Here is a 72089-nt window from a genome sequence, read left to right as displayed (position 1 = left end):
TTCCTGCCCAACAAACCTGAGAAGATAATCATCGATTGTCATTCTGTAGTCCCAAGTGAGTTCCTAGCTTGTTGATCTTGGCCAGTGTGTTCAAATATCGTGTGTTTGAGACACTTTTTTCTGAAACATTACACCTTCTGAAGGAATGTTAATAAGTGCTTCTCAATCTCAGCCTGAGTCCTGGGGAAAATTTGTATCAATTAACAATATTCTTAATCAAGTTGTCTGATATTGTGTACAAATCTATATCACATCCTTGAGTAAAACACTGACTGCTCACTTTGCTTCCATTCCTACCAAAGCGAGACTGAATGAAGACTATGGGAAGTGTTTCTTCCTTTGCTGACATTTTCACAGCTAAGACACGGACAGCTTCTCATGCACTCAGGATTGAGGGATTGGTTTATTATGAAGAAAGATAATTATGTAAGGAATGTGTATAGACGGAAAGGTGTGGTGGCTGTGGGCTTCCTGTGCTTGCGGGAAAGGAAGAATTGTGCAGAAGGCCTTTTTTTTTCTTCTTACATAAAAGCATCTTGTTCATTCTTGCTTTTTTTTTTTTTTTTTGGCAAGCCTATAAGATATTATTCAGTCCTCTTTAAATGTTAGTAGTTCTTCTTCTTCTTAAAAAAACCCAGTCCTACATAACTACATAGAACTGCATAGTATTTTTCAGCCTCAGCCTGTTTCCGCCTCTAGCTTTTGGTTTTGCTAATGCATATATTTACTAAGAAAGAAAGATGACATCAGATTAGCAGTTTTGGTCAGACAGGTTTGGTGGGATCCTCAGATCCTGTTCCAGTGAAGCCTAACGTCAGTGTGAAGGACGTACATGGCCAGCAGCTTGACACACACTAAGATTTATCTGTTCACCAAGACAGCTCCATTATCTATCAACATGTAGTGATTAAAACATATATCTCCTCTACACTGAGAAGGTCACATGCATGGAGGTCACATGGTCTCTTTTAGTTTAGTTTTTTTTTTTCTCTTGTGTTTGCTAGACACAGCTGGAAGGTAATGCTTTTCTCCTAAAATTTTTTGTAGGTAAATACAAAGTTTATGCTTGACAGATGGACCTGAAGGATCGGCTGTTTCTGTAATATTCCCCTTATTCCTCACGCTGTGTAGGAGAGGGAGGATTCAGCAACTCGCAGTGTGGGAGTCAGGGCTGCTTTTTTGTACCATTACCTCACTGACAGAGTGTTTTGCCTTAGTCATGCTTGGCTGTGCAGTACAGTCTAACTTAACCCTTTCCTTTTCATCTGCGACCTCACACTACTAAGTATGCTAGTCAAAACTCACTTTCAAGAAAAAACGTCGGAGAGCAAGCGTAATATTATATATCAAATATAAAAACAGGTGCATATGCAGTGCCGAGAATGTGAGAAGTGCACCTACAGCTGGGTGTGACTGCAGCACTGTTCACTATATTAAACAATGTATTGTAGAGTTTTGGAAATATTTTGGAGCTAGACTGAGTTAATACAATGCCAGACAGTTTACACAAACTGGGTTTTCCAATCCGAACCCAACAATGAAAAACTAGCAGAGAGCCAGCAGGACCCACATCATAAAGCCCACCACATCAAGATAATGCTTCTCTCTGTGATGCTAGTGGGAGATTCTGTCGCACACATGGTTTAGGACATAATAATGGTGCATCCACTTCTCATATACAAAGATTCAATACGTTAAAAGCCACTGAAATGGTATGCGGAACCTGTTTACATAGCTTTTTCCCTTTTTTTTTATTCATTTGACGAGGCTTTAAGGAGCATTTTGTTTATCATTATAACCTCAACTGAAAGTGTGTGGTAGGGTTAATTACACTGCTGAGTTTGTGTGGTAATAGAATCCCTTCATTAAGCGAGAGCTTGTGGGTTAGAAATGTGTTTCTTAGCTCTTGTTTGCCTTTGCTTGCATGGAAACCAAGTCAATGTGGGTGAGATAAAAGATTTAAAGCTGGATTACATGTGTGACAAGAGCTCTTTGGTTTGATGTACTGATTTATATTTTGGACACTTTCCAGCCAGGAACATCAGCACAGATATTACTAAGACAATGACTAATCTGATGCCTACGAGTCACCTTTAGGGAGTGTTACGTAAATTGTCGAGACACAGGTGTGGAGTCACTCACTTCTGGCTCATGTCCCTGAGGCCCAAAATACACTTGGTTGCATAACACCTGAGGGGTGCACCGCATAGCACCTGTCATTAGGTTATTCCTGCTATGAATCACTCAGTTAGCAAGTGAGGTCAAGCTGAAGCTGTTCCAAGCTTCACATCCTGAAACAGTGAGTGCACCAGGCCTGAACATTATTTCACTACATCTCCCAACTAAAGCATTTGTACACCTTTTGGATTCATGGCTGAGTGCAGCATATGTTCTTAGACCACAACACACACACACACACACGCACACATACACTATCAATATTAGTCATACAACTACAGGGTGCAAAAAAAAAATCCCTGAAACCGTCTGTTATTGCCTCTGGGAATTTGAGGGACTTTTGACACTTAGAGGAGAAAGAAGTTTGAAACAAAACTGTATTTGAATAGTAACTGTACAGTGTGAAGGTCCTTGTGTGCCATTATTGCCTGAGAGAAGAGCCTTACCTTAAAAGGCTATTGCCTTCTGTGTTAAGCTCTGCTGCAGCCTTTCAAGCTTTGCTTTAAACAGGCCAGCTCGTGAAAGCAGACCTGCTTCACTCTGCCGTCTTATGACCATGTAAGACCAGAGTGCACTTGAAGCTGCTGACAATAACAGCCCAGAGAGCAACAGTCCAAATGTGCCTGAAATCTTTTACTAAAATATTCCAGCCTACAGAAGCAGTGTAGTGGCCTCTATTATTGAGTATGTTTCAACTCAACGCGGCACACAATGCTCTATGTGTATACACACGTATTTGGACTGCAATTGACTCTAATGGAATGAATAGTATTTCAAGCACACATGGCATGTTGGAATTTTAGGTGCTTCCCTGCCATGCATGGGTGTGAATATTATTCTTACTTCTGTCTTAATACTCATCATAAGCATCATTTTGGGTGTACCAGGCACTAAGTTTTTTGTAGCAAGTCATTCTCTGTTGAATTTGCACAACACATGTAGGACAATGAGATGTTGCAACATTCTTTTTCTGTCGTGTTTGAATGTTTTTGTAATGATTGTTCATGTGGTGGGGCTGATTTAATACACTTCTTACACTCTTGAACCAAGTAACTAGAAAACTTTGTATCATATGGACTTTATGATAGATTTAGAGTTAATTATGATACACTTTTCTGATGTATATATCATTGTTGTGGATATATATCGTGATCATTTATTGTTTCTTTTTAAAAAAAATTTAAAGCATGTAAAATATATATATATATTTTTTTTTTTTACACAAACCAGGCGTTACATTATGACATTGAGTGGTGAAGTGAATAACACTGATTATCTCTTTATCATGGCACCTGTTAGTGGGTTTGGTATATTTATTAGGCAGCAAGTGAACATTTTGTCCTCAAAATGGATGTGTTAAAAACAAGTGTAAGGATCTGAGTGATTCTAGACAACTGAGTCAGAACATCTCCAAAACTGCAGCTCTAGTGGCTGGTTCCCGGTCTGCAGTGGTCAGTATCTATCAAAAGCGGTCTAAGAAAAAAACAGTGGTGAACCGACGACAGGGTCATGAGCGGCCAGGGCTTATTGATGCAGCACAGGCTCGTGTGGTCCGATCCAACAGACGAGCTCCTGTAGCTTAATTTGCTGAAACGATTCCTCGAGTAACCTCGAATACAAAAATGCTTTGTTTAGTCTATTTAACTACACACGGAGCAGCGTGTTTCCCCTCCGACTATTATTACTGATGTGCCACCTGCAAACTCTGGACTGCCCTGAACAGGAAACACAAAAGACTGCAGAATGGAAAAAAATGGAGGAATGGTAGAGAAAACAGTGAGGGGTGAGGAAAAGATTCAGGCCAAAGAAAAATTATTTTGGGATAAAACTAAAACTAACAAAACAAAAACCCTATACTCTTTACCTTACCTGTTTTTGCATTTTGATGTAATATGGCAAGTTTCTGCACTAAATGGGTTTAGTTTTCACAGATATTCTTGTGCACAATTTTAGCAATAAAATAAAAATTTTTCTAAAAAGGAAACAAATTGCTTGTTCATTTTAAGAGACCTGTCTAATTTCTTGCGTATATTTAGTATTTCTCTTCAATAAAGAAAAAGTTATTTTAATCCGATTACTCGGTTAATCGATGAAATAATCGGTAGAATACTCGATCACTAAAATGATCGATAGCTGCACTCCTCCTCTTTACCAATATGAATTCTTACTGTTGTGAGGTCACCTTTTCTCAAGCACATTTTTTCAGGTTTTCTTGTTGTTGACTTCATTTTTTTAATCTCTTGTTTAGGATGCTGAGAAGGAGAAAGACCTCCGGACTCATCTCAGTTATGAGGAGGTCAATCACAAGATCGAGTTGTATAACACAGCGACGCGAGACCACTTTAAAATGACACTGGTGAGTTTCTCCTCCCTCGTAGTGTTGCCTTCCATCTGTCCATTCTGTCTACCAACTGCCCATTTTCCATTATTAACCACTTAACAAACAATCCTATACCTTCCCTGAGTGTTTTTTTTTTTACATGCACACCTGATCAAATCCAGGTTTTTTGTTATGTGTACAGGGAGGATAATATTGTTATCCTTTTTGTTCCTGTTTACCATCATTAACTCATAAACCTGCTTGAATCAGCCTTGTGTTTCTGCTTGGAAACTGTCTAGGACAAATTGATGTAGATAAACGTAATGCAATAATGCATCATAAACGTTTCTAATAGAGCACATTGCATTAATATTGTCAGTATTTTATATTGTTTTTACTTGTGTGTTGCTGATTCTGAATATAACGTCCGTCATTTTAGATGGGCACTAGTTCATTCTTGTAAAAATCGACCACATCATTCTGGTCAGCATGTTTTAGTGTAGCAGGCTGCGGGATCTGGATGTTATAGTATACAGGAGATTTTTTTAAACAGATTTTCCCACCAAGCAGCTCAACTTTAGTGCCTCTGTCTCTCCTCTCATGAAGACATTACTCATGCCGTCCTTGTGTGTCTTCATTCAGCCTTGATTCTTTGTGTATGATAAGACCAGTGTGATGTCAGCGGATCTGCCTTTGTTTGGGCTACCTGCTCGATGATTTGCATGTAGATGACAGTTGTGTTATAATGATGGCAAGAACAATTTGGCTTTAAGTGCGTTTTCTGCTGCAAAAACAGATAGATGTAGTGCAATGTGCTGTTTCACAGAAAGCTAAAAATAGTGACTCTCAGTTTGCTTTAAATGTCTCACGGTCTTCTCTTCCTTTAGCTCGGAGCAGTCATGAGTATTCACTTCTCCTATATAACAAACGACTTTTGTGTGTGAGCAAAGATGGTGGGGGAGGTAGTGGAGGTGTTGGGCCCCTATGCTTTGGCTAGTTCAGCACAACTCCTGCTTTCCAGTTGTGTATTTATTTTACAGTACACAGTGAGTAAGTGAAGCACAAGGCCTGCCTCCTGACCTATAATTGCTCCCTTTGTGTCTTCTCTTTGGCAGACTTAGTTGCCTGTAATCTGAGGTCTAGAAATTAAGTCATTGCTCTTTGGCTTGTCTTATTACACATGCAGAGATTGCAGGATTGTGCATCTGTTTGTGTTCGACACTTAAAAGCTCCTACGTAAATTATATATATAATGTCTGTATCAAAGTATTTCTGTGGTAGTAGGAATTCTGTGCATGCACCGGTGTGGCGGTGGCATTCATTTAAATCTGTTTGAAAGCTGTAGCTGTAAAAATCTGTGAAACCAAGCATTTAACACTGTGAGGACATTACAAAACTGGGTGTGAGGCAGGAACACACCCAGAATGGGAAGCCAGTTCATGACACCAATTTACACACCCATTCTTGACTAGATGTAATGTACAGTAACCTGAGACCTCACACAAGATGTAATGAGTTAAGGATTAAACACTTGAACACATTTTTATAAAACGTTCGTAAACTTAACGTTCGTAAAATTAATTTATTTTCTGTCTTTGTGCTGCCAGAATCCCGATGGCATATACACAGGCTTCATAAAGGTGCAGCTGGAGCTGCGGCGGCCCATCACTGTGACGGGAGAGAAAGCTGGGACGAAGGCAGCCGAGGCGTTTTATTTGCCCCAGGGCTCTGTAAACACTCTGCACATCAGCAGTTCCAACACGGTACAGCAGGTGATCGAGGCTCTGCTACGCAAGTTCACCGTGGCCGACAACCCTGCCAAGTTTGCCCTGTACAAACGCTTTCACCGCGAGGACCATGGTGAGCCATGAGTGGGTCTGGGTACAGTAGTCAGTTCCGTAATGATTCTAATGCTGTGTGTGTGTGTGTGTGTGTGTGTGTGTGTGTGTGTGTGTGTGTGTGTGTGTGTGTGTGTGTGTGTGTGTGTGTGTGTGTGTCAAGTAGGCTTTATTGTGTGTGTGTGTTGCCAGGATGACAGGCATTCCACTACACGATCACATGCTTTTTTGCTGGACTGATAGTGTGTGTATTTATGGACTGTTTTGGCTCCCAGTGTCTTTGGGTAGTGCTTTTACTACAAGTGTATGATTTCTGCTTTTTGTGCCAAGAATATCCGAATAACACACACGTACACACACATAAACACATGTACACACACACACACACACACACACACACACACACACACACACACACACTCACTCACTCACTCACTCACTCAGTCTACACTAGATTGTTGACAGCTGGTACACTTGTTGCTGGCACTTTCCCCACACACATGGATCTCTAGTTAGGATTCTCTCTGCAGACATACACTGTCTATTTCTGCAAGCTCCCCCTCAAGCTCCTCTTCCATCACAAACCATTCCAGCTGTCTCCCCTATAATCACGGCTTAGATGTCCTGCTGTTTGGGGTCTCCTCTGACGTCAAACACGCCACACACATCTCACTTGATAAAGTATGTGTGTTATGGAGGTCCACCTCTACACCAGAGCAGACAAACAGTAATTGATATTGCCTCAGTGTAGTGGGAGACATAAAAATCTAATATTAAACAGAATGTGTAAAAAAAGTTAGATTGAGCATATGAGGTTTTGCCAGCAGAGGGAAAATGTGCTGACGTTGCTGCCTGGATGTCTTCCCTGCAGAGACAGGAATGTCTCAGAGCTCCTCTCCATGTCTCTCTCCTCTCTCTGAAATCCCCTCTAGCTGCATTCCAAGGGATGGGAATGTGGTTTGTAGTATGTGGGGAACACACACACACATACACACACACACACACACCCACACACACACATGCACACACACAGAGTCACACAATTGTGTTTTCCACTCGTCATTGAAGGCATGTATCGAGACTGAGATTTGTTCATTAAATGCGCTGTCTAGACAAACTAAGCGGCTTTGTGAAAAACAAAGAATTTTAACATCTGCTTCAGAGTTTATTTACTGAGAACAGATTTCAGTCCACATATTTCAGCCCACATCATGGTGACAAAACGCTGCATACACAATGAAAATGATGCCATGTCATGCCAGACACAACAGCAGCACTGTGTGAAGTCTGTATAACTGATCGAGTTGAATCTTAATGAAGCAGTTCTCCGCCCAACTCCAATGTCTTGTTAAAATGCTGTTACAGTGGTGGAAATCACGATCCACCATTAAATCATAATAATAATTAACTTGTATCATTTGTAGTTGAATGAATGAATGAATGAATGATGAATGAAAAAAATGAATCATTTGTAGTTATATATGATTAATTAAGTTGGGATAGTTCTTGTTGAACTTCTCACTTGTTCAAAAAAGCAGGAGTATGTAGCGCCATTAAATAAGCTGAGAAGTGTTGGACACATACAGCAGATTTTATGATCATTATTCAGTCGTCACACCTGTAGTTTTCCTGAATCTTCTTAGATCACACCATTAGGACTTTTTTAATTGCAAGGAACACAACTTATGGTTTTAATGCTTTTCATTGTTTTTCAGAGGATATGGGATTTAGTGGCTTTAGAAATAGTACCTTAATAGGCTTTAGGTGTCCTCAGTGTGGTTGGTGTGAAGATGATATGGGTCAGTTTTGATTAGTTGTTGTTGATTTTTTTTTTTTATCTGGTGTCTGAGCAACTCAGTAGAACTTGTAGGAGTTTTTTTGCTGTTAGGATTTTTGTTTATTATTTTATGATCTATTCCACAAGCTGTCCTAAGCATTGACTCAACTTACTTCCTTATCTTATCCAGGTTTACTGTTAAATTGCATTGTTTAGAAGCAGCGTAATGTAATATGAGTAAAGAGTATTGCAACAACACCAGAGTGTTTCATGGAAAATTCGAAAGAATGATGTCATTGCTCCAGATGATTTCTTCCTTATTATTTGTAACTTGTATCTCAGCATTCAGATTTAATTATATATGTTTGTGTACGCATGAGTAGAAAATGTTATTTTTTTGCAATAAAATGTTCTTTATATTTTTTTAGTTTATTTGTCTCTATGTAACTCGTTTTTCCCCCCCCCAACAGTGTGTGTATGTAAGCTGTCAGAAGGAGAGCACCCTCTGCACCTGCGTCTGCTGGCTGGGCCAAACCTGGACACTCTCAGCTTTGTTCTCAGAGAGCAGCAGACAGGAGAAGTTTTGGTAAGGAGTCAACAATCTTTTCAGGTCAGTAGTGAAAGAAGCTACTCATTTTGTGCATGTCTTGATCTGTACATCCTTTTCTTCCTCTGCAGTGGGATGCTTTCTCCATCCCCGAGCTGCACAACTTCCTGCGCATCCTGGACAAGGAGGAACAGGAACAGGTCCGTGTAATAACTGCACGCTACAACATCTACAGAGAGAAGCTGGACGAGGCACTCCGAGCAACAAGCAACCATAATTAACAATGCTTTACACACACACACACACACACACACACACACACACACACACACACACACACACACACACACACACACACACACACACAGACACAGAGGGTGAACTGGTGCCTAATGAAGCACACAGATTGGGCTGTGAGGTGGCACATCTCTATCAGAAACTCTTAACTCCAGAGGACATGTGGGATTGCTCTTTTTTTGTGTGCCATGCTTTTACCCAGTGTGCCATATTCCCATCTCACACACTTTTTTTTTCATGTTCAGTTACCTCTAGAACTTGTGAATGATGCAAGCTTGAGAATCTGTTCTGTTTGATTCTTTTATTTAATTGATTGATTACTAAGGTTTGTACATATTTTTGTTTTTAATTTATATGGGGAAGCTTTGTTCTTTTTTAGTTTGTATCTATATTGTAAGAGTCTTATTTTATTTTTATTAAAAGTCATAGCAACAATCCAAAGTGAATGACTAGAGAGAACAGCAGTAACAGTAGGTGATAGTTACTGCTGACCTGCAAGATTCATTTACCAAAGAATTTATTTAAAGTCGATCCTGTTCAGATGAAAGTCTGCGCAAAATTCTTTTATTTTCAGCCCGGGCCGGTTTTACGTCAGCACTGTGAGGACTGGAGACAAGCTGCAGTGCCAGTGTTAGTATTACCAGACCTGTTGAATGACCGCTTATAAGAAGAGATTAAACTGACAATACATTTGCTAATAAAGAAAGATTTTAGTGTTGGCAATGGAGAAAAGGGAGCAGGATATGTAGAAATGTAATCGTAACACGAAGAAGGATTATAGAATGTAGGAAATTAGAAGTGTCGATCAATATGTTGGTTTTGAGTTAAGTTTGTTCAGTACTTGATAAAAAAGGCTTCTGAACTCTGGATAGTAGCGCATGTTGTCACAGAGCAGAAGCAATTGCAGGAAGTTGACATTTAGGGATAGAGGAAGTTGAAATGCATCTAGAGGAACTGTCATGCTCCGGTCTGGGAACAAACTTAAATGCTGAGCTTCGGCAGAAAGCTGCGAGTGATTATATATAATAATCTCCTTCTTATCAGGTCCTTTGACAGAGATAAGATACAGAAGAAAGGACAAAGCATGGGCTATTTGGCAGTGGGCTTTGGGGGAGGGATGTACTGTTGGACCAGTTCTAAATAGGCATTACACAGAGTGAAGATTAAAGATGCATGCTGGAGGATGCGTTCACATGGCGTCTGTATCGTATTTCAGCTGCAGCTGTTCTAGATCGTTCTGCATGATACTGTAAATGTGTTTAGGGGATACTTTAGAATCATATTCCGTCGCTGAACGGGAGGCTCGATAATACGCATTTAACAGATGGGACAATCTGAACAGTAAGTTTTACATATTAAACTTATCTCTCTTTTTGAAACTGTTAAATGTACTGTAGTTCGCGCTACGCAGAAATCTGCAGAAATGTGTCTTATAGTGCAGACAATCTGTCGGCAGTCTGTCCTACTTTGTCTCGGTGAACATATACACCATACAAAAGTTTCTTAAATGATACTTGTGTATCAGTGGTTGTTTTTTTTTTTTTTTTTTAAACATACATATAAATATATACCTATGCATATTTTATGAGAACATGTCTCTGTTAGTCCTTCATGATGGGTTTCTGATGGATGTTGCATTATATGGTGTTGCAGCATCCATTCATGCATTGGGTTTAGTGGTGATGTGGGGACATCTATTGTTTATCTGCTGTAATAGCACCTTTACTTCACAGTCCTTTTGCTCATTTTTTTTCTTTCAAATGTCTTTTTTTTTTTTTTTTTTTTTTTTTTTTTTTAGAACCAAAGATACAGTGTAAAATTGCATATTTATATTACATTTCTAGAGTATAGAGAATTTCGTGCCTGCTGCGGTCACCTTGTGTGTTACTCTAGATATATAGCCTGTGTGGTCATCTCACCATGACAACACTTACTCCTAAACACTGGGATATAATATATTTTAGAAACAAATGTTTGATCATTGCGGGAGTTTTTCATCAATGAGATGCAGTGTAGTGGCTTCTGTTCTACAGGGGTCATTAGGTTCTGACTGATTCTCACCCAGAGCTCCTGTAATATTAGTAGTAGGAGATAGTAAACCATTTTGGGCACTTTACATTGTAATTCAGGGAAGAGCTTTTATTTTTGTCAGCTTTGGATGCTTTAAAAAAAAAAGAAAAATGTCCATTACTATATAACTAATATTTTATTCTATGAAAGCATAGCTATGTCCCATGGAAGCTTGTCTCTAAGACTAAAAAGCTTCAGTAGTTTTGTAGAGCAATACTGTGAATGTTCCAGCTGTCCAACTGCATCACATTTTCTTAACCCGTTCGATAAAATCTCCACTAAACACTATGAGTATGTGTAGTACTACTAAAGAAATTTCCTCATATAAATGCATGCATTATATTAATCCATGCATATCAGTTCTGGCTGTGAAGGACATCACTGGCTGGTATTTTGCAGCACATGACTTGATAATACAGAAAGACGCTCCTGATTTTTAACCGTATGATTTATGATACAGAAATCTCAGTTCATTCATGTTTAGGTTTTTTTTGCAACATTTGCAGGTCTGCCTTCTGATCCCCAGACATTGAAATGTCTACCATTTTACTGCTTTTAACAATGTTTAGGGAATTCGAATAGATCCCCAAACATTACATATTCCACTGGTCATTTCAGAAATTCATCTAGTTCAAAAGCTAAACCTGGTCAAATCTGTTAAATGAACACGGAGATGGTTCAAGATTTGCTGGGCTGCTGTTAATGAAAATGGTTAAGACTGATCAGTGCTGTAAGATAGACTGTGCCAAATGCATTATGTTATAATAAAGATGATGTATTTGTGATGTGGTGGTCGTTTCATGGCTCCTTTTACCATATACAAGATACTTCTCACTACATTAGAACAACCTTCTTATTAAGAAATGATTTAGCTTAAGATTAAGTAACAACAACTGCTTTGATAATGAAATTCTGTATAATCATGATGAGCAAAAACTAATAATGAAATTGTTTAGTAATCTTAACATGACATTAATACGCTATATAGACAAGTATTGGGATTCCTGACTTTTCCAGCCATATTTAGTTCTTCATCAAACTGTAACCACAAAGTTGGAGGCACAAAATTGTATTGTAAATATTGGGCCACAACTTAAATTTATGTTAGTTAAATTGTGAGTTACATTTTTCTCTCACTTGGTGTGAACTAGGAGACCCAAACCCATTCTAACATGACAGTGCCCCTGCGCACAATGCTCCATGAAGATATGGTTTGCATGGGTTGGTGTAGAAAATCTTGAGTGGCCTGCTATAGATCTCTAACCTTAACCAAGATGAACATCTTTGGGATGAGCTGGAACACTGACTTCACCTCAGGCTCTTCACCCTACATCAATACCTGACTTTACTAATGCACTGTGACTGAATGAACACAAATCTCCACAACCACAATCTGAAATCTTGTGGAACATCTCCAAGAAGCGTGGCTGTTATTATAACAGCAAATAGACACTAGATTTGGAATGGGATGTTTAAACAGCACAACAATCTTATGGTCAGGTGTTTATATAGTGTAGCTGTAAAGATAATTAAGCCATTATACATGTCTACTGTCTCTTTTATTTACTAATAGTAATTAACTTAAAAAATAATACATCATGTTATTCAATGGAAAAAAGCTGTAGTTTAATCACGTTTAACAAATTGCAAATTATGTTCCAAAGACCGATCAGAATATATCATCTCAGAACAGGCCACCTGTAATCACATTTGGATTCATGAAGCCTGTCATCTAAAGAAAGCACATTCATCAATTTCATAGTTTACAGACAGCAGGAATACGGTCCAATGTCAATATGCAGAACTAAATCTTTAAGCTGATAGAGGAAGGTGCTAGTAGATGTTGTGCCCTAAGTGCATGGGTTCCACCCCTGACGTCCTGCTCTGCTGATAATCACCTGGACATAGCTCTTTCAGTTTTTCTGTAGTTAATGCATTTTCTGCTTGAATCATTGTGATGGTGTCGAGAACAAAGCTCAATTACACCCAATAATGCGTTATATCACTTATGCTAACAGACACAACTTAAAATTAGACTTCATTCATGCTGAAGGAGCATTTGTACATTTGATTTTTCCAATAAAAATAATTGATATAATAATTTTTATAATAATGTTTTCTATAAACTTCACCATTTATGGTGTTTTGAATGAAAATAAGCTCCGTTATCAACGTTCTGTACATGTTTAGAGGATTGGAATTCAAATAAGGGCCAGTATTTTACTGATTTTTCTTCTGTAGTTATTAACATCAGGCAGAGAATCCAAACAGAATGAGTATGAAATATTCCAGATCATACTTTGACACATATTTGTAGCAAGCGCCACCTACTGTTCAGAGGGTACAATAAAATGTCAAAAACACCTACTGCATTTCTGCTCCTCCTCCATAATGTTCTATATTTGGCTCAGATGAGCTTGAAGCTTATCTAAGCAAAGAAAATGTATCAAGGGAATTATGTGAACCAACTTCTGAACTCAAACTCAAACAGTGAATGTTTACATATATGCCTTTATTGCTACCCTTCTATTTTTATCCAATCTTTACCAGATTTGGCTTCACATCATGTTGACACACAGCACATTAGTTCATCTGGACCTTTACTTCTAAAGACAGAGAATTGCACTACTGTATGAGGTCATAACAAACACGTCATTGTATGTACACTATATGGTACAAAAGTTTTTGACACCTCACCATAAGATTAGCATGTATTTTTTTTAAATGTCATTCCACACTTAGTTCCTATTATAGTAACCTTCACTCTTCTGGGAAGATGTTCCACTAGATTTTGGAGTGTGTTTGTGGAGATTTATTCTCATTCAGCTAGTAAAGTCAGACACTGATGTAAGGTGAGGAAGCCTGAGGTGCAGTCAGCATTCCAAATCATCCCAAAGGTGATCAATATGGTTGAGGTCAGAGCTCTAAGGCAGACCATTTAAGATCTTCCACTCCAACCCATATAAAGCATATCTTCATGAAGCTGGCTTTGTGCACAGGGGCATTGTCATGCATGTCGTACAGATCAGGGTCTGGGAAAATTGATTACACTACAGGCTGCATCCGCAAAGCACACAGCATTGTGGACGATCACACACACCCGTCACACACACTTTTTACCCTCCTGCCATCAGGAAAACGGTTCTGAAGCATTCGGGTCACAACAAGACTATGCAACAGTTTCTTTCCACAAGCCATTAGGCTTCTCAACACACAGAAATTAAACGGAACTCTCACACACACACACACAAATGTGTGTTACCGAACTGTAAAAATTTTTTTCCTGGACTTAACACACACTCATCACTCATCTCAATCCATTCCACCACCATTCATTTATTTATTATTTATTATTCTCGACTGTACCACACTTAACACTGTACACACTCTTAACTGCTGTTTTTTTTTACACATTTATCATTTATCACTGTATTATACTGTTTACATGCTGTTCTTTGCACCTTTGACTGCTGCTGCATTCTTGCACTACATTGTTCTGTTTATACTCACTTCTGGGGTATAGTTTCTACAGTCTTCTTGTACAGTACTGTATAATCAAGTATACAGTAGGTTTACTGGTCGGCGCTATATTGGGTTTTCTGCCTTGTCTTGTGTCGTCTGTCTGCACTGTTTGCACTAGGTTGCACTCGATGCACTTTATGTAGCTTGTGTTGTAGCTCTATGTTGTTTTGTTTGTTGTTGTTTATTGTAGCACCAGGGTTCCGGAGGAACGAAAGACAATAAAAGCCTCTTGACTTGACTTTAATGGTGCAGCACCCAGACATCCTATACAACTGTGTGCCTCCAGCTTTTTGGTTACAGTTTGGGGAAGGACCACATATGGCTGGAAAAGTCAAGTGCTCCAAAACTTTATTCCATATTGTGTATGGTTGTCCTACATAATTAAAAAATTAAGATCATTTATGTACAGTTGGTACTCAATTAAGATGTCAGCAAAATGTTAATGCTTCTCTTTCTCTACCCATCCCGAGGCATCCCGAAGTTGCACCAGCTCAAGTCGTGTCCCACCTCATAAAGATTACGGACCCGAACTTTTTAAAGATGTACCATCGCCATTTGGATTCCACTTCATGTAGTGTTTAATGAATTGCACAGTAGCTTTTGGTTCCATAACATCAACTGACTGTATAAGACTGTAGGAAAGGTGCTCATGTTAGTTCTCACTCTCCAGTGTGCTGTATTGTTTAAAGACTATAATCACACTCTTGATGTCACCCAAATGAGGATGGGTTAATTTTTGAGTCTGGTTCCTCTCAAGGTTTCTTCCTCATAACATCTAAGGGAGTTTTTTCCTGCCACAGTCGCCATGGCTGCTCATCAGGGATAAATACACATCGTTCAGCTTCATTCTTAAAGACAATGTCCATTGTGAAAAGCGCTATCGAAATAAACTTGACTTGATGCACCTGATCTGATATGAATAGTGATTGAATGAGTGGCTAAAACGTCCTCCATAACAGCAACGTAAAAATTAATCTATAACAATATCGATGTAGAGCGATTACTTTAAGCGTTCTCTTCAGCTGGTGCACTAGACTTTTTCTTCATAATTTTATTTATTTTTTTTTTTATCACTTGTACTGACAGCGAGATTAGTCAAAAATGACACTTTAGGACTTTCTGATCTTCCCACATTATAATGCTGTGTATTTACCTGCCCACTTTGCAGGACAAATATTGTGGGAAGGTCAAAAGGTCCTGAAAGTGTCTCGAACACTTTACATTGTTATGATAAAGAAAACAAAAAGAGGAAAACTGAGTAAGCTCATAGTCGTTTATTGTTTAAAAGGGGGAAAAAAAAAAAGGGTCTCAAGAAATTATGTGCAAAATTAAAAACATCACAGATCAGAACGTGCCTCAGTAAAATAAATCATCATATCGACTCCAGTGACAATCAGTTCTTTTATTTACACAAGCATTAAAGTAAACCATCACTATTGACTTTTCTCTCAAAACTAAAAGGCAACAAAAAAAACACAAAATCATTAGTAATATATGAAATCGGGCCAGAAGGATGATGTGATAAACACATACGGTTATTCAACATGCAGCAGTACAATGTGGAAAGTATTCCCTTAGTAGTGACGCTGTTGTTTTTACCAGAGCAACACAGTATCTCATATCCCTTACACGCCCTCACATAGTAAAATATCATTTCTTGCACTAAAAAGAACAAGATCACATTCAATAGTTATTAAATTGCCTAACTGGAGTATTGAAATCCCTTTGGCTCATTCACAACAACTAAAATCAGTTGTGTGTAAATCTTTTAGATTCGTATATAAAGTTCCCCTTGTGATGAAAAAGTGATGAATGTTGTATACTGTGATAAAAACCAGTGGTCAGAATCAGGCACATTGCTTTCGGAAACGAAATACATTCAATTTTTTTTTACTTTGGCTTTGACCAACTACAGCACAAAAAAGTCCAACAGAAAAGTCAAAACATGTTAAGCTCATTGTCGCAAAACGTGAAGCCTACATTTGATAGAATAGAAGATCTCTGATGTCCAAAGAACACAAAACATTATTTCATTATAGACAAGACCACACTGGAACACTGCAAACAGGTCATCTGTGCTACTCTAATCTTTCCAACTTAGTTGTTAATCAGGTGCTGCGCAAAAAAACCCACAAACAAACAAAATGCAGGGAAAAATAAAGAAATCTGTCCAATACTGAATTCAGTCATCCTATGTTAAAACTAAAGCTGTCAGAATCAGAAACACAGTAAAGAGTGACTGCAGCAGGGTCGTGTCCTGTTCTGATAAACCCTCACGCCCAGATTCTTGACCAAGGTTGAAAAAGACGGTCACGATCAAAAAGGGAAGATCAGCACAAAAGGAAACAGCAGAACATTGTTTTCAAACCTTTCTTCCCGTCTTTACTTTAGTGTCTGCCACAGTCGGCTCACGTGAGGCCTGAGACTGTCGAAGATCATCTGAGGGTCGAATTTAAACCTTGAAAAAAGATCAACAAAAGCTTTGAGCTGTATTTCATTACATAAACACATCACACTGTCATTCATCTACAAAGCATGGGGGCTGAGTGAATGGATTATAAAGACTTTAAAATTGGCATAAATGACATATGGTCTTTGTAGTGGAACCTTTGAACCACCATGTTGGAGAAGTGTTTAAAGAGGTCATCATTTAAACACCAGTACAGGCACTATATTTTGTAAGAATGGTGTTCCTTTCTTCAGTACAACTCCTATGTGAAATCTATGCCAAGATGCAATAAAACTGTTCTGGCAACTAATCACCAAGACATTCTATAATGGGGTTTTCCTTTAATTCATGACCCATCATCTGTAAACATCATTTATTGACCTCAAGCATAAAAATCTAACAGGGTCAACCTCAGTTCTCAGGACCTTATGCAGCCCCACATTGCCTCCCATGTTCTCTCCAACTGAAAACAAAACTAGGCCACACGTTCTAGAATTACATAACCTGTACCTTTAAATATGTCCAGTATATGGAACATTTAACTTTATCAGCATTAGTATTTATGTCCATAATGCTAATCATGTTTTGTAATACTGAATATACACCCAATAATTAAATTTTATGTACATAGTGATTTTAAAAATAAACATTATCACAGTGCAGCTTTACAGAGATCTGGATACAGATTTGATTGTTCGCTAGAGTAAAGACGGTGAGAATGAAACATCCAACGACATGATGTAACCTAGAAAAGAACCAGTCTCAAAAGAGATCCCATTCCTCAGCTAAATGATGCCAGATCATGAGAATATAAATCATTACTCAAGTATAACTTAAACAAGTATAGACTTTTAGATTTTAGTAACGTTTTATATTCTAGATGTATGACTATGATTACCAGGTGAATTTATCCATTATGAAATGAATAATTATGTGGCATTAACTGATCCCTTCACATATAAAAGATTTCAATCTGGCTGTTTTTTGCAATAGATGAAGTCAACCATTTATGCATTCTTAATATAACAATATTATACAAAGCATGTAGATCTGAGTAGATCTAAAAAGATCTGAGTAGATCTAAAAAGATCTGAGTAGATCTAAAAAAGATCTGAGTAGATCTAAAAAGATCTGAGTAGATTGGCACCAACCCAGTGGCAGCCTTTTGCAGCAGCTACTTGTATAATGTCTTTCAATTTTTTTTTATATATTTGCATATTCCTTTTTCTTTGCTGCTGTAACACAGAAATTTTCCCACTGTGGGACAAATAAAGGCATATCATCTTAATTAAACTGACCAATTACTTGATTACAGATGCAATAAGTAAGTGTTTAGAAATTAAGGATTATGCTCTTTCAGAATTCATCATCTGCTATTCTGGCATAAAGAGAACGATGCAGAGATTTACATGTAATAAAACAACTGTTTTAATAGAACATGTGCTAACCGAGGACGAAAAAATAAAAAATAGAATTTTTTGTAGAGGACAAATTTGAAGGTAGAGAAACTGAAAATAGAGTTGAAAGGATTTATCTGAAAATCTCAGCGCAATATGATCTTAACTGGTTCCATGACATGAGTGTGAGTCACACAGATATAAATGTCAGTGAATTTGTCACCCCTGAGTAAAACTAAAAGGCCTCCAACATTCATTAAAGACAAATAAGCTTAGAAAATCTAACCGTGAATCGTAGACCCCAGGTGTCCTGCAGGACTGTCCTGAACACGACTGCAGCATCATCAATCGATGATTCATTTTCTCCAGAACCTCTTGATCGATACTCTTAGCAATGTTTGTGAGCTGGAAGGGGTCTGCAGTCAGATTATACACTTCCACAAACACCTACACATCACAAACACAACAAGAGAATTGGTTAAGGAAAGAAAATGACAATGCACTGTCCACTATTTAGCAAATGGCATTTAATACATTGCTTGTATTAATCTACTGCACACACAAAATACATCAGTGACGTTATTACTGAGCTTAATAACATTTAATAAATGTTATAGAATTTTATATAAAAGGCTTGAGCTAGATTTAGAAATAACTATAAGTGAGTTATGATATATAAAACGCATAATACAAACATCTTACCATCAAATCATGTTTATATTCAAATTATGGTAATGTACATATTTATGTTTATAAGGATAAAAGCAAAAAATAAAAAATTTTCACCTCATTATCATCAAACTCACAGTACTGCAGGTTGGTAGACTGGGAGACTGTGCGAACGCAGGCATACGTATTGTTATATGCATCTTCGCATACGCAGTCTGGAAAGCACTCCTTAAGAAAGAAGATGCGGTACTGTAATTTAGAATGCTGGCTTTTGTTGTCTACATATAGACACACTCCACATGCACACCCACACCAAACACGTGCACAAATAGAGACACACCCACCCACACGTATACATGCACCCACCCAAGTGTGTAAACACAGATCAGCAAACACCTACCCACTCACATACACATCGATCGACACAGACACACCTACACACGAATGTGTCCCACACGTCCGTGTACACACACACTTAAACAATTCCTTACTGAGACTCCTGGCCCCACACTGGGACAAGCTGGATCAGAGACATTGTGTCCTTCTCCCTCGTACTCCACCAGAAAGTCAGTTCTCCATGTTGGGGTGTTCTTTCCAATCTGGGACACAGTCAGGAAAAGTTCCCACAAACCTTTAACCATTTGATTTTTTTTCCTCACACACTGAAAAAAACACACTTCTAGGTGCATGTTTCTTGCGACTTACCATAACCGGTAGAAAGGACATCCCGTCCATCTGGGTCTTATTGACATCATAACCTGCCATGTCTAGGATAGTTGGGCCCAAATCTATATTCGCTACAAGCAACTAGTGGGAAAAAAAAAGCGATTCAACAATACAATTACATGAATGTAAAGTCTTTACTGAAACATTATTATATGTGCTTTCTAAAAGCTTGTGTGGCTTACTGGGCTGGTCTGGTTAGGCTTAATGTTTGGTCCTCGTACAAGCAGAGGGACTCTGATGTCAAACTCATAAAGCTGACGCTTGTCAATGGGGAGAGAAAACTGGCCTAAAAGAAGAAGAAAAAAGAAACAGACATTGCATAAGGATAAAGGAAACATTGTGCACTTTAATCACACCTGGATTTTGTTTACTTTTTGTTCAGACGTACCGGTGTGGTAGCCATTATCAGAGGTAAAAAAGATATACGTGTTCTCCAGCTCTCCTCTGGCTTCCAGTTTCTTCACCACCTTCTCCACCAGGTCGTCTACAGACAAGAGAGTACGCCACCTAGTGGACAAAAAAAACCCCACCATAAGGATGCATTTAAAATCCAGAAAACGTAGCAGTTAAATCACATATCCAACACATACCGTTTTCTGTAAGCATTGTCCAGGAATTCCACAGAGGAGTTCGACATTGGAGACTTTGCCTGTCGAATCAGCCAGTGTTTATCCTAGAAGAAGCAATTAATGAAGCCAACATACAGGCATGAAATAAAAACAATCCAAGGAAAGCATTTATCATTAAATCACAATCAATACAGCATGTCTATAGCTTAATGGGAAGCTGCACATTGAATCTCGCTTTATTTGTACATTGGCAGTAAAGTTCTCTGTATTCATAAACCCTATAGACAAAAGATGAGACATTAAATGCGTTAGGTTTCTTAGATGATCACAAAACACGTCACGATTTTGTGTAATAAGCCTACCAGATGTCATACAAAAGCAACCTGTTTCAAACTAGATATTGGGAACAAAAGGTTAATACCTTATTTAAACACGGTTTTGTGTATTCAAGTTTTTCCATTTAAAATCTTGCTAAAAAAAATATTCCCCCCCCATAGATCAGCCTGAAATAGAGAAATAAATTCTCCTTATATGCTTATCATTATGTGGGAGTTAACATTGTGCATCTAAACCAAGCAACATACCCTGCTATGGGTGTTAAAACTAGGATCTCTTGGGGCTTTGACGTTGGAAAACTGGCCTTCGTACTGCGGAGCAGCTGTCCAGGGAGAATGAGGAGCTGGTGTGGACACCATCATGAAAAATGGCCTGTAGGTTGACTTATACTGGAGAAAGTCTAATGATATGTTGGCCTAGGAAAGAAAAAGAGAGATAAAATTTGATTATTAAGGTAAATTAACACTAAAAATAAGGGGCTCTTGTTAAATTTATGCAGCCGCACATTTATCTTATTCATGAAAGAGTGACATGGAATAGTGCTCACCAGAACGTCAGTAAGATAGTCTTCAGAATAATTCTCTCCATGCTTCTGTGCTTTTCCATTTACTGACAATGTGTAGTTGTAATACTTTGAGTTTTTTTCCTGTAAAAGGGAAGAAAAAAAACACAAGCACAGACAAAGGGTTTGAGATATAAAGGAATGTAGAGTTTTAAAAGATCATAATGACACACTAGAACACAGATTTGACTAATCCAAGCTAATCCTCAATCAGCATAAGAACTACAGCTTTCATGAAACCTGTTTTATGCAAATAGCATACAGCATTATATGTCTATAAAAAAAAAAGAAAGAAAAATAAAGATAGTTCAGCTTTCGACAAAATCCCCTCCTCCTGTATTGAAGACAGAGGTATTGTATTCAAAAGCCCACAGGTAAACAAAGTCTAAAGATACACAAGCAGATTTCAATTGTGCTGACATTGGCATTTTAATCACACTTTAAGCAGTGAAATTGTGTTTGCATGTGTGTGTGTTTTGGCATAAAATTCTAAAAACATACATGATGTTGTTGGTTTGTAACAGACAAACATTTAAAACATTTGTATTTCCTTACCAGTGCAAACCAGTAATCCCATCCGGGGGGAACATGCTCCACTCCTCCAGCCTGTTTGTTACCATACTGAAAATACACAGTGCATAACAGTCTGAGAGTTTACCTCAGTTTACTTGTAACACTATAGAAATAAGGATTGTACAATGAATTGCACAGTCACAACTTTATAATATACATACATAATGTGCACATTAACGTTCAGTACCAAGAGTAAAGCAACAGGAGTGCTGCTATAAGAGATTCAATAACAATTCATCTTTAGCCAAAAGCTAAAAACTGTGCATTTTATTTAAATTACTGCTTCACCTTAGACTGTAACAAAGCACTGAAACTGGAGACTTAAATGGCACTGAAAATGTTTCCTCAAATAAATGACTATATTTCGACAATGAAGCAAGTTTATTAAAATCACATTGTGCAAGCATCTGCCTCATGGGTCCCTGTGAAAGAAATTTCACTATAAAAACAATTGTGTAGTAGAACAAAAATATCAGCAGACTGAAAACATAAAAAAAAATTTACTATAAAAAGGTTAAATATAAAAGTTAATATGAAACAATAGTTTAAAATAGCCAGTTAATATGTTATGCCAAAATGAATGAGTGTTTTTCTAACACGCATCTACTACACGTGCATTTTGATGAGTTGTGTTTGCATTCGTTTCAGAGTTTGACATTGCAGTGTGGAGAAAAGACAATTCGTTCAAAACCCCAAACAACACTGTATTGGAGTCAGACTCTGTCACTGATTAATGCCTTTAGGATGATTCACACCAACACAAAGACGAGCTAAAAGATCAAGCTACACAACTCTAAAACCCCACATTAACAAACTCTACAACAAAATGAAGCAAGCTTAATAAAGAGGTCAATCATGTGTTGTAAATATAGTTACATATTTATCATTATCACAATACTTCTATTTACACTACTGGTAGATGTTAAACTGCATTTTGCTGCTTTGTACATGTACTATTCCATGACAATAAAGTTTAATCCATCCATCTAATTTAATTATTTGACATATATATATATATATATATATATTTTTTGTGTATGTGTATATATGTATGCATGTATGTACAGTGTATGTGTGTATGCAGACCTGATTCATTTAAACGAATTATCCAGGGACTAATTATATGTATATAAATGACATGCATTGCTGGTCCCAGAGTCAGTAAAACATCATGCATGTGACTTGTGACTAGTGATGCATGATGGTGAAGGAAACTGGTATAGCAGTAGAAAAGCCACCTCGTTCATGTACTTCCCAGCGAAAAACGTCTGGTAGTAGCCATATTTCTGTAGTAGGACTGGGAAAGTTGAAGGCTCTTGGCTCTTCTGCCAGTCGGGACTGCTGCAGTTGCCTTCCATTGTGTTGTTGATGACCCGGTGGTTGTGTGGGTATTTGCCTGTTAGGATGCTGGCTCTGCTGGGACAGCACAGAGGACTGGCAACATACTGAGGAGAACAAATCACAGTGAATCATGTGAGCAAAGAGATTAAGTTTTGTGGTTTGAAGTCCATGTCTTGTTGCTCCCTGAGTAATACAAACTTGGGTGTGCTCTCTCTCTCTCTCTCTCTCTCTCTCTCTCTCTCTCTATATATATATATATATATATATATATATATATATATATATATATATATATATATATATGTGTGTGTGTGTGTGTGTGTGTGTGTGTGTGAGTGAAATAGGTTCATGTTGAAGGCTTATTATCAAGATGCAAAGCTGGGAGCAATCAGGTAATCTATTCCAAAGGATTCTGGTCAAAGTATTACAGCTACAGCATTCTTTTCCCATGAAATCAACCAGTCTGAACAGTTGTTTATACACACCGTGTTTGTAAAGGTTATTCCAGCATCTCCAATCAGCTTCCTGGTTTTGTTTAAGGGAATCTGTGAATATATAAGGGTGAAATGGGATAATGCATGCGTCAACAGATGTTTGCACGGATATAAGTGCAGGATAATCGTCTAAAACTCACCATCCCGCCGAGAGAGATGTCCAAATCATCAGTGAGAATTAGCACGATGTTTGGTCTCTGGTATGTTTTGGTCATCACGGCCAAACTGCTGCACAACAAAGTTACCCAAATACAAGTGAAATAGGACGTCCTGTAGTAACATAATCCAGTAATCGATTCCATGTTTTGCTTCCTAATTACAAATGCACAAATCTATTCACAAAAATACACACTTTAATGAACTGAAAAACTAGGAAAACTGTCCACTGCACGAGCTACTTAAAAACCTCTTCAGCTTTCTTTCACTGCATCTCAACAGCATTCCTCTTCCCTATTAAAGTACACTAGCGAGGGAATGGATGATTTAACTACTACATCCTACTTAGTGCCCTAAATTCCCAATAAGAAACCGTTCTAAACTCTCAAAGTACAGCCTTGTTTCACGGTCACGTGCTCTAGAAAACCGGAAGCTCCGGTCAGCTGATAACTGCCGCGCGCGCTGCGTTTTTGTTTTAATCCCGCCCCTTGTAAGTCTGTTGCTGAATGTGACAGGATCTGATTGGTCAGTGTCTGACGCCCGTCAAAGAGTCCTTATTACCGATTGGTCAGTATGTAACTCCAGTAAGGAAAAAAAAATACAAATTACATGCAAAAAAAATGTTTATGTATGCATGTTATTATTATTATTATTATTTTTTTTTTATTATTATTATTATTTGTTTTTTTTAACGGTTCAACTTTTTTTAAACTTGGGTTTGGTGGTTGTGGCAGGGGGTAATAATATAAGATAAAATAAACTATATAAACAAACAAACAAACCAACAACAAAAAAATCTATCTATCTATCTATCTATCTATCTATCTATCTATCTATCTATCAAAAAAAGTTTAACATAAACCTCTAATTGGGAATATCTTTCATATATATATATATATATATATATATATATATATATATATATATATATATATATATATATATATATATATATATATATTTATTTTTTTCTTTTCATTTTACTGCATTGGCTGTAGGCCCATGTTTCTGCTAAGGTTTTTTTTCTGTTTTTTCTTATGTACACATTTGTATGCACACATCTCTCTCTCTATATACACACACACACACATGTGGGAACAGAGTAAAAGTTAAGACGTGTTCCTCTCCACGTGCACCTGTGTACTTCAGTGACTCGCAGCTGCTGCTGAGAAACCTGCAGAGTGAGGAGTGTGGGCTGTAGGTCTCCTGCTTGACTGCACTGTCTCCTGTTGGATTGCACTGTCTCCTGCTTGACTGCACTGTCTCCTGTTGGACTGCAGCAGTCCGCCTGCTTTCAGGAAGGAAATCGGAGCTCTGGAAAGATATCGCACAAACCCAAGCTCCTGGAACGACACGCACCCGGAACTGCTGTTCCTTCTCCCAGACCTGTTATAATAACATCAGTTTACACACGTGTTCACAGTGCAGAGTCGGTGAGAAGAGAAGTCTCTTAACTTCGGCGTAATACAATGTCAGGTGTACAAGTTCCTGAACTCGATCTGAGAGAAGTGGACATATGCGACGGGGACCTGGAGTCCGACGAGGAAAGCGGAGTTTTCGAAAACTCGGTCGGGGTTTCATTAAGAACGCGTCCTGGAGTAGAAGATCTACAGCTATACTCAGGTCGCACTGACGGAGCGCGGAACAGTTACTCTCCTGAAAAGTCGGTGGTTTGTGACGATGCAGGACAGAGTGTCTGTGTGGAGCCGCTGTGCCAGGAAGCCTGGACACGTTGTGAGAAAGACGATGGCAGGTCCTGGTGTCGGTCATCCATTGTGGACTGTCTTCTTGTGGAGCTTTATGACACATACAGCAGCGGGAAGGGCCTCAGGAGTGCAGACAGTCTGGACAGTTCGACCGAGGCCTCAGGATCAGACGCGTTTTTGGGAAGAAGCAACACAGCGTCCAGCTTTCTACAGGAACTTCAAGAGAAACACACCAAAAGACACCAGAGGAATTATCTCGCTCAGAAAGGTGTGTCTGGCTTTTTGTCTATCACAAATTATTAAAGAATGCTCTGCAGCAGGTTGTATACAGCTCAGAAGTACTTTAGAAGTTTTTGGAGGCTCTCAGATTAGTTCTTCATATGTTCCTTAGCAACACATTCCAGGTTGCAAACATGCATTGATTGTTCTGGGCTTCTATATTGGCCAGAACTATACAATCCTGTGTCCAGGTTGGGTCAACTTTACTTGGCCATGAAAGGAGCACATTTTATACCAATCATCTTCCAGTGTTGGCCCAATGGGAAGTAGGAAGTCCAATGGGAGTCGGTTGGCCGAACCATGGCCTTTACCAGTTCCACCTTGCTAGTGTTGGCCCAATATTAGTTTATTTTTAGTTTGTAGATTGAGTCAGTTGTAGGCCTCAGCCTAGAAAATAAATTTTTTGCTATGATTTTTTTTCTTCACATTTTTTAAGAATCAAGAATTATTGGCTAAGCACACTAGTTTTTTCAAGGTTCACTTTGTTATTAAGCTCTCATTTTAAGATTGTAACTACCACTGTGGGACAAATAAAGGTATATCTTATCATACCCCATCTGTAAAGCTGGTTTTTTTTTTTTTTTTTGGCATATTTTACCATATGGTACTGGGTGCTTTTCGAGTTTTAAAAGGGAAAATCATATGCACTTTAAATAAAGTGTACCTTATTGTGGTTCCTGGGATGGTTATTTTTCTAATGAACTTGAAATATATAGTATTTTCAATTTGAGCTCCTGTTGTAGGCATCTACACACAACTTCCCCCAGAAGAATAAACCAAACAAGTGTCCAACCATGTGTTTATGCAGCTCACTTTGTTGCAGGGGGATTTGTCATTGTGGAACAGGTTTGGGCATCTTTCCATTGAAGGGAAACTCTAATGCTACAGCATACAAAGATCTTATCCAATTATGTGCTTCCTGCTTTCGAGCAAATTATATGAGCAAAAACCATGTGTTAGTGTGACATTCAGGTGTCCACCAAATTTTGGCTATATTTGTGTATTTTCAGGTTTCATCCAGCATTCTCTAACCATCTATTTAACCCCAAAGAACTTTACTTACCTAAGAGGACACACATACATGGGGGGAAAAACAGACAACCTAAAACCCTTAGTTATTCTTCTGCTTGTGCCCAGAGGGTTTGCATTTCAAAAAAGTGGCAAGAAGAACCTTTTTAGGAAGCAGAGATTGTTAAACATTTTAAAACGCTCCGGGGGAAACACTTTCCTGGGAGAGTAGTATAGTTGTATTGTTTTAGGAGTAAGAGTGGATCAAGAATTGTTTTTTTTTTTATGTTGTCAGTCACCAGGCTTAGAAATCCCTGCTTGTTGAAATCGATTTTTACTAAATGACCTACAGTGCTGTAAAAAGTAATTTCCCCTTTCTGATTTGTCACACTTAAATGGTCATCAAGCACATTTTAATATTACACAGTGATAACCAGAGTAAATACAGAATACAGTTTTTAAATGATGATTTCATTTACTAAGGGAAAAAACAGCTGTTCAATCCTGCCTGGCCCTGGGTAAAAAAGTAATTGGAGTTGACTTAAATAGAATCTTTGATTATGGATTTGGACTGTGGTTAATGTCAACAGTCTGCTACATTGACTCAGGACTACAGCTTGCTTCTGATCAACGTCACTGTATCCCGCAACATCGTAATAAATTTATGACCTGAAACCTATCTGTAATAAATGGACATTGGTGTAACCCAGATGAGGATAGGTTCCCTCTTGAGTCTGGTTCCTCGCAAGGTTTCTTCCTTTGCCATCACGGGAAGTTTTTATTTGCCACAGTCGCCACCGATCAGGGACAAACTTACACTTGAACATGTTCATTTTTTATCACCACATTATCTGTCTAAAGCTGCTTTGAGACAATGTTCATTGTTAAAAGCGCAATACAAATAAAAATTTAATTGAATTGAACTTAAATCTGATTGAGATACATGACAGGGCGTTCATTCTTAAAAACCAATTAATGTGGCTGAATTAAAACTAGGGATGCACCGAATATTCGGCCACCGAAGATTTTCGGCCGAAAATGGCCCAAAAGTGCATTTTCGGTTTTCGGCCGAAAGACTTTGATCACCGAAAAAACACGGCCGAAACAGTTTGTTGTGATGACGCAAACAGAAACTGCTGCCTGCACGTGCTTGTCTAAAACAACATGTCTGCGGTGTGGACGTGTTTCAGTATATCTGAAAAAGACCCACGGATAGCGATGTGCAAAACATGTAATGCCGAAATTTCGTCTGTAAAAACTTTCTCCTCGTCGGGTTTAATTTATCACCTGAAATCCCAACATCCCGATCGCTATGCTAAATATGAGAGAAACGCGGCACAGAAAAGCAAATCGATTTCTTTCGGTGTTTCGTTTTCGGTTTTCGGCCTTGCTTTCCTCTTTTTCGGTTTTCGGTTTCGGCCAAGAATTTTCATTTCGGTGCATCCCTAATTAAAACCATTCTTCAAAGCAGTGTAGGCCAAAATTCTTCTAAAGCAATGTGAAAGACTGATTGCAGTTGTTGCCACTAAGAGTTATTAGGTTTAGGGGGCAATTACCTTTTCACATAGGTCCAGGCAGGTTTGCACCACTATTTTCCTAATAAATGAATTAATTATTTAAAAACTGCATTTTGTATTTACTCAGGTTATCTTTGTGTAATATTAAAATTTGCTTGGTGATCTGAATCCTTTAAAGTGAGACAAATATGCAAATAATATTAAAAAAGTAATTAGGAGTGGGGCAAATACATGCACAGCACTGTATTTATCATCTTCTACTTCTTCTTCTTCTTTTTCTTTCGGCTTCTCCCATTAGGGGTCGCCACAGCGGTTCATCCGTCTCCATACCCCCCAGTCCTGTACATCTGCCTCTTTCAACCCAATCACCTGCATGTCTTCCTTCACCACATTTATATCATCAATACCTCCTTGGTCTTCTTCTTTTCCTCCTTCCTGGTGGCTCCATCCTCAGCATTCTCCTACAGATATACCCCATAACTTTCCCTTTCACTCTTGCAGATACCCTTCTATCACAAATCACTCCTGCTATCACTCTTCTCCACCCACTTCACCCTGCCTTCACTCTTTTCTTCACTTCTCTAACACACTCTCCATTACTTTGAACTGTTGACCCCAGATACCTGAACTCCTCCACCTTCTCCACCTCTTCTCCCTGCAACCGCACCACTCCACTGCCCTCCCTCTCATTCACACACATGTACTCTGTCTTACTACTGACTTTCATTCTCCTTCTCTCCAGCATGTACCTCCAGCTCTCCAGGATCTTCTCAACCTGCTCCCTACTCTCACCACAAATCACAATATCACAGCACTGTATTTATAATAAATTCCGTAAACAGTTTTTAAGTCAAATTGAAATATTCATATCTTGAACTGCGCTGTCTGAGCATGATTATGCTTCATAGCGTTCTTTATCCAATCCAATATGCTGTATACAGTGTATATACTGTTGCTACCACCATATGTTCTGTTCGAAGACGAATGCTGTTTTTTTATGCAATTCTAATTTAGAGTAGTGTAGAATTATTTGATAGCTAATTTCCCTCATGTATGTGATTTCTAGTTTTAAAAGGCTCTTTGTTGCTTCTGTTCACTTGTGATCTAACACATTTCACACAAAAGCTACTTTGAGTTGTCTTTGTTTCTGTTAGCCAAGAATAAACATATTCTCATTCATCTCAGACCTGAAAGAACCCTTGTTTGTAGTCTTGGACCCAGATTTGAGCTGACCGTGTGTGCCATCTATTTCAGATCCAGAGGAGCTGAAGAGCATCATTCAGGAGGTTAAATATCGTATCGGAATTCAGTCAGCTAAACTGGTGCGACAGCTGAAAAGGAAAGACAGACTGCAAAACAAACAGCAGAAGAAATCTGACATTGTCACCGCCTGCCTGCAAGCTGTCTCCCCGAAAAGAAGTAACTCATATTTAGCATTGTCTCTTTTTTTCTATACACATTGTTTTGTCTTTTACACAGAGCCTTGTTCTCCGGTTGGGTTTTCAGTGCACTTCAGTCATATTGTTTTCACCTATTTTCTGACTTCAAGATGGATTTGATTACCGTAATTTCCGGACTATTAAGCGTACCCAAATATATAAGCCGCACCCACTGAATTTGACAAAGATTTTTATTTTGAATATAAATACGCCTCACCTGTCTATAAGCCGCAGGTTCCTACATTGAAACTTATGAACTTTACACAGGCTTTAATGAAAGACAGTGTCTGTTACACGGCTTGTATCTAAACAGTAGCCTACAAAGAAAGTCATTGTTCACTGTCTTCCTCCTTCCTTTCACAACTATTTCTCTCGGGAGTTTCTCTTTTGGCATCGTCGTGCGTTTAAAAATCACCATCGGTGAATCTTTTCTCCCGATGCCGTGCATCTCAGAACACAGGTGAAGTGTTTTTTCATGCCCGGTTGTTTTCAGCGTGACGAATGATTCGCATTTCCTGTTGCCAGTCCAGTGAGCGGCAGGTCAAACGTAAGAGGAACATCATCCATATTTATGATGTGGTGCGGCCCGATTCAGTGGGAGCGCATCTGATTTAATATAAAGAGTTTAATTGGTTCACCTGAACCAGTTCGGCAGTTTCATTGGTCTAATGTTATGGGTCTCAGTTTCTAGGCTTGAAGCTTGTAAAACCGGAAAAACCCAGGAAAAATCCATAAATTAGCCACTTCATTGTTTAAGCAGCTGGATTCAACCCGTGGAAAAAAGTAGTGGTTTATAGTCCGGAAAATACGGTAACTCGCATTGTTTGTTCAGTGCACCCAATAAGTCCTCAATTGATGGAACTGCTTAAACATCAGTGGGATCTTTTGCCAATTCCTTAATGAATAAGTGTAAAAACACTGTATGCATGTGCAGTGGAATACTCTATAAAATAAATATGCTAATATAGAAAACTAGAGAGTCACAAATCAGATATGAAGACATATGGGCATAACCCATATGTAATAGTTATAAATCCGCTACTCAATATAGACATTTCCTGGAGTACCCTGACCTACACAATAAAGGTTTGTGGCCATCTGACCATAAGATAAGTATGTGATTTTTGAACATTTCATTTAGCAGTTAATCTGCAGATAAGTGTTGTTCTAACCTCCACTTTTCTGGGAAGAGTTTCCACTAGATTTTGGAGTGTGCTTGTGGAGATTTGTGCTCCTTCAGAAACAAAGACAAAGAAGAATATTGTGTTATTGGGAAATCCAATTCAAATTAATTTACTGAATTAATATGAAGATTCTTTTTAGCCTCATTTTACAATAGTGCACTTCAACTTTTCTCTGCATAATTAATAGGGCCAGATGACATGAGCTCGTGTCTCGTGTGAGCTCATTCTCGTTATTAAAAATGTGGAAGGCACATGACCTATCAATGATTTAAATCTACATTTTGCAAAGTTTAGTTTAATTTAATCAAGATTATATAATAAACAGTTTTCTAGCATGTATTTGCGTTGCAATCTGGAGGCCTCCTTTTTGGTGACAGAGTCCTGTCTACCCTATAGACTGAAACTGACACATGACAGGACTAGAGTTAGAGTTGGGATTAATGGCATCCTCATGGTCAGTGCCTGTGTTCTGGTCTGGGTCAACTTGAAGCAAACATGTAGCACAAGGAAATAAGAAAGACATCCTGTCATATTATACCGTGGACCAGAGGGGAAAATACTTTCATCTTTTTGACCACAGACATCATTATATGCGAGCAGCATTGAACATTTCTTAAATTACGTGGCAAAGCAAGTATATATTTCAAATTAAGGCATTCTATCTTGCTTTAATGTTTTTATTATTTTCGTAAAAAAACACAAAAGGTAAAGACTTTATTTGGGTTTTCAATTAGACCTTATATAACTAATTGATAGGCAACATGGATGTGGTTAAAAATGTACATTAAACTTTCCTCTCAAAAGAAACTTCCATAGTCTCTTCTTACTTCTGTCCAATACTTAATTATGGATATGGACTTGGCAGCAATTTTTGGAAGGATGATGGTTAGATTTTTTTTATCAGTTAGAAGATAACTGCAGTCTACTGAGATCTAAATTCAGTCCAAATTTCCATTTTGAAGCACATTAAATATGTATTTCAGGTCATTAATTGTTGAAGCTGTATTTTTGTTATCCATGTGAGGAGTTAGCAGTTATATGCCTGACATCCCAGTCTTATATCTTTGATGCTATTGGAGATCAGATATTAGTTTTAAAGATTAATATGGATATTTCTTCAGAATTAATTAATCCTTTCTAATTTTTATGTGCAAACCTATGTCTATTGAGATAATTGTTTCAGACAATGACATTAGTTAAAGTGCTCATTTCCTCAAGCTTCGTTTTTAGCTGTTTGCTACACAGTAAAGCTGAGATCTCTAATTGATTTCTACAGTAATTATTTGCAAACTAATGAACTATTTAGTGTAAGGTAGGTAAGAACAATTAAAATAACTGGTTTATGTATCAGAGGGGAAATAATATCAACTCCTGTAAATGTGCATTGCTTTATAAATGGCCTTGGTGTATGATGTTCATATCTATAAAGTGTTATGGATAGATCACAAAAGTTAATGATAAATTGATTTTCTTCATTTTATCCACATGCAGCATGAGAACCAACCAGGTACAGTATAGCTGTGCATGATTATTGATTTGTTTGTGTCTACAAAGCAGGTTCAAGATGCAATAATTAATATTGGCAAAGCATGCCACACAGACAGCATCACATGACCAGTATTTTCCTCTAATTTGTTACCCCTTTGAGAGATTTTCTAGTGATCCATGACTTGTTGAAATGTGCAAATTGTGTGACGGTTCAGGATGTATGTAACAGACTGACAACTCTGTGTAGATATAATTTGTGAACCTGCTCATAATTTATGAACCTGCTCAAATTGGGTGGCATGTTGGTGTGAGGTATATACAGTTGCTCCTTGCTCTTGAGCTCCAGGAGTTTGTCTGTTTGGAGTTCATTCTTTGCTATTCTTCCAGACATTGTGGGGTTTTTAAGTGTTCTCTGGATCTCCCAAAGCATGCCAGTGGGTGATAGGTGGTATAATAGGTTTTCAATAGGTTTCAGACCCTGGTGGATAAAAGTGATTACTAAAGCTTTATTAGTATTCAAATCTATATACGTCAACCAAAAAAATCCATCTGTACATAATCTTTGTGATGCACATTTTAATTCTTATATATATTTGAATAACTATAGCAGAAGACTTGATACTGTACTGTAATGTTTTGCATCACAACATAGTGTTGATTTACAACAAATTGTTGAGGTGTGTAAAGACTTGCTTACAGAATTTGGTTAAATGATTTCAAAAATCGGTCGTGCTTGCTCATGTACTTGCGGTATGCTGTGCATGCCAACTTTTTTGTGTATTATCTCCTGTGGATACTTCGCTCTTGACGCCATTCCGCCTCCTCCCATTCGTCGTTTACAGTACGTGAACGCGCACCCCGGCCCATTGCGCGCGGCCGCTGCTGAAGTACCTTGTTCTTAGATCACCGCGCAGCCTGCTTCAAAAAAAATTTTTTTTATATATGTATATATATAACAAAAAACAAGCCACGTTCTGTTTTCCTGAAATTCAAATGGATGGATCTTCTAAATGATGGAGGACAGGGGATGGACGAATGTTTGAGTGAACAGCACAGCGCTCGGACGCTACCGGATGAATCGATCATCTCGCCATCTTCCATATCCGCAGCGGCTGCGAGAACATAACCTCATATCATCATATGAAAAGCAAAAGAAATTGAAAGGACGAGAAAAAAAGAGAGCCGCGTGTCAAACGCTCGGAGTGTTTTCGCCTAGTGACATTTTTCTCCTCTGCAAATGAAGCAGGACAGGCTGGTCGCATCTAAAAGGTCCAGGGTTTGTTTGAAGCGGCAGCAGAACTCGGTCGGTGGTGTCGGAAGCATCATCAGCAATGTGCTCAAGAAACGCAACGGCATTTCCCGCAGCGCACCGCGCCTCCTGTGCACACTCGAGCCAGGTCCCACATCCAAACCTGTCTTATTATTATTATTTTTATTATTATTATTATTATTATTATTATTATTATTAGCAGTGGTGTGCATTCAATCAGTTTAGACGTGTGTTGTGTAAAAGTTGTTTCTTTTGCTTTGCACTGAATGACATCACATAGGATAACCTAAAGATGTAGGCTTTCCTCTACATATCTTGAAATCATTTCTGCCCATATCAGGATGCTGAGAGTGCGGCCTTCAAACTTTGCATCACTTCTATATTTACATCTATAACTCTTGATGAAACAGAAACAGCAGCAAATTAAACCTTCACGTTTTTTTAGGTTAGGATTATAGCATGATGTATATAATAAGGGACATGCTGTTATTGAAAAAATGGACATTCGAAAGATCGCAAAATCCCAGTTATCGTCCCGAAGTTGATTATTTTGCCGTTTTAAATTGTTTTATTCCCCTTATACCTCTAAACATTTTTATGCTGAGTGTTGAATAGTGTCTGCAAGACAGTGGTGTTTTTGTTACTGTAACTGAAATAGGTATAGAAATGCAATCTGACCACATTGTACCAACGCAATGGTAAAGCATAATGCATTTTTTCTGTACAGGTCCATGAGTTATATTTGAATATTTGGCCTGGTGGTACTGCATTAGGATAATCTATCTGATCTTCTGATCTGATTGGTCTGATCTTATTTTTGTGGTGTCCCTTGATATTTTAGAAACGGATATATATCGTTTAGCATGTTTGTATATGGTTCATGTATGTTCTTAGGGTGATCGGCAGGGGAAGTAGGAGTGTTCAGAAAGGATAATCGTCTCGGCTATTGCAAATCCCCCTGTAACCAGCACTGAGAGGCGGACGATTGTAAATAAAGGGTCGCGGTTGGGTATGTTGTTGAATAGCTCGTAGCAGGAGACCATGACGGAGATCAGAGGAGGTCTGTATTACAGACTGAATCCTTTTTTTTGTTTAAAGAAAACTTCTTATTAGGACGTTGTTGTATTTATTTAATCCTTTATGCTATTATACAGTGCTCGTGAAAGACCTAGCAGCGACCGCTTATGAGTTGATAACGAGCGTTCAGTATGAAGATTAAAAATATATGTAACCTGTAATATTATGTTTTTAAAATAACACATCCGGTGCTGGTTTTAAACATGGATGAGGAAGTCGGTTAAGATAGATCAGCACCACAGCGAACCGGACAGCAGCCATTTATTAACGCCACTTCCGGGTTACTCAGTAGCTCTAGCGTTATACTGTACATCAAATTTCATTTATGTTGGTTCTTACCATGGTCTACATAAATTCGGTCCTTAGTAGAAATAAAAGCAACAGTATGTGATGTGAAGGAGGAGAGGGGCAGCTAAAATCACTCTCTTAATGTTAAGTCGAAACACTTAGGTAAATATTTTTCTAGTCCTGACATATCTCCTGCTGTCATTGCTGTTATATTGGTCCGTATATGTACTTAGGCACATACATGGCCTTCCCAGAACCAAAGTGATAAACGATAATAAAGAAAAGCAGGAAAAAAATTGTTGACTAGACATGGGGAAGCATTGTGCATTGATTTGGGTAAAGTTCTTGGTAGGGTTTTTTTTTAGGTCAAACTCTCCACAGAGCTAGACGTGTATTTTGGTTCTGACCCATCAAACAAAAAGGATGACAAAAACCGAAAAACAGTCAAAAAGGAACACCATTGTCAGCTGAAGATAGCAAGATTTTATGTATCTGTCTGTGTGTACAAACAATCGGGCTATTTCTATTGTTACACACAGAATAGGGTCAGAAAGCAAAACACTAAGGAGATTGCTTCACAATGTTCACAATGTTTTTTGTTAATCTTGTAAGCAATAACCTGTGTGAAAAGAAATAAATAAAATATTTACATGGGATTCAAATATCATAGTATTGGTATAGTATATCATATGTATTGGTATAGTATATCACTATATCATATGGCCCCCTTTTTGCTTTAATGACTGTGCACTCAGGCTTCACAAGTCCTGGTAAAACCTGATGATCATTATTAAACCCTTCAGCATCTGGACATGTGTTTCCTTGGAAGGGATAGGACTCAAGGAAAATTTAATCATTTAAGATAAAGAACTAACATGGACAATATCTCAAATTGCCCTCTTGGATCAGGGTGTATGCATTGCATTTTTATTACTTTTGTATATTTGCTTTAGATGTTTAGCAAAGCAGCTGTGATACGTAGAACAGGTACAGGAAGAATACGTAGAATTTAAACCATCACTCAAATATCTTTTCTTTGCGTTAGCTTTAGTTCTGAAATAAAAAATGAAAAAAGAATAATCAGCAGGGTTAAACTCAATTTAGTGGGCATGTGTATGCTACTCTTTTTTTTTTTTATTATTATTATTATTTTTATTTTTGTATAATTCAGCTTCAACATTACATAGGGCAACTTTTATTTCCTGTTGTATTTGTCTCCCTCTTCCCTGTCACACATGTACATTTCTCTTTTTTTACACATTCATATGAACTCTATGGTAATCCTTGTTCTCTACAGGAGTGGATACCAGGCTGAAGTTTACTCTAGAGCCATCTCTTGGTAAGAATGGATTTCAACAGGTGAGCAAGTTCAGACTTTTCAGCTATGGGTTTTTTTTTTGTCCCTGTAGACTCAGATTTGACAGACATTACACAAAGTGTTTTTTATATGAACTTATAGTATTATACTTTGCATACAATGTGGCACTGAGTGTTCAGTATTCTGTGTTTGGTAGTGGTATGATGCCCTCAAGGCAGTGGCTAGGCTTCCAACTGGAATTCCCAAAGAGTGGAGGAAAAGGGTATGTCTACATCTCTTGTTCTTTGCATGTGCAGTGCAGTGTTTGTACCGTAGCAGTGTATTTGACATTAATAGCATTTTGAAAAAGTTAATTAATTATGGTATAAATAATATGTTAATAGTTAAACAATGTTTATGTCTGTGTACTTTTTGTATCTGGGCAGTACATTTGTAATTAAACATGAATAATTCAGTCTGTGTAGCTGAAAGCAAAAGCAGCAGTTCATTACTTTTGATTCTGAGATGCATGTAATTTACATGTAGTTTAAAGATTGTAAAGCTTCCTTAGAGTTAAGAGTTTCAACATTTATACAAAAGGTTCCAATGATAAGTCTTTAGAAAGATAACTTTTAAACATGCTCAGAAACCTCACCTAATTGCGGATAATCTTAAGAGACTAAGCAATTTTTTTGTTTCTGTGAAGCCGCTTTGGGGCAATGTCCATTGTTAAAAGCACTTGTTAAAACTGAATTAAATTAGATTGAACAGTCTGTTTTCTATAGGTGTATGTTATTAAAATATATACCTTTATTTGTCCCACAGTGGGAACATTTCGAAAGACAGTGGGGAAAGACAGATTTCTGTCAGTGGGGAAGACGGATTTCTTTTTTTTCACTATATTAAAACTTAAATTACATGTTTTAATAGTTTTGTGTCTCAAATAAATCCTTAATTGTTTGGCTTGTAATACAGATCATTTTAAATTTGCATTATTTCATCGTTTCATTTGCTTATCATATATAACTCCTCAGTGAGTTTTCAGTAAACTCTAAATTGTGGATAAATGTTTAAGTAAAAAAAACACTGGTGTATTCCTGTAGACAGCATTACAGGCCTGTAGAAATCAACGGAGAAAATGGTTACTTTGAGTCGCAGACTTTACTGCCATCTAATGTGCGATAACAGTTTTGCTAATTAATATAGAAATATGTATAATAAGGGGTAAATATGTGTATGCAGACTTTGCTATGCAATTCAAACTAATATTCCTCACTATAACTTTTAATCAATGAAACCTTTAATCAGAAAAAAAATTCCATTTATGTAAATCTCATATTCATGCTTTTTATTTTTGTTGTTAAGGTATGGTTGACCTTAGCTGATCAGTACCTCCACAGCATCTCCATAGACTGGGAGAAGACTATGAGATTTGCGTTCAATGACCGCAGCAATCCAGATGATGACTCTCTGGGGATCCAGATAGTGAAAGTAATGATTTTATATATAAATATTTTAATAAGTGAATGTTTCATCTGTAAGCATTGCTGTAGTTCATGACCATGTTTCTGGTCATGGAATAGCAGAGCTTGTTAAGAATAGCAACGTTACATTTGCACGCTAGTTGCCCATCTCTCATACAAGTATAATATTTGCAGGAGGAAATATAAAGCAAATCAGTTAAATTATTTGTTTGGGAAAACATAAATTTTTCTTTTTTTAGAGTCCAGTAATATGAGACAATGGTAACTGTCTGGCATTGAAATACACAAAGCTAAAAGCAGCAAGCGGATGTTTTTTGCCAGAGATATTTGATATTAGTACGTGAAATCTGTCCGATTAAATGTCAGATGGCCTAGCAGGATGTTTACTCAGTGCATCACGTCAGCTCAAAGTGCATAATGGAACAAAGACGCCATTTGCGCTCTCCTTCCCACCTCTGTTGGTGAAGGCTGAATGAATCATCAAATGCTTGTAGTTTGTTATAGGGCTAAGTCCATAGTCAGTCTTACTCTCTGCCTTATTTTCTCTTGGTGTGTATTTTTTATTTTTTTTTTACTTACTCTATTAATATATATACTCAATATATTACATTTTATTTTCCTCTATTGTATGTAATATAAATACTCCCTTGTGCTCTCTCAGCCACATTGTAAGTGCAAAAATATTCCCATGTGTTCAGCGATGCGTTATTTATAATGTGTTTTCATTGTCCCCTGCAGGACCTGCACAGAACAGGCTGCAGTTCTTACTGCGGCCAGGAGGCTGAACAGGACCGTGTGGTACTGAAGCGGGTGTTACTGGCTTATGCCCGCTGGAACAAGACTGTGGGTTACTGCCAGGGCTTCAACGTGTTGGCTGCCCTTATCCTTGAGGTCACAGAGGGCAATGAAGGCGATGCTTTAAAGGTTTTCCATAATGTCTATTACCTTTGTATGAGTGATTTAGCATGAGCTCATCAAATAATTAAGTCCTTATTATGAAACCAACTAATTCGGTTAGTAATAAATTACCTAAAATTCACAAATGGTTTGACACGGTAGAAACTTTGGGGTTACATTTGCATTAAGATGTTGCTTGTGCTGTTGCTTGTTTGTTGACTTTAGTAATAGCAACATTCACACCAAGAGTGCCAATACTTATTTAAATCCTGGTAAATGTTGAGTACACACATGGTCAGATAATGTTAGTAGAAGTTATGAAAAGTATGGGACACAGAGTTGGTGAGTGGACAGTTTAAAAGGTATGTTGGTATTTGTGCAAGAAAAATCGTTATTCCAGATTTATTCATGTGCAACTGTCTGAGAAATTCATTAGTCTGTAATTATATCTGAGATCTGAATGCACAATTGCTTAATTATTTCTCAATTCGCATATATAACTTCTAAATACAGCCCAGTTGTGGAGATTTGTGCTCATTCAGCCACAAGGGTGTTAGTGAAGTCCGGTACTGATGAAGGGTGAGGAGGTCTGGGGTGCAGTCAGCATTAAAATTCATAGCAAAGATGTTCAGTAGTTTTGAGCTCAGAACTCTATAACAGGCCACTAAAGAGTTTCTACTTCAACTCATGTAAACCATATCTTTATAGAGCTGGCTTTGTGTATAGTGGGAACAGTTGTGGGTCTCCTGGTTCAAGTGAGAGGAAAGAACCGATACTGGTGTTATGGATATTTTAAAAAAAAATGCTCAAAGATGTTTGAATAGATTCTGGGCATAAAACTCATGATAAAACCCTCTTGAAACTTTGATAATTATTAGTTTTTATTCAAACTTTTCCATGATTATAAACTCATTTTTATATTTGAAAATTCTCTTACTATATTTAGTTTAGTCAGTCAGCTGTCTAGTTAATGCAAAGCACACACGTTGCCCACAATGTTTATAATTATGTTTATTCTGTGCTCTTTCAGGTGATGATTTATCTAATTGATAAGGTGCTTCCTGAGAGCTACTTTGCCAACAACCTGCGTGCTCTGTCTGTGGACATGGCTGTATTCAGGGATTTGCTCAGGCTTAAACTTCCAGAGCTCTCTCAACATCTTCACCACTTACAGAAAGTAGCCAATCGGACAGGAGGAGGTGAGGGACACCAGCTAGCCCCTCTATTTATTGCAGTATTGTTATCTTTTACCATCATTTCATATTTGTATTATATGGAAATATTTATTATAATGATTTTTTTATTTATTTTACTTTTAAATGTCACATATTTGAAATGTCATTTACTTAGTCAAGCAAGTACAGTAGTGTAAAAAAGTGTTTGCCCCCTTTACTGATTTCTTTTTTTTTTTTTTTTGCATGTGTACCACACTTTAATGTTTCAAATCATCAAACTAATGTAAATATTAGTAAAAGATAACACAAGTGAACACAACATGCAGTTTTTTTAAATGAAGCTTTTTATTATTGAGTTATTAATAAAATCCAAAACCACATGGCCCTGTGTGAAAAAGTGTATGCCCCGCTGTTAAACTGTGGTTTATCACACCTGAGTTCACTTTCTCTAGCCACACCCAGGCCTGATTACTGCCACACCAGTTCAAAATCAAGACATCTCTTAAATAGGACCTGCCTGACATAGGTGAAGTAGACCAAAAGATCCTGAAAGCTGGACATCATGCTGAGAGCCAAAGAAATTCAGAAACAAATAAGAAAGAAAGTAATTGAGATCTAACAGTCTGGAAAAGGTTATAAAGCCATTTCTAAAGCTTTGGGACTCCAGTGAACAACAGCGAGAACCATTAGTCACAAATGGCAAAAAAATGGAACAGTGGAGAACCTTCCCAGGAGTGACCAGCCGACCAGAATTACCCCAAGAGCACAGCGACGACTCATCCAAGAGGTCACAAAAGACCCCACAACAACATCCAAAGAACTGCAGGCCTCACTTGCCTCAGTTAAGGTCAGTGTTCATGACTCCGCCATAAGAAAAAGACTGGGTAAAAATGGTCTGCATGGCAGAGTTCCAAGACGAAAACCGCTGCTGAGCAAAAAGAACAGAAAGGCTCATTTTAGTTTTGCCAGAAAACATCTTGATGATCCCCAAGACTTTTGGGAAAATATTCTGTGGACCGACAAGACAAAAGTTTAACTTTTTGAAAGCTGTGTGTCCCATTACGTCTGGCATAAAAGTAACACCGCATTTTCAAAAAAGAACATCATACCAACAGTAAAACATGGTGGTGGTAGTGTGATGGTCTGGGGCTGTTTTGCTGCTTCAGGACCTGGAGGACTTGCTGTAATAAATGGAACCGTGAATTCTGCTGTTTACCAAAAAATCCTGAAGGAGAATGTCCAGCCATCTGTTTGTGACCTCAAGCTGAAGCGAACTTGAGTTCTGCAGCAGGACAATGATCCAAAACACACCAGTAAGTCCACCTCTGAATGGCTGAAGAAAAACAAAATGAAGACTTTGGAGTGGCCTTTCGAAGTCCTGACCTGAATCCTATTGAGATGCTGTGGCATGACCTTAAAAGGGCGGTTCATGTTCGAAATCCCTCCAATGTGGCTGAATTAAAACAATTCTGCATAGATGAGTGGACCAAAATTCCTTCACAGCGCAGTAACAGACTCAGTGCAAGTTATCACAAACGTTTGCAATTGCAGTTGTTGCTGCTAAGGGCGGCCCAACCAGGTATTATAAACACTTTTTCACACAGGGCCATGTAGTTTTGGATTTTGTTTCTCCCTCAATAAAAAACCTTTATTTAAAAACTGCATGTTGTGTTCATGTTGTTATCTTTTACTAATATTTAAATTAGTTTGATGATCTGAAACATTAAAGTGTGACAAACATGCAAAAAAAAAAAAGAAATCAGGAAGGGGGCAAACACTTTTTCACACGACTGTATTTATAAATTTTTTGTTGATGTATACTCATGATGAATGCTGTGCTGTTGCAGGAAGTTATGAGCCGCCACTCACCAACGTGTTCACCATGCAGTGGTTTCTTACCATGTTTGCCACCTGCCTGCCTCACCACACCGTGCTGAAGATCTGGGACTCGGTTTTCTTTGAGGGATCAGAAGTACTGCTACGTGTTGCCTTAGCAATTTGGTCTAAACTTGCAGAGTGAGTTAACCAGAGTTGGTTTTAATCCTTTTAAACCTCCTTGTATTTAGGAGCTGTGACCAAGATTTAGATGCAAAAACTGTGCTATCCATAGTGATGAATGGTCAAGATCTTCATGTGATGTAAATCTCTCTCTCTCTCTCTCTCTTGCTTTCTTTCTTTCTTGCATGCTTGTTTGCTTGCAGGAGGATTGAAGAGTGCCAGACTGCTGATGAATTTTACAGCACTATGGGCTGTCTGACTCAAGAGATGCTGGAGGACAACTTAATCGACTCCAATGAACTCATGCAGGTGAGAGTGTCACTATGTCCAGCACTCAATTACACTTTCATTTACATGGCAGGTACATTAGCGAAAAGACGTACACATGCAATTCACATACCTGTACTTAAAATGATTTCTGAATGTCAGGGTACCCTGTGAGATTGGCTTGCATTAATGAATGATTTTAAATTGACAGTTTGGAATAGAGCCTACAGGTTTGGAAAATTAACTCTAAAATGCAAGACCAACAGGAACGTTTACAATGTTACAGATAAATAATGTATCTAAAACTTACATATAGATTTAAGAGAATGAGCTCAATTTCTTTAAACCAGTTCAGGAGAAATGACTTGTCATAGTTAAAACTTTAAATGTTTTTGGGAGAAGGAACATTCAACCATTCTTCCATTGTCAGAATCCTAGTGATGTCATTATTAATAATAGAAATCTAATTTTACCCTGTATACTTTTATCTATTTGATTTATTTTGTTGGAGTTGAACTGCCCCTTACTATTGAAATTTATGTCTTTGATTTAAAAAATACCTGTGGGATTTTAGTCTGTGTAATGAGAAGATTCTGTTAACCATGTGGTAGAAAAACAGCTGGTGATAATGGTATACTGAATATGTGGCAGTCTGTGAAAACCGTGTGTGTGTGTGTGTGTGTGTGTGTGTGTGTGTGTGTGTGTGTGTGTGTGTGTGTGTGTGTGTGTGTGTGTGTGTGTGTGTGTGTGTGTGTGTGTGTGTGTGTGTGTGTGTGTGTGTGTGTGTGTGTGTGTGTGTGTGTGTGTGTGTGTGTGTGTGTGTGTGTGTTCTCCAACAGACGGTGTACTCCATGGCCACCTTCCCTTTTCCCCAGCTGGCTGAGCTGAGGGAGAAATACACTTACAATATCACTCCATTTCCTGCTGCAGTCAAGGCCATTGGCAGGTGTGTAACCCGAGAAGGCCTGTTTAGATTACAGCATATTGCTCTGTAAATGAGTTAACGTTATTATGGTGTGAGTATAATGTGCATATACATACTATAGATAAATGCGTCTGCCTACATGGTAAATATCTATATTTTTTTAATTAAATAAAACATTTGTCTGATTTTAAGAAACGTAAGATTACTCAAAAACGATGTCTGCTTTTATTGTCTGTAATTAGTCAAACGTTGTGTTTTTACAATAAATTTGTGGCATATTATATAGATGACATAATGAGGTATAATTTTCTTAATTGTAGCCAGGGGCTCCATGGATGGGAAAGTGATGATGATGGAGACCTGGATGATGAAGACTCTATAGTTACTGCTCTGGGATGTTTGGGACCACTAGGTGGGCTCCTGGCCCCTGAGATTCAGAGATACCAAAAGCACTTAAAAGGTAAAATGGCATATTAATGTTTGTACCTTATGAATTTGAAGCAGTTTTTATTTTTTTCCAGTCCCACAACAAGCATTTAACTTTTTCCTGCTGCTTAAATAAAAAAATTGTTTCCCATTTCAATTAAATTATCAGCTGAACAAAACGAATGGCATGTGGACTAGCCACAACAACAGCTATTACATTTATATAGTTAAATAAGTTCAGTACTAGATCAGTATTAGGTGTGTGTTAATGCTCAGAGCTCTGGTATTACTTTCATATATTAAAAAAGGGGTTCTGTACCTATTGGCATTGTTAAACTAAGGTGGAAAAATAAATGCTTGACTATCAAACACGAAATGTTAACATAGATGTGGTTATGCAATGACTCCTGTTTAAACGTATTACAGAATATATAAAATGATTGTGTTTTACTGGGCAGTGAATTGCACTGTTTGACTAGAAAATGTCTTTTTTTTTTTTTTTTCTCAGACCAGCGAGGTGAGCTGAGCTCTCCTTGCAGCAGTATGGCTGAGCTGAGCCCAGGAGCGGTAGGGGCCGGCCGGGCAGAGCACCACGCTACCATTAACAGCATGATGATGGAGCGCATGAGTACGGACATCAGAGCACTCACTAAGCAGTATTACCGCATCAAGAGAAGGCAGCAGAAGCAGGCCAACCTGCTCTACATTCACACAGGTAGCCATTCAAACCACACTACAAGCAGGATTTCAAAGTAAAATACGATAATAGTCAGCTTTTGTTTTAGGGAGCGCCTCAAGAGATGTTATCCATTTTGTTTCTTAACGTGTCAAGTGCATTTCCTATATGGATTTATAAGAGCATGACAAGAAAACGGCAAGCAGGTAAAAGTGCATTAGACGGTGTTGTCTTGAGATCATTATGCAGGTTAAAGTTTTTTGGAAGCGAAGATTTCTGGGATACCTTCCCTTGATCCTAAAGCTTTAACGAAACTGCGGTTTTAAAACACATGGATATGCAGTATCACTGACAAACCTCAGCAAAATATGGTACAGTGCATGTTAGCTAGTGCAAACCTCCTCAGACCTTTTTGGTTTCTCTTTTTCTTCTGTGTCAACTTCTTCACTGAGATTAGTTATGAACATTTTAGTCAGGATCTCTACTTTACACCATGTATTTGAGCTTTCAGACTAGAGTAAGACAGACACATCCACCAGCTGTTTTTCAGGATTGTGATCACATGTTTTTCCCAGGACTGCCAGTGGAAGCTGAACCTGTTACACCTCATCAGCCCAGTAAATGGGCAAGTCTTGACACTGGTACTGAGTCTTTTGTATTGGGACAATTCTGGTAGCGGGCAGTTATAGTAATTTATTGGCTATCTGTGCTGGTGTGGTATACAGTGCTGGGATTGAAGCTGATCAGAAGGGGCTAAAACAACTAATCTGGGTATTTTATTGATTCATGCTGTGACTTTTCATGAATGAGAACTTGCTTTTGGTGTACTTTAATTTCCATGAATCATACAACTGCATCAAATCTTCTTGCTTCAAACAAATTGCATCAAATCTCTTGATTTCAATCATATGCATTGATTTGGGCAGTAGGACTGCATTCAACTAAAGCACTAACTGTAATAATTATTGTCATTGTATTTTTTCATTTTTTTGTAGATAAATGTCCAGCCACTGGCATCTTTGCCTCCCAAATTCACTCTTCACCTGTGGTCAATCATCTTCTCGTAGGAAAGAAGGCCACAAGTGCTCAGAATGCATGTAAAAATGGTATAGCCCAGGAGCTCAGAGGTCCTACAGGGTTACTTCCCCAAGCCCAGTCCACCCCTACCCAGGATCACAGTCTTCATTCCCCCTGGCATGCCCATGTTTGTGCTCATCGCAGGAATTTGGCCCGGGCCCGGGCTCAGCTGGGCTTTGATGATTCGGAGGAGCTCAATAATAACACCAACCCTGAGCAGAAAGCAAAAAGAGAAGAGGAAAAGGAGAAGATGAAGGAAACCGGAGATCAAGAGAAGGAGAGGAAAGATAACCATGAAAGCCAGGAGAAAGTAGACGTGCCAATGCAGGAGCCTGTGCAAGGGATTGTGGAGGAGGGCGACTCAGGAACTCAGCTTCAGGATACTGGCTGCAGTGAAGAGATAAAGGAAATTGAACAGCAGCTATCCACCCTAGACCTGGATTCATCAGTACAAGATCCTTCAGAGTTAAATGATTCAGAAACGCCTGCTCCGCTTTCAGAGCCAGAGCAGGAAAATAATCCAGAGCCACAACCCAAACCAAATGTACAGCCATATGTCTCAGCAGTGGCAAGCTCCAGTCGCCACGATTCTTCCAGCTCAGAGAGCACAGCTTGCTCGTTCAGGCAGAGCTCTTCTGTAGCATCTACTCCAGAAATTCTTCCCAAACCACAGCAGATCTTCTCCCCTTTCCCCTGCGTTAAAGCACCCCGCAAATCCATAGCAGCACGTAACCTGGGCCTCTATGGCCCTACCTCCAGAACTCCCAATGTGCACTTTCCACACATGAGCAAAACCATGAACCGATTGGGTGCTGGCGTCCACTAGGCGTCGGTGATTAGCAGCTTCACTTGTTCTTCACCTCAGCTCTGAATCTGAGCCTTTGAAATATGCTTGCTCTTTCAGTACATATAGAAGCTATACAGTATACAGCACAGAAGCCACTGAGATATTGTACACAGTGGTATAGATAGAAATAAAGGAATCTCCTAGATAGTTAAGTTTATCTTGAATGTGTTGAACTTTTTTTCTCTTAATTTTTCTTTTTTGTATTCCAACAAAAGAGCCAAACAGGTTATTCTTTTCTAGTGTTTATAATTGCTGGAGAATGTGAAGAAGCCATGAAATAATTCTGCTGCATGTCTGACCTTTGGCTTTTGCCAAAATGTATAAATGTATTGGATATGATTATGTATTTGTCATATATAGATCTAGAAAGATATAGATCTAGAAATTCTAATATTTAAAAAAAAAAGGATATATATATATATATATATATATATATATATATATATATATATATATATAGCTTATTTATTTACTGGTAAAACGCCCTATATTTCCCTATATTTCATCATCATGAATATTACTCATTCCAAACATTTAGCTTTGTTTTCAATTGTCATAAATTTCACTTCATTAGTTTGTTCATGCCATCACACCAATTGTGGTCATTTCAGTTTACGAACAGAAATAATTGTTTTTGCTTTTTATTTCATAGCTTATTCTTTAAACTTTTTGAACTGCACACATATAATATACTAGATATGACTAATAGAAATGAATAGATCATGAAATATTTGCTTTGATGTTGATTTTTTTTTCTTCATTGCACCAGATCATTGATACACATCTTTAAATCAATAAAAAAAAAATTATACATGTATAAAAGATGACCTGAGAGTTCATTTGTAACTGTTTTGTTTTCTGTCACAAAACAATAAACTGTTGCACATTAATCATGTTGCCACCTTCAGGGTGTCTGTATGGCTACTAAATATGTTCTAACCATGTTCATGTGGGTTTTTTTTTTCTTTGGGTTCTCTAGTTTTTCCAAATCCGTCCAGTAGATGGATTGACAGCTTTAATTTGGATTTCGATGTAAATGAATGTGTGTGCATCGCACTTTGAGTCTGGCATCCCACATGTTCCCAGTATAGCCTGTGGATCCATTTGAACAGAATAAAGAATAACTTTCTTCTGTTCAATTATTGAAATGATCAGGATTTCAATTCAATAATTGAACAAACAATTATTGAACCATAATTAAATACCCAGTGTCACAGTAGTGTTGCTGTTACATAATAATCCATTATGAATGTGGTTTATTTTTCCCAGTGCTGTTTAATTACAACAGTCTCACAGTCCATCTGTGTCTTATGTACTATAATGTTTTGTTTCTGGAGGACTTGTTGCTGTGGAATCAGAACTATATGCACACACTGTTCTCAGAGCCAAGGTCTACTGTGGCCAGTACGCCATTGGAGGGCGCTGCTGTTCTAATAACAACACATTTTTGTTCCTGGAAGTTTAGTCAAATTTAAATTTAAAAACTGGTCATGGACTTCCCGTGGGCTCACCACCTGCAGGAGGGACCGTAAGGGACGGTGCTGTGAGGATTGGGCGGCAGTCGAAGGCGGGGGCCTGCTTAGACTGCTGCCCCCGCGACCCGAATTACGGATAAGCGGGAGAAAATGAATGAATGAATGAAGTGGTCATGGAAATAATGGTAAATCTCGTAATCATGCAAAGCATGACAAATAATTCAATGTCTTGCAATGTTTTTATTGGTCAGAGACTTTTTACTTTGCTATTTGGACATTTTCTTCAATTTGTTTTACTCAGTGTTTTTTGTCTTTATGTGATTTGTTATCTTTGTTCTTTAAATTGTCGTCAGTGTAAATATGACAGTGTATATAATATGTATAAAACATTCATGGGTATAAATCAAAAGAGATAAAGGTTTTGTTTGTCATTATTATAAAAAGAGAATAATGTAAAATAAAGTACAATTACCCTTAAAGAAACATTGTCAATTCTCCTATTTAATCATTGTGCAGTGTTTTGATTATAGATATTTGATCAACATAGAGCAGTGTGTTCGGGAACGCAGTATTTAAATTCAAGTAATTGTTTATTAATTATTTTAGAATGACTGCTTACATCCTATATGCATAATGATATTGAGGGAAATGTCCTGCTATGCCTTTCCATGCACCACTGAAAATTCCACATCAATATCTTTCAGACTGAAAGACATGACTGTTGATTAAGATCAATGTTTTTCTAAGGATGGTTAATGATGGATTGGAGGATTGCAGATCAGCACGTAGACGCAAGTGAAGCAGTACTCAGGCCCGTCTCAGCCGGATCATCTTTCTCAAAACCCGAAATAGGCTGCCAGTGTCATTTTTGCTGGATGTATGCATATGCATCACTGTGGGTTTGTGAGAAAATGTTGAAAACAGATTTCTCAAGAGATCAGGGGGACAAACTGTGTACTGAATGACTGGGCAGACGATCCGTCTGGACCTGGCAGAGGGCCGAGCAGCTTCTGTGTACTTCATGATTGATTGCCCTAGAGACTAATTTATCTCTTATTGCAGAGGGCAAGACTGGATGTCACCTATCCAAGAACAGCACACACAACCTTGTTTAGACATTTGTTTAGATTTTTTTTTAAGTTTAATGACATGATAAACTTTAACAAGACCATGTACATGGTTTTGAAAACAGAATTTGAAATGTGTGGGGTCGGATTTGGGATGTTAAGAATAATCAGACCTGAAAAAAAAACTTGGGAGCTACAGACTCATGGAAAATAACTTTACAATCAGTACAAGCACTACTTTAACCCTTTTAATGCCAGGAGCTACTGAGTCTAGACTTTCTTTTCTTTTCTTACAGCTGCCCTTTTATTAGTTCATCTTGATTAAGTACTCATGAGCAATTTGCTATCAAAGAATAACAGAAATGCACAATCAACAGTGTTCAATAAGTTACAAATAAGTAAATAACTTCAACAGTGGCCTAAAATGAAGGTCACACACCATCATAAAACATATTTACCACAAAAGAGAACGCTCCATAAATATAGTTTGTTGCTTGACCTGTGAAACACAATCCATATGATCTTCATGTTCCATGAAAAGAGGTTCAGAGGAAATTCTGAACAACCTCCAGAAATGTACTGCCCTCTGAACTGGACACACAACATGAAGATTTAAATGTAAAATATTTGCTTCATGGAAAAAAGGCAAGAAAAAAGCATATAGATTCCATTGACCCTGTGATGAGGTTTCACTTCTCTCCCACTCATACAGCACAGCAGGCATTCAGCTGTACAGATGTGCACTAATGCAAAAGTAATTCTCCATTTCCTACAGCTACTCGATCTCTTCTCACTTTCGAAAGTCCAGGTCAGGCATATTGTAAAGAGGAGAAAAAGTCCTTCCGTTCCTTTTAACTAATTAGGCTTGCATTTGTCACTGCGATTGTTGTTAAAAGTAGCCATGAAATTGGTGGAAATTCTTTTTGCTATGGTCAAAGGATACTGCAAAATAGTAGGTACTGCACACTGCATATACATGCACAAACACACACACACACACTCACATACATTTGCAGACTTTCTTCCATCTTGTCTCATCCAAGCACAACCCTGGCATGATCTTACACATGCTAATCACATGCTATATGACAGGGCAAGATTAAACCTCATCTGCATTTTCACCTGGAATGCACAATGAGGAAGTGAACTTGCATGAGCTTTGAGGACACTGTGTGTGTGTGTGTGTGTGTGTGTGTGTGTGTGTGTGTGTGTGTGTGTGTGTGTGTGTGTGTGTGTGTGTGTGTGTGTGTGTGTGTGTGTGTGTGAGCATTTGGCTATATGTATCTGTTAAAAGGGTGTGTGGGAAGAGAGGAAATGTCAAATTAGCATTGTTAGCATGCCTAACTGATCACAGTTCAAAGGTACCTCTGAGGACAGCTGGGTTTGTACATTCGCCCAGCATGTAGGAGGATGGACAGTAAGTGGATTGTACTCTATTAGATTATTTCTCATTCAGTATTATTCTCTACCAAATGTTTTAGCACATTGTCACTGATTACGTGCACTGCTGTATGCAAAGGTACAAACACCAGGCCTGACCCTGACTTTGTCATGCTGACATTTAAATAATATCAAACAAACTGAATCAAGCATACTGATCCAAATGATTGTGTAATGACAGGATATATTTAAATTACATTTTTAAATCTTTTTTTCTTTTTACTTTTTACCTTTTCATTTAAGTTACAATGGCAAGTATAAATATAATTTTACATTTTTTTAACATTCGTAATCTAAACAGTAGAATGGAGATTACTGTAATACAGCCACTATGTTGAAAAGTGAATGCCACCAATGTTTACAGCATTACTGAGTTTATGTTTTCTCACTGAACAGCTGCACCACCGTCACTTTAAAAAAAAAAAAAGTGGCAAATGAAGCTTTCATCAATACTTTACTTCTTCCCTTTTTTTCTTATTTATGTAAACCCTTACATCAAAATTGAAAAAATAATGTCAAGCTTACTTGCTCCGTTGTTTTAGTGACCTTTTGTTCAGATTTATTTTCTGATGTCACAGCTTGGTAAGAATATGATAAATGTGTGGTGGGATAAAGCAAACAATTTTCATAAACTTCATTTAGAGTGTGTTTAGTCTCTCTGTCTGACATATGGTGCCAAATTGTTGATGATTCAGAGAAAGCTCAGCACTATGGATTGGATCTATGCAGATGACTTGGGTTCCAAGCATGAACAACATGGGAAAGAATTTATTGTTATTTTTGAAAATCCTCTTTAAATAGGATATAATATAATATAATAGATTTGAAGTAAGAAATTCTTGTGTGCAGCTTTAAGAAATAACAATTGTTCTTCAATTTCTGAGTATATTAACCTAAAATAGCCATATAATCCACATAATCAGAGACAATGGAGTACAAGAAAATTATAGAACAGTGGTTTTTGACAATTTATTAAAGTGCCTTTCTAAAAATAGAGCCATGATCACTGACTTCAGCTCAGCCAAAAGATTAAAATTCCAAACTTTCTTCATTTGGACAATATGGCTCTGATTGTGGTTTGGTGGAGCCCCAGACAATCTTTTGGGGGTTTGTTTTTTGCAGTATTTTCCAGACTAATAGGCTTCACCAACCTTTTTTGCAGATGCCTGAAGGATTTTATTTGCTTTGTGGCAAAGCAAAGCAAATACTTTATAGCCTGCATGCAGTGAAGTTAACTCTGATTGTATAGGATAAAGTTCAATTTATATTGGGCAGGGACTTATATTAGCAGGGCTGGCCCAAATCAGGCAGGCCCATTAACCAAACCTCTGAGACAGCTAATCCTGATTTACAATTTTGTTTGGTTGCATTTGGTTTGCATCAGGGGACTGCAAAATTCACTTCATACAAACCAAAGAAATAAACATATATTTTTAACCTTATAGTATATATATATATGCATCATCAGACTTAGATTAAGAGACATGGGACACTTCACTTAATGGTAAGTGAAGGCAGCTTGTATAATCAAAAATGTATGTTTCTGTTTCAGGGTTAAATGTTGGGGCAACAGCAGATTACCATTGACACAGCAGGGGTGGAAGCAATGCTAGTTTAATTATCTCCTTATGTCCTAGGGTGAGGGTTATGTTCCTATAGTACTTATGATAATTATTAAGTATTGTGACATGCTGCTCACAGATTCTTACCTTGAATTTCTCACTTTTCTGACAGAAAAAAAACTTGAATGGTAAACAGCAAAAACAGGTTAATTGGGTTTTTTTGTGAAAATAATTAAATATCTGTTTTCATATACACTAGTGTAAATGAAATAATCAGAGCTACAGTACTCATTTTGCATATCATCACAAGCACCTATAGATGTCCTCAGAGGAATCGAAATAAGTCCGGTACCTTTCAAGCATCTCTGCTTTGAATAAAAAGGAAAGATGCCCCCCCAACACACACACACACACACACACACACACACACACACACACACACACACACACACACACACACACACACGACCAACAAAAGAGGATATACCTTCGCTCATGGTGAACAATGCAGCCTCTTCTGCATGCAGGCACTCTCATCAGTGACTCTGTAAGCTTTAATGGCTGAGAATCTCTGTGAATCAAATGCAAATAATGTAAGTAATACTTCTGAGGTTTTCAGGTTTCCTCATCTGGGCTCATGAAGGGTGAGGGGGGGGACAGGGTCATGCGTACAAAAGAGACAAAAAGAGTAGGGGTGGGAGACAGAAAGACACATACACTCAGACTCATCAACTAGTTCCACTCAAAAAAACAACAACTTCTAAGCAAGTGGAAAATCCTGGAATGTAGTCAAAGTTATCAAATATTTGCTATTTGTGAAATTATAATAAACTAAATCAAACATTATGCTTAAAATAACCTTGTTTTTTTGGCAATACTGTTTTCAATATCATATTTTCCAAACTATAAGCCGCTACTTTTTTCCCACGCTTTGAACCCCCGTGGCTTAAACAACGAAGCAGCTAATTTATGGATTTTTTCTGGGTTTTTCCCGGTTTCACAAACTTCAAGCCAAAAAACTAAGCCCCATAACATTAGACCAATGAAATTGCCGAGCGGGCATGAAAAACGCACTTCACCAATGGTGATTTTTAAAAGAAAAACTCTCGAGAGAAATAGTTGTGAAAGGAAGGAGGAAGACAGTGAACAATGACTTTCTTGGTAGGCTACTGTTTAGATACAAGCCGTTGTAACGCGTTGAGTCTGGGCCACGGGATAGCTCGCTAACTCCAGTTACAACAGAAATCATATAAGCACAAACAGGTTTCCAAAACTCGTGCTTTTTTATTTTTCTTGGCAACAGCGTTACTGGTTAGTCAAAGAAACTTAGAAATGAGCATCAGAAAATAATAAGGACATATTCCTCGGTCTTGCACACATGCAGTAATACCAGAAAAATGCGGCGGCAGGCTATTCCCAAAATGCTGCTCTGCTTTTAAAGGAGCCACAACATATTTCACACGTTACACCGTGTAACAGACACTGTCTTTCGTTAAAGCCTGTGTAAAGTTCATTAGTTTCAGTGTAGACACCTGCGGCTTATAGACAGGTGCAGCTTATTTATGTTCAAAATAAAAATATTTGTAAAATTCAGTGGGTGCGGCTTATATTTTTGTGTGCTTAATAGTCCGGAAATTACGGTACATTTTTAACCATTTATTTCTAGAAAAAAACTAAATAATCTGGAAATAGTATATAATGTTTAAGTAAAAAATCTCAAAAAATTGGTTTTATGATATATTGTATGTTTAATGTACAATTTGACAATATTAATGATAGACTTATTTAATAAAAAGTCATTTTCAAGTAAATAAGATTTTGTCTGATTTTGTCCTCTGATCATGTCCTCTAAAATGTCCTCTGATAATGTTCTGGATGAACGCAGGAGAATAAAATGATGAGCAATGCGATAGAAGCAATTTGCAGGCTTATGCAAAACAAGTTTATGTGATATGCTTATGTAATATAAGATGGCCTGGATTATAGATGGGTACAAGAGCCGAGGCAAGGATTTGAATAGCTGAGATTTAAAACCTCACTATAGATCAGTGCAGGCTTATCTACCAAATTACACACATTATATCCAGTTTCATTTGCAAAATGTCATACACTGTCACATCTAATGAAGATAATTATCCTCAAGCTTTTACTGTTGAGTGCAAAGGTTTTTTTATAGGTTTAGATAAAGAACTCGCTTCCAGCACTGGGTCAAGTCTAGGTCACACTACTGAGAAATTTCAGCCTTTAAGACTATGAAAAATTGTTAATGCGGGTTATTTAATCAAAGTAATTAGCTTCATTAATTATTTAGAATCATAATTACAAAAATCATATTTTAAAATTGTGAAATCCCCTTTTTGATTATTTTTTATGGTTTGTTCCAGTTTTGATAAGATCATGACAATGTAGAAACATGCACACTCCCCAAATCCAAATACTCTGGTACAATATCACACCACTTTAACCTGGACATGCAATCCTAATATCAATATTTGAAGTCCACACTTGGGCAGCTTTATTCATTAAGGACACACCTACACATGTCATACATAAAATACAAATGTAATCTAATAAAAAAAAAAACTTAGAAGAATGCAGTGATAAAAAAACATCTTACAAATTTCAAACATAATATTCCCTAAATAACCACATGACACTACACTAAATAAAATAAATGGAATCAGACCATATTTTAACTCTTGTTTCACTGGAACTTCAGTTGTCAGCTGACATTTTCATTCTGTCATGTTATATCTTTACAGTACAATGACAACTCAACAAATGTGATGCAGAGAATGCAGCCCATTTTACAGCATTATGGAGAGAGTTTGTCCCCTGGTGGTCTAGTGGTTAAGATGCAGCGCTCTCACCGCTGCGACCCGGGTTCGATCCCCGGTCAGGGAACCATCCCCAGCCACTCTCAGTGCCGGTCCCAAGCCCGGATAAATTGGGGAGGGTTGCGTTAGGAAGGGCATCCAGCGTAAAACATGTGCCAAATCAAACGTGCGGAGGATCCACTGTGGCGACCCCTAACGGGAGAAGCTGAAAGAAAGTTTTATGGAGATAGTGTTCTGAAGAACAACAAAAGAGAATGGGCTCATTTGCATACATGAAAAAAAAAACTAAAAATAATTTTAAATGTTCTAGGAAAAACACCACGCACAGTGTATGACATAACACAACTTCACATTACATTTTTAATGCCCTATTTGCATTGTGGCAGTATTAAATAATGCTAAACTACAGGAGGATTATACTGTATTGTGACTGACATTCAGATATCATGCCTAGTTTTTTCAGGGGGATGAACCAACAGCAGTAGATTTGATTACAGACAAAAGGATAGTTTTGGTTAGTTAATGCATGCAGCAATTTTTATGCAGTGTCACTAATCACTGCATGCAATTTCTACTTTTATAACTGGGTAACTTCCCGTGGGCTCACCACCTGCAGGAGGGACCGTAAGGGACGGTGCTGTAAAGATTGGGCAGCAGTCGAAGGTGGAGGCCTGCTTAGACTGCTGCCCCCGCGACCCGAATTACGGATAAGCGGGAGAAAATAAATGAATGAATGAATAACTGGGTAATGCAACTAGCATTCCAGTTATCATGAAACTTTGGTCTCATTTTTAGTATGAGTGTCGATATTATTCAATACTGGTGTTGGATCAGGTGAACTGATTATAATATTACAATATCGATCCAAACTGTTATTTTTAAAACAAGTCAACATTTAATTTTTATGTACAGTGGTGTCAGTCCCTGATTTATTTGCATGTTTGTCACACTTTAATGTTTCAGATCATCAAACTAATTTAAATATTAGTAAAAGATAACACAAGTGAACACAACATGCAGTTTTTAAATGAAGGTTTTTATAATTAAAGGAAAACAAAATCCAAAACTACATTGCCCTGTGTGAAAAAGTGTTTGCCCCTATACCTAATACCTGGTTGGGCCGCCCTTAGCACCAACAACTGCAATCAAACGTTTGTGATAACATGCACTGAGTCTGTTACAGCGCTGTGGAGGAATTTTGGTCCACTCATCTATGCAGAATTGTTGTAATTCAGCCACATTGGAAGGTTTTCGAGCAGGAACCGCCTTTTTAAGCTCGATAGGATTCAGGTCAGGACTTTGACTAGGCCACTCCAAAGTCTTCATTTTGTTTTTCTTCAGCCATTCAAAGGTGGACTTGCTGGTGTGTTTCGGATCATTGTCCTGCTGCAGAAGTTCGCTTCTGCTACCACCACCATGTTTTACTGTCGGTATAATGTTCTATTTCTGAAATGCGGTGTTACTTTTACGCCAGACGTAATGGGACACACACCATCGAGGTTTTCGTCTTGGAACTCTGCCATGCAGACCATTTTTGCCCAGTCTCTTTCTTATGGTGGAGTCATGAACACTGACCTTAACTGAGGCAAGTGAGGCCTGCAGTTCTTTGGATGTTGTTGTGGGGTCTTTGGTGACCTCTTGGATAAGTTGTCGCTGTGCTCTTGGGGTAATTCTGGTCGGCCGGTCACTCCTGGGAAGGTTCTCCACTGTTCCATGTTTTTGCCATTTGTGACTAATGGTTCTCGCTGTGGTTCACTGGAGTCCCAAAGCTTTAGAAATGGCTTTATAACCTTTTCCAGACTGATAGATCTCAATTACTTTCTTTCTCATTTGTTTCTGAATTTCTTTGGATCTCTGCATGATGTCTAGCTTTTGAGGATATTTTTGGTCTACTTTACTTTGTCAGGCAGGTCCTATTTAAGAGATTTCTTGATTGTGAACAGGTGTGGCATTAATCAGGCCTGGGTGTGGCTAGAGAAATAGAACTCAGGTGTGATAAACCACAGTTTAACAGCGGGGCATACACTTTTTCACACAGGGCCATGTAGTTTTGGATTTGTTTTCCCTCAATAATAAAAACCTTCATTTAAAAGCTGCATGTTGTGTTCACTTGTGTTGTCTTTTACTAATATTTACATTAGTTTAATGATCTGAAACATTAAAGTGTTAAAAACATGCAAAGAATATAAGAAATCACACCACTGTAAATAGGAAAACTGCTTCATCTTGTGTGACTTGTGTTCACCGTACAAATGAGTCAGCATTCTGTCACTCAATCGTACATCTCAGGATCGCTGTGTCAACTGGACCTTCTAAAAGAATGTTTTTCAAAGGAGAGTCGATCATTCAAAGAAGAAACAGGCTCAGGGGGGAAAATGTCAACATTCCCTTGTTCTTTCACTTAAATATGTAAAGTAGAAAGGAATGTAAAACTTTGTATACTAAAAAGATAATAAGTGGTATTGCCCATCCCTAACTGATACAGTAAGCCAAAAGCCAAAAAGTTAAACTTTGAGGGAATGCCCACATCTGCTGCTCCTGTTACTGGAAGTTGTCAGCTCTCACTGACAATTGCATGGTCACGATTGTTTGTGTGATTTGCCATATGTGCAGATGTAGCTTTAGACTTTTGTTCGCAAACTTTTTGGCATAATATTCATGCTCATGGGGAGGTGGTAGGTTGGGGGTTCAAGCCCCTTTATAGCCAAGTAACCACTCTTGGGCTCTCGAACAAGTGCCTTAATTCTATATGTGCTCCAGGGGCTCTAGAACATGTCTACCCCCAGCTTCCCAACATCACTTGGATTTGCAAAAAAAAAAATTTCACAGTGTTGTAAAGTAAATGTGACAAATAAAGGTTCTTTTTTTGCTGCCATGTTGTCAAATAAGATATATGACATCTCAAATCTATCAAAAGAAAGAAGAGAGAACACGTAGAAAATATTTTTTATTCAGATTGCATTCATATCTGCCAATGCTCACCTTGATTTTTATACTGCTTATGTTAATTGCTTTAGTTTGTCGCTGATTGCCCTCTCTACACATGACCCTCAATAATTATTTACTTTCTAGTTCCTACAATAAAGCAGCTAATAATTATACATATCTTTAATGATGTCTGCACCCCTGCCCAACTCTTTCAATTACAGGATCTAAAAATAACAGCCACAACTAATGTTATATCTCTTTTTGTAACATATATATATGTTTCATTATATTTTTGGTAAAAAAAAACAAAAAAAAACCGCACAACATTCTGCTTATCAATGCCTACCGGAAAAATGTTTACAGTTGATATGAAACCCCCCCCCCCAAAAAATGATCCAATCACAATTGATTTTTCATTGATGTCACAAACCTGACTATTTGTGGGTTTTTCTGACCCTACTCCATTTTCCCATGGGACTTCCCATGTTTTTAATGCTGCAGACCATAACACAATGTCTGGTTAGAAGCTGTGATAATCACGGCTGGGAACCAAAGCTACCGATCAAAGTCTACTCTCATGTTCCAGCTATTCCCTGGTGACAGGATTGTTTTCTCCCTCAGGGTGGTTTTCTGTGCTGCCCCTCCTTGTCAGATGAAGTAGATTAGCTGTTGATGAGGTGATATAATTAGAGACAGGCAGTGGTATCAGCCAATCATTTTTGTATTTATGGAAGGGCAAAATTGACTAAAAAAGTGGGGTCTTTAATCTTACCCACAAAAAAAAAAGGCATGCTTGCAGGTTTTGATTTTAACAATTCCACTTGATTCCACCGGTTCAGCTTTGCTTTCAGTCAATATCAGGTTCCTGCCTGGTTAGAATAAAAGTTTGCAGCTAACTGATGCACCTGAAATGATCAGTGTATGATGTACACAATTAGATGTTATCTTAATTTGTTCTTAGAGCGATGTAAGGATGTCCTGAAGTAGTGTTAGAATATATTGAAGTGAAGTGTTCTATTGTATTGAAATGTATTGAAGCCCTAGACCTAGGATGTGTTTATCAATGATAGCAGAGACACTGAGATTAAACTTGGTGGGAAATACGCCTTAAAAAACACAAGAAACAAATACTCGTGTGTGTGTGTGTGTGTGTGTGTGTGTGTGTGCTGTCAGTCTGCAGGGCAATAATGCAAATACTATTAAATGCAAGGAACAGACTCTCAGCAAATGTTTAGGGTTGGCTTGGAGCCTAATAGATTTCTGAAGTTTGCTCACCCATGAATGCAAGCCATGCATTACACACACTTGTTTACTTCTTCTCATACATCCTGAAGGCATTATTGGATTTCCTCTGAATTTCACCACCACACATTCAAAATGTACCGCAAAACAAATTAACATGCTCAACCTGTTCACATAACCTTCTTGTGACAGTACTAGGGACATTTGGGTGGAGTGCAAACACTGATCATTTTAAACTGTCATATATAATTTATAATAATGTTGCACAATCTTACTTAGATTGCACCTGCTGTTTGTTTGGTTTAACCAAGCAGGTAACAGACCATTAAAGAGTCTACAGAGTGTATATTCTAAAAAGAAAAGTTAGACACTGAATATTAATAAAATATAAAACAAAGTTATAATGGGTGGCATGATCATTTGATACTCATTACACATTATAGAAAAAATCTCTGACAAAAACATGTATATTCTGCTTTTAATTAGGTTGTTGATGAAATTTCTTAATGCTAAGCACTGACTTAGCACTAACAGCACTAACACGCAAAAAAATGAAAGGAATCTATGAAGTTATGATCTGTCCTGTTGATCCTAGTGTTAGCTCTGAAGCCTTGTGTTTGCAGTTATCCTGGATTATCAGACATCTGTGGGCAGAAAGGAGATAGTGACCAAAAAATGAAAGGAAAAACAAAGCTAGAACTTTTACTGATCTTTACCCTTTTGTTATTCGCTCTAACAAACCAGCTTTAAAAATAACCCTGTATAATTTATAACCCACACATCTTTCACACATCTAAAACTAACATTTGATTACGATAATTAATAATTATCTAAGATTATTATAAAATTAAGATTAAGATATTAATAACTAGAAACAATACATTTCTGTTTAACCCAGTAAAAATTCACAGGTGTTCACAAGTACAAATAAAAAATGTACTCAATGATTCAGGACATATTTTAGTCACTAAACCAATGTGTGCATTTGCAGAGAAATAGAAAACAATTGTATATTTATTAGCAATATGTTAGTTGGTTAAACAGTATTAAACACAAACTGATATATATAGATATACAGTAGTTATGATAGCTGAAATAAAAACTTGAATCAATGAGACAGATTAAAAGTGATTTGCATATAACTTGTGCTACAAGCATTTTTATATGCGTTTTAATTATTCTTTCAAATGTGCATGTATGTCCATGTTAATATGAATCAAATTCAAACAATTTACTAAAGATACATGGTTTTATTCAGAACACATCTTTGTTTGAAAATGGTCAAATTTGCTTTGAGTTTCACAACCTTTATTTAGGTCAACCACATCTATGTCTAAACAACTGCTACAGCTATATTTATTAATCATTTATTTAAACACTTGTTTGTATAAATCTCACACTATAAACTCTTGCATAATATTGTAAGATGTAGCTACCAGCAATTATTGATGTATAGATATCTAGCTTTCTGTATCAACACTGCTTTTCTGAAGTTGTTTTCAATTGTGTTTCTAAACCAGCACTTGCTTCACATTATAAGTGGCTGGAAGTTAAAACACATTCATCCTTTGGTCAATGCTGGTGTATATGTTTACCAGAATCTACATGACATAGAATTATATTTAACTGTTAAAAGTTTTAAATGTGAATAGAGACCAAATCAATTTTCATTTTTACATGGTGCCTTGAACTTTTTGAAGCACAAAGGTTAATTGCCTATTTGGCTTGATTAATGGCACTACTAGTACTAGTCGTATACCCAATGAACCTTTCAGTGCCATGGGGCAAAAAGACTGCATAGATTGAAATCGTAATGCTTGCCAAATGCTCGTACACCAATTTGAATAATAAACCTTAACTTTGATGTGGCGTGAAACTTGAAGCATTAAACAGGGCTCTGCATAGTGAGTAGCTCCAAGATAAATCTGAACATAGAGCCAGTTACAAGATAACCTTGATCCTAGACTCACATTACACAAACCTCACTCTTCTGTCATGTCCTGGTAAAGACCTACCTGCCCACACACATACTGTATATAGACACACGACCACAAACACTTGTTAAGGAAAGAGGCAGGTGCACAGTCAATGTATGTGGGTTCTGGAAAGTGTGAATCACTCCTTGCTATGCCTGGACAGTACTAAATCTCTGTTTGCCTTTTTTAAGGTAATGGTCGGTTTGTTTTTTAGCATCACTTTAACGTGAATCTTTCAGAAGAAAGTAGAAACAATTAGTAGGGCTGAATAGCATTAGTTTAATAATGAATAATGAATATTTCAAGATCATTGTCCTCATTTTGTTTACTTGTACTTTTACAGATTTCTAAACGTAGACTGTATTTGATCAGATTTGTGTGCATAAGGGTGTGTGTTCCCTGGTGGTCTAGTAGTTAGGATGCGACGCTCTCACCGCTGCGGCCCGGGTTCGATCCCCGGTCAGGGAACCGACCCCAGCCATTAGGGTTGCACAAGCCTTGGTGCCGGTCTCAAGCATGGATAAATGGTTGCGTTAGGACGGGCATCCAGCGTAAAAACGTGCCAAATCAAACATGCGGATGATCCGCTGTGGCGACCCCTAAAGGGAGAAGCCGAAAGAAAGTTTTTAGTTTGTGTGCATAAGGGTGTATAAATGTTTTATACACACCCATAATCATGCATATGCAATGACCCTTAATAGTAGAGAAGTGACTTTGGGGTAAATTGATTACAAGGAGCTGTAATTTCACTTATTTTTGGTCATGGCAGCATAATTGACATAATTGACAAAGAAATTATTTAAATAATTATTTAAATTATTGACTTGGTAATTTCAAACACAGTGAACATTGCTCTTTGTATATGGGTGGTACTGTGGGGAAGTGTGTCCCAGGTTATTGCAATTTCAGCAGTGCATTTCACATGTACACAGCGAACAACAACAATAATTATGGATTTCTCTGCCATCACAGGCCTTATGATATCCATTTAGTGAATAGATTGTTAGATGTTGTTAGATGTTGATAGATGTTGACATAAAGCCACTAATTTTTCACTAAATCAATTCATGTACAGCATGGGAACAAAAAACTGTTTAAATTGTGAGTTAATAGATTAGTTTTTCATTAGACTGGCTTAATATATTTTTATGTCTTATATATATATATATATATATATATATATATATATATATATATATATATATATATATATATATATATATAAACAGATAATCAAAATAAGTAATTTGATCTTTATTTTATTTTGGAGATTTTACACTTCAATCATTACTATTCCCCTGGAGCATTCTTATACTCTACAGCATTAAGAACCACTGAAATTCTGATATGCATTTCATCTGGGATTTGCTGTTGATGGGAAAATTAAATGCTAGTCCCACTGTTCCTGATGAAGGAAAGACAAAGGAACAACAAAAGGGAAACAGAGGAACAACAAAAGCACATTACCCATACACACCGGAAATAAATGTACCTCTTGTTTACATTAATATATCCCCTATTTAAGTCATTCAAGAAATATAATTTAATATAGATCAATTACTTTTATCCGAACTATTCATGTTCGCAAATGCCTACAGAAATCCCCTTCCTGTGCTCTACATTCATTTTGCACAGCATTACAAACGACTCTAAGATTCTTCCACAAAGCTCTAGACGGTGCGTTATCTTAGTCTTGTGTTGTAGCAGTATTGCTTAACAACTCCCATATGGTATTTGGCCATTATCTCAATGGGCAATCTAACCTGGCGGAGATTGCACTCCACTCCACTGTTGCTGGTGCCCAGGCAGGTAAACTGAACCCCGAGCCTTAAGTTACGCTGCACTCTCAGGCTTGCTTTCCAGGTCAGTGCATTACTCTGTCTGACTCCTAAATAGCACAAGAGGAGCCCTGTTTGCAAGGGTGGGTGCATGACAGCCCCCCTGCAGTCCAGACCCAGTGTTTGAGCTCCCACTGCTCCTCAATGTTTGTGTGACACACAGCACTCAGGCCAGTTTGAACACAAACACATTAAAGTGAATAGGGAAACTTGAATGACTGTAAGTATTGGTAGTAAAAGAAAAAGGGGAAAATGATAGGAACCAAAATGGAATAATTAAAAGAGAAACAAAGACTCAAAGAGAGGAAAAACTTACACAGTGTCAGCAGTGGTGGAGGATCTGCACCAGAGATTTGAAAGTTGTGGCTTAAAATCCCAGCCACTGTTGTATTCTTGAAAAAGATCCCTTCACCAAAGTAACACAAGCAGCCTTATTCAAGACAATGCACAGCCAACAAGATTAGTAAGGTTGATAATTTCATTAAAAGAGGTACATTTTAAGCCTATGTTAACCTAGCCTTTAAGAAAGGAGAAAAGATTAATGTTAGCAAAAGTGACCAGCAAGTTATCAGATAGAAGTAGGTCAGCAGTAATAAAGCAGATGACAGATGGAGCAGATGGAGCTGTTGGGTCTCAGGTGAGAAGTAGTGTAGCCAGTTCTATCCAGTCTCAGCGCATGTTAAAGCCAAAAGTACCCCTTGGCCCAGGAGCTTCACACTCATGGCAATGAATAACCCAATTGAGGACTTCCTGACCTCACAAGTGCCTGAGGAGCTGAGTACATGTATGCGTTGGCAAGAAGAAGTTTGTACAAGGACAAGCAAGTCTATAAAAGTGAAATAGTACCGTTTGGATTTTGTATAACAGAAGGTGACAGGGTTCAAAACATGAAAAAAGAGCTAATTTGTTGACTTTTAAAATTAAGTTTACAATATACAGTGATATGAATGTTTCTCCCAATTAAACTGTGCACTGGTTTGTAGTTTTTCCTCCTCTTCATTTATAATAATTATTTGTTGGCCCCTTCGTATGTGTGAGATGTAAATGTAAATTGCATCATAGTAGGTGAAGAGAAATAGTTTATTGGACCACCACTGCAAAATTGAGCACAGGGTGAGGAGTTGTGGTCAGAGGCCCATGCACGATTGTATGTTTATACTAAGAGGAACCTACGAGTACTGTGTAAATATGGATGTGACAAATATCAGCAATTATTTATACAAATAAACATAGGGCAGCCAATCAAGCCAAACTAGCTATCACAACCCAATTTGCTTTGTAAATAAGAGCTTCACAAGGGTGTAACTTCTATTATAGCCATTTATATGCATTTTTGTGTGTGTGTGTGTGTGTGTGTGTGTGTGTGTGTGTGTGTGTGTGTGTGTGTGTGTGTGTGTGTGTGTGTGTGTGTGTGTGAGAAAAACTGAACGAGAAAGAGATAGTAAGAGTGAGCGAGAGTGTTTATGTGAGTTACAGGGCAAAGATAAAAGTAAAAAGCTGTTCAGTGACCCGTGTAAACGAGTAGAAACTTGATCTGGCCAGGAAAGACAGCAGGCCTCCACCTCCTTCAGTCTTTTTTCTGTCATCCTCTCCCCCCTTTCTTTCTTTTTCTCTGATGCCTGATGCCCACCTTTCCCTGCAGCCACAGTACACTGAGACAAGGGGCCGGGATCATTGCCTCGTCAGACCCTGAGGCCCAGTTGCCCAGGTGGGAGACTCCTTCTACATCGATCAGTAGGAAACACAAGTGTCTTTAGGAAAGCCGAACTGAGCCTCACCACTGCACTACACAAAAGAGTCTTTGTGAAAGCAGGTGAAACCAGTAAATGCACTGTGTAGGTATATGTCAGTGCCACAGTCTCATCAAAAAATGCAGACAAAAAGTACAATAGAATCTACAATAGAAGTTTCACTTAAATTTACCAGCAATTTTTTGCTGACAGTCTTTTTTGGTCATCTTTTTACTGACTATTTGTGGGTTTGAATGCTCATGAATGAAATTTCGAACCAAAGGAGCATTATTTTTAAGCAGATAGGAAAGAGATGCTAAACCATTAGTTAAACAGCCAATAGAAGCAGCTAAAGTTTAAATATTGTTGTAGATTATTGAAAGGTTTGCGCTGGAGTCACCCTACTACACATCAAGAGGAGAGAATATATACCAGAAGAAAATTTGAAATTCACTCTGCTTTCACCAACAACTCTTTATCAACTTGTGTATCACATTATAAATGTTCCTGACTATATGTATGTATAGGCCAATTGTGGTAAATATTTTGGCTGCTCTGAACTGTCCCTTTTTATCAGATTAAACAAAAATGTGCTGTTTAAATAAGATTGAGAAAATAGAATTTTGCAAAAGAAATGGTGGGTGCCCCATTATGGACCAGCAGAGCTGGATGTATAGTTCTAGGGTCAGAGCTTCCCTTGTAATAATGATATTAGACTTTTGCAACAGGTAGAGCAGTTTCACTCCACCCTGTACTAGGAGCTAGGGTTTGAAATTCTATCGCAGACTGAGTGCCCTGTCATGAAATTGTGACCCTAAATGCTTGCCTGCAGGGGAGTGATTAAATACTGCTTTGAAGTAGCTGAGAAACTGTTTTAGAGGTCAATATCTTTCTACTTTCAGACCATGAGGGCGTAGTCTAATCCCTTGCTCTCCCTGCCAAGAACGAGATCACAAATTACAATTTGCCAGTCTGTATACAAAACATATCTGGGTGATCCTAGGAAGTATCTGACACTATTAGGATGCAGAGACATTGAGACATTGGTTGCTGGACACTATTATTGTCCGAGTGCGATAGCCAGGCAAAAAGTTTAAAACATAAAAGTAGTTGGTAGACAGACAAAAAAAGGGGCAAGGCATAAGCGTTTCAATAATCATTGCAAACACAACTAAATTGAAACTTGAATAAATAGAAAGACTCCCACAATATTTAGAATCCCAGGGGTATAAACGCAGTAAGCAAACACCGTTGTGTTTTCAAAAGAGTGAAAGTTCATATGAATCTGGAAATTAACTAGTATTCCTGTCATTACCTCTAATAGCACAATGACAGCAAGACAGAATACAAAAGAGGTGTTGGGTGCTAAAATGTGTAATATGTTCTATTACTAACTTCAAGCATAATACCATATGATCTGTTATTGCCAACTAGAGAGGCCAGTTGTGAGGGCAATAACCACATTATATTATTTGAAATGGCAGCTGTCAGTAAAGAATCCCAGGAGGGTGCTCCAGTGACTTGCAATAGAAAATGTTTACATTTACGCCATTTGGCAGACGCCCATATCCAGGGCGACTTACAACTGAGCAGTGGAGGGTTAATGGCCTTGCTCTAAGGGGCAAGCATTGGCTGCTCTGTGCTGGGATTTGAACATGTGACCTTCCATTCCAAAGTCTTAAGCCTTAACCACTGAGCTATCACCTACCTCAAATGTTGACAAAAGGTGCTCAGTGGAAATACAATGCATAGCATTGACTATGACCTTCAATTTGCCATAAATTTTGTTTTTACTAGTGTTATTTTTTTTTCTTAAATTTAAGTGAGTCCAGACTCACTAAAATTGTTAGCAAATAAATCTTAACTGGCGTTCACGATTCTCTGAACTGAAACATACACTGTCTATAACACATAAAAAAAACTTAACATTTCTCCAACAATATTCTCTGCTGGATAAAAATTGGTTTTGATATTGAATTTGTACTTGAATACTGTACCTGTGCAAGAGCCTTAAATATCCAGTTTTCATTTTAACACCCACAAATGTCATACCCACCACAGATAATTCAACACCAGACCACCAGAGGGCACCTTCCCATGAAACTTTTGACTCTTAATTTTCCATTTGCATGTTTGGAATTAAAAGAAACACACAAATGTTTTACTTTTGCAGTGGCAAGTAGATGGAATGAAGACCAACTTTTAACCAGGATTAAAGAGCATACTTTATACTGAGCTTCTATACCATGATGAGGTGCTCAGACTCCAAATAAATTAATCCAACTAGCTACCTGCACCGATAACAGCATTAAGCATGAGAACCTAATATTCTGCAATACAATTTACCAAGCATGCTTCTAGCATGAAAGACAAAATCCCATGATAATCCATCATGTCAGTTTTCCAGCTGAGCAAAAAGAATGCAGTTGATATTTGTACTGTGTCTGTATTGCAGAAATAATGGACACCTCTGAGCCAGATGCACACTGACAACTGACACTGAGAATCAATCATAAAACCAGATGAGAATGAATATTACACAGATGATTGAGTGCTTTAACATTTTGGTGTTCGAGTATTTTCTTGCCCATTGACTCAGAAGCAGTAGGTAACTCCATGTATGTAATAAGGATTATGTGTTGAATATTTTATTCGCTCTTTCTAAGAAGGGGCCAAATGTTCCCTTTCCAGCAGGATTGGTTTCTGCTCTGACATGCACTGTTAACTGTGGAACCTTATATAGACAGGTGTGTGCCTTTCCAAATCATGTCTAATCAACTGAATTTACCACAGATGGATTACAATCAAGTTGTAGAAACATCTCAAGGATGATCGTGGAAACAGGATGCATCTGAGCAAAGGCTGTTAATACTTTTGAACATGTGATTTTTTTTAATTTTATTTTATTTTTTATAAATTTGCAAAGAATTTAAGCAAACTTCTTTCACATTGCCATTATGGGGTTGTTTGTAGAATTTTTAAGATCATAATCAGTTTTTTCCCTACTTTTGGATTGTTTATGTTGCTTTGTCTTTAACTACTTGTGTGCCAATCTTTCCCTCTGAATATCAGCTATAATTTTTGAAACCACTTTTTTAAATTAGATTTTCTATGTTTGGTCCATTGTTTATGCATTTCATGTGGACACATTAAACTCCTGCACATGGATCCTTTACACTATACACAACACTCAACACAATACTGTAACACTAAGCTACAATATCAGTCTGAGCTCATTACTTTAGTCAGATAAAACAGAATTACATTAATGCCGATGGTGTAGTATAAACTGTATATACACTGTATATATACTGTATAAATTCTGATAGTTTTAGCCCTATTCACATCATCAGCTGTATCGTCAAGTCTATTTAAACACATTTAAACCACTTTTTGTTAACCTGAATGGCTTTGTCTTATGTTCAGAGGGACCATCAGGTTCATAATGATCCATGGTTTCAGTGCTGTCTCTTTAGGAAAGCCTTAGTTCTGAATACCTCTTGCATATTTTGATGGTCTTCTTATAGTCAGGCACACACAGTGTTAATAATTTAACTGTGTACATCAAAGTTGCTCTTACAGCTACTAGATACCACTTTGTTTTTTAGCTAATACTGGACAGTTAGCTCTTACTAAATCTTGGCACTAGCATTTGTTTACAATCTTTCCTGATTAAGCTGATTGGCTGTTTTCAGTCACTTCATAGCCAGGCTTCTTTCATGCCTGAAGTTGGGGTGTGATGACATTTGGCTTATCTGAGTTTGCTTATCTGAGCTGATGTATGTCTACAAATTTCCTGCCAATTCTTAGCCAACACCCTTAACACAAATCTGCCTGTAAAATACCACTACAAGATTATCAGTACAACTAACTTCAGCTAAGATATATAAAATGAATTTACAATTGAATTCAAAATAAATCTTAATACCACCACCACCATTACCATAAACAGCATACAAAGTTTAATTATTAGTTCAATATCTTGCACGTTTTCTGGGTCCCTATTTAAATGTAAGAACATTTTGATATTGACTTGATAAGTTCATAATGTCAGATTTTCCTCATGCATTATCTCTTTATTGATTCTCTACATATACCTTTCGATTAAAGTATGTATTCAGACAACACTTCGATGGATTTTATCTAAAATGGATCATGAGGCTTTGGAGGTCATGCCTGCTTGAGTACGTGTTGTCATTATAGCAAAAAAGGGACGAATTAAATACTAAGAAATGTAAAGTTTCTACTACAACTTTGTCAAGTTATTGTCAGAAATAATTTTTGAGAATTTTGCATTAAATGAGAAAAATATATAAAATAGACCCACCTTGACTCTTGGACCTCATTTGATCCTTGTGTTTACATCTTGTGTAAAATGAAAAATGTTCACCCCTGGTCGACTTCATCCTGGTGAGAATGAATAACTGCTGGATTAAGAATTTGCCTTGTGTAACCAGATATTTCGAATGACAGGCTTGTGATGGTGCTGTATTTGTCCTTAGCATTAGCATGCACCTCCCAGGTCTTACTTTCTTTTGTGGGAATAAAAAAAAAAGTGATATAATAAAAGTGAAACTTGGTAAATAAAATGATTAAATTGTTTATTTATTACATTTTGAATTGTCTCCTCTTTAGCAGTTCATTAGCTAAGGATAGGACATTCATAGCTTGTGAATGACATTATCTTGCTTTGTTCAAACTCTCTTGGCATGTAATATGGCTGTAAACCAACAGCAAGTAGCTCACCAGGAATTTTTTCCTGTATTGCACAATTTATCATTCACAAAAACCGCAAGCCATTGCCCTTTTCTTCTTCCTGCTTCTTTGATGCTTCTGACTACATGAAATTTGTCATTGCAGAATTGGATACTTCAGTGCTTAGACAGGTTTGTACTCAGTTTGAATTGTATTCTTTTTCTGGTACTACTGCTGCATAATTGCTCATAATCCTGAATGTGTGCCAGCAAGGCCTTGTCACAGGTGTGTCCATTCCTTTTTAACAATAATTTAAGTACATACATGCTGGTTGAATAAAGAAGACAGTTTCTGTGAGCTTTCACTTATAGAGCAAGGTTTTAAAAGTACAAAGGTAAACACACATGGCACCTCCCACAGATGTAAAAGAAGTAACAAAAACTTGTACAAACACTACCAGACAGGTTTCATTCCACCATGAAGCAGACATGGCTATTTAACTTCCAACTTTTTAACATGGTGGTCTAAGAAAACTCTCTTCACAAAGTTTTGCAGCATATTCAGCATAGCTTTGGCAGGTGGTCTTCAGCACAAATATATTCAATATGAATATCATGTCTGTGACAGACGGTTCATATTAATGTTGTTGCATGTGTGACTATTTATACACAGCTGCATTCACTCAGATTCAATAGCTGTCTAGTATTATTTGCTAGTTAACTAGAAGCATTTCAAATGGTTCCTTCAATCCTCTCCATCTCATTCAATGGATTATGCTGCCCAACTAAAATCATTTAATTTACTGTTATGTAACCATCATGTTTATTTCTTTTATGGAGGCTCCAATGAAACTATTCTGGTGGTATAATAGTTGGCAGTCATTATTCAGTGCACATATTCATGATTATGCGTCAGTGTGGGAACACACACCTAGGACACCCATAATGTTGCCTTTTTGTGTGTCAGAATGACAGTTTTGTGGTCTTCCATCATTACTGACAACTTAACTTTCTTTTATTAAGATTTAAAATCAAACGATTAATATGTAGTCATTAGAAACAAAGAAATATATTACATTTCAGCTTTTTACTTTTCATTCTTAAAACTTTCACTTTTAAATGCTTTACCTGAAAAATCTTATATATACAAACGAAAGAACAAACTCAAAAACAGTATCACGTTTACACTTTAGCAATTTACTGAGGAGCCGCAGAGATTATGTGCTCAGTGAACTCTTAGAAAAGACCTGCATGTGAGGTCTGGCTCTGCTGGACTGGATGGGAGACTAAACCTGTTATTATGTTTTTTTTTTTTTAGCAGAAATATCTATGACTTAGGAAAGCAATCTTATCCTTTTCAGCACGTCTGTAAGTTTATTTGACTGAAGGTTAGAAGTTTAACAAAGCGTTTAACAAAAACACCAACCTACCTTCACATTTCATCACTTCAGTCTGTAATTAACAAAGGTATTCAGAGCTTTACTACATTTAGATGTGATGATTTTTATTCTACTTTTTATCTTAACTTAAATCATAAAAAAAATATATACAAAATGGTTAATTATTGACTGTATCAAAAAGAAACAAAAAAGCAAGCGAAGAAACAGCATCACCAGATATGCAGCAAATGAAATGAACATTCAAGAATCATTTAAAAACGTTTAAAATTGCTCATTTTTAATCATTCGCTCTTGTTTATACAGACTGTACTAATTCTGGCGGATTTGCCAAGTGAATGCAGTGAATCCCATAAGTGCAACAGCAAAAAATGTTATACAGAAAGTATTATATGAGAGAATGAAAGTTTAATTTAATATTTGGATACTTTTGTTCAAAGACAGACACGAAAGCAACAATGTCCTGTACAAATATCTGCTAAATTAACATTCATAACATCACAAAATAAAAGCCTAAATGACAAAGCATTTTATGCCTCCCACATATGTAAATACTTCACAATTTTTTACCAACATACAAAATAATAAGTAAGTAAGGGGAGCCTGGGGTGAGTCATACTGATTGTCTTGAACACATTAGTTTTGATGTTGTCTTTTATGGCAGATGTCAACTCAAATTACCCAGGACTATTAAATTCCTTTTCAGGACTTTTATGATAGGCTTTAATAAGGACAGAATAAGGACAGGATGCAGATAAAAAAAAACAAAAAAACAAAAATTTAAATATTAAGAATATAGAACATATTATATACCATCTCTGTACATGCTTGTGGTCTTTCAAATCTACAGCATTGTGTTTCTCAAGGAGTGGCCCTGGAATCAATATTAGTCCCCTCTGTACAGTATACTCTGCAACTTTATTAATTTCTGTGTTATTCTGATAACAGTAATTACAATTTTAGCACTAAATGCACCAATTGCGTCCCCATTTCCTGGCAGCATGTACACTTCCCTGACAAAAGCTTTTAAGCATATGAAAAACAAAATTGTCATTAAATACCTAAATCTTTGTATTTAAAGACCCACCACTTGTGAATGCTATATAGAAGACAAGTGCACTTGTTTGATGAACCTGGTAGCTACCGTGTCTTCTAATCATCCCAGGGTCAATCCTTAGCTCCGGTTACTGTCTGTGTGGAGTTTCAGATGTTCTCCCTGTGTGTTTCCTCTGGGAGAAATACAGACAGATATTCGGATTGACTGCTCTAACATGCTGGATGTGTAAATGACTGAATGAATGTGTGTGTCTGTGTGTGCATGGTGATTGACTGTCCTCCCACGCAGGGTGTAATCCTACATCACACCCAGTGTTCCCAGGATAGTCTCCAGATCAGCCGCGGCATGAATGACTGATGAACAGTGAGTTGATACTAAATAGTGTTGGTAAAAAATATATGTAAAATATGCAATGTTTTTGAAATGCTCTAAAATTTACAAATATGACATGTCTGTCGCATTACTTGAAGCACATTTATATATAATTGTGCTTCAAGTAATACGACAGACATGTCATATTTGTAAATTCTAGACCATTTCAACTGATTTAAGATGAACCAAAAGTTTTCATGCAAGGTGTTCAGAAAGTTTTGAGTGTGTGTGTGTGTGTGTGTGTGTGTGAAAGAGAGAGAGTGAAGTAAGAGATAGAGGCAGACAGAGAGAGTGAGTAAGAGATAGAGTGAGTCAGTGAGTGAGAGAG

The 72089-nt window shown here is 37.6% G+C and overlaps 4 protein-coding genes across 7 annotated transcripts in view; 3 read left to right on the top strand and 1 right to left on the bottom strand.

Annotated features, from left to right (window-relative positions):
* Window positions 1–11812, top strand: part of rassf3 (Ras association domain family member 3) — a 44558-nt gene extending 32746 nt beyond the window's left edge. The window contains exons 3-6 of the mRNA XM_083528616.1: window positions 4427–4534; window positions 6106–6358; window positions 8584–8699; window positions 8792–11812. Coding sequence (XP_083384742.1) covers window positions 4427–4534; window positions 6106–6358; window positions 8584–8699; window positions 8792–8941 — 627 coding nt within the window. The 3' untranslated portion in view covers window positions 8942–11812. The remainder of the gene's footprint in view (window positions 1–4426; window positions 4535–6105; window positions 6359–8583; window positions 8700–8791) is intronic.
* A 3996-nt stretch (window positions 11813–15808) lies between these two features.
* Window positions 15809–24235, bottom strand: gnsa (glucosamine (N-acetyl)-6-sulfatase a). The gene is made up of 14 exons (XM_083528556.1): window positions 23806–24235; window positions 23657–23716; window positions 23069–23275; window positions 21813–21878; window positions 21243–21341; window positions 20944–21111; window positions 20381–20463; window positions 20179–20297; window positions 19973–20076; window positions 19770–19871; window positions 19556–19663; window positions 19182–19292; window positions 18682–18842; window positions 15809–17007 (listed from the first exon to the last, which is right to left on the bottom strand). Exons 1-14 carry the CDS (start codon window positions 23965–23967, stop codon window positions 16932–16934), a joined length of 1626 nt encoding a protein of 541 aa, XP_083384682.1. The 5' UTR covers window positions 23968–24235; the 3' UTR covers window positions 15809–16931.
* A 646-nt stretch (window positions 24236–24881) lies between these two features.
* On the top strand, window positions 24882–46968 carry tbc1d30 (TBC1 domain family, member 30). Of its 4 annotated transcripts, XM_083528333.1 has the most exons (14): window positions 24882–25795; window positions 29586–29750; window positions 36375–36436; window positions 36592–36657; window positions 37740–37865; window positions 38597–38782; window positions 39786–39954; window positions 41778–41946; window positions 42132–42237; window positions 43035–43141; window positions 43441–43580; window positions 44055–44261; window positions 44798–44863; window positions 45218–46968. In XM_083528333.1, the coding sequence occupies exons 1-14, from the start codon at window positions 25291–25293 to the stop codon at window positions 46123–46125; spliced, it is 2982 nt and encodes a 993-aa protein (XP_083384459.1). In that variant the 5' UTR covers window positions 24882–25290; the 3' UTR covers window positions 46126–46968. The 4 variants fall into 4 exon arrangements, with proteins under 4 accessions (XP_083384459.1, XP_083384460.1, XP_083384462.1 ...); XM_083528334.1 differs by lacking the exon at window positions 44798–44863 and having other exon boundaries at window positions 24884–25795; XM_083528335.1 differs by lacking the exons at window positions 24882–25795; window positions 29586–29750 and adding an exon at window positions 33269–33839.
* Window positions 46969–72023: 25055 nt separating this feature from the next.
* The window catches only part of ntf3 (neurotrophin 3), a 23818-nt gene continuing 23752 nt past the window's right edge, over window positions 72024–72089 (top strand). Inside the window, exon 1 of the mRNA XM_083528646.1 lies at window positions 72024–72089. This exon is cut by the window's right edge and continues 168 nt beyond it. The gene's annotated coding sequence lies outside the window, so the exon portion shown is untranslated.

Source organism: Silurus aristotelis (genome assembly GCF_946808225.1).
Source record: "Silurus aristotelis genome assembly, chromosome: 24".
Classification (NCBI taxonomy): Eukaryota; Metazoa; Chordata; class Actinopteri; order Siluriformes; family Siluridae; genus Silurus; species Silurus aristotelis.
The sequence above is the reverse complement of the archived record's forward strand: the minus strand, read 5'-3'. Positions and strand labels throughout refer to the sequence as shown.

Coding starts and splice junctions, on each gene's coding strand:
- gnsa (XM_083528556.1), bottom strand. CDS start 23,967: ATGGAATCGATTACTGGATTATGTTACTACAGGACGTCCTATTTCACT. Junction 21,112..21,242: donor ACTATCTTACTGACGTTCTG/GTGAGCACTATT, acceptor TTTCTTTCCTAG/GCCAACATATCATTAGACTT. Junction 18,843..19,181: donor GTGAGTTTGATGATAATGAG/GTGAAAATTTTT, acceptor TGTGATGTGTAG/GTGTTTGTGGAAGTGTATAA.
- tbc1d30 (XM_083528333.1), top strand. CDS start 25,291: ATGTCAGGTGTACAAGTTCCTGAACTCGATCTGAGAGAAGTGGACATA. Junction 43,142..43,440: donor GCAGTCAAGGCCATTGGCAG/GTGTGTAACCCG, acceptor TCTTAATTGTAG/CCAGGGGCTCCATGGATGGG. Junction 44,262..44,797: donor CCTGCTCTACATTCACACAG/GTAGCCATTCAA, acceptor TGTTTTTCCCAG/GACTGCCAGTGGAAGCTGAA.